General features: G+C 27.1%; 3 protein-coding genes across 3 annotated transcripts; 1 reads left to right on the top strand and 2 right to left on the bottom strand.

Moving 5' to 3' along the window:
• Window positions 1-28,047: 28,047 nt before the first annotated feature.
• Window positions 28,048-28,449, bottom strand: LOC135926744 (CCHC-type zinc finger nucleic acid binding protein-like). Its single transcript, XM_065462677.1, has one exon. It carries the CDS (start codon window positions 28,447-28,449, stop codon window positions 28,048-28,050), a length of 402 nt encoding a protein of 133 aa, XP_065318749.1.
• Window positions 28,450-40,687: 12,238 nt separating this feature from the next.
• Window positions 40,688-43,626, top strand: LOC135931452 (mitotic checkpoint protein BUB3-like). Its single transcript, XM_065468575.1, has 6 exons — window positions 40,688-40,913; window positions 40,957-41,026; window positions 41,068-41,234; window positions 41,289-41,469; window positions 41,654-41,812; window positions 43,230-43,626. Exons 1-6 carry the CDS (start codon window positions 40,710-40,712, stop codon window positions 43,490-43,492), a joined length of 1,044 nt encoding a protein of 347 aa, XP_065324647.1. The 5' UTR covers window positions 40,688-40,709; the 3' UTR covers window positions 43,493-43,626.
• Window positions 43,627-55,912: 12,286 nt separating this feature from the next.
• On the bottom strand, window positions 55,913-56,527 carry LOC135926738 (uncharacterized). The gene has a single exon (XM_065462672.1). The coding sequence runs from the start codon at window positions 56,525-56,527 to the stop codon at window positions 55,913-55,915; it is 615 nt and encodes a 204-aa protein (XP_065318744.1).
• Window positions 56,528-72,089: the final 15,562 nt, after the last annotated feature.

The raw sequence follows: 72,089 nt of genomic DNA, 5'->3' as shown, positions 1-72,089 counted from the left end.
TTCAAGATATAATCTGGACAAATGTACAACAGCTTCACAGCCACCAGGGATTCTTACACCAAGTTGGAAGGGACTTAGGAGACGTGAAGCATCATGCTTAATTCGAGATGATATCATCTTGGCTACTAATCGGCGAAAGGTAGAACTAATGGCAATGGGTCTGATATCATTATTAGGTTTTTGAAGTGCAATTAGCCTGGCACCAAAGAGGATAGGTGAAACGAAATTTGGAACCTCACCGTTTAAAATTTTGTTGCAGAAGTCTGTTAATTTGGGGAGAACGGATGTTTGTGAGCATGTAGAGGGGGAAGTGATGTCCTGGAGAAAAATGGGGCGTATGCCATCGAGCCCATGAGCGGAATCGCGATGAAAGGAGAGAATGGCTTTCCTCAATTCTTCGGAAGTAAAAAGAGAAGCGCAAGTGGAGTGAGGTTGAGGAGAAATAGGGATGATGTTGGCTAAGGGGTGTTTTTGACATAACTTTAAATAGGTGGACATGGATGGCTCAGCTAAAGAGTCATGTGTGGACACCAATCTGAGTGCTCCTTTAATATTGAGGTTGTCAATTTTCTTGCAGATCAAATTGGCCTTCAACTCTATTGGTGAGAATCTTCTTTTGTTTAAGACTGACTGTGAGATTTTGTTTTCATGAAGATGGGGGGGGTCTTCATCGAAGCAGCATCCTTGATTTGCTGAGGGAGGGATTTAGGTGAATTTTTGTCAGGCACTCTGAAAGTATTATATCCAAAATATAGGAATTTTAGCCATTCTTGCTCATTACTAAAGTTTTGCAAGAGAGAGGATAGGCAGTCAGCAAAATATTTAGCAACAGACAATCTAGCACCTTTGGGGATCCTTGGAATAATATTTGGTTTGGGATGATCAGGAAAAATATCTGAGAAGCTGGAATTAGGATTGTGGTGAACTGGAACAGAATTTTCTGGGGGGATAATCAAAGTATTGGTAAGGGAAAAAGGAACGTGGCCAGAGTGTGAGCATCTGAGTGAAGGAGGACCATGGACTTGTAAGCATCCATTTTTCCTAATATGTACTGTTTTTTGACAAGAGGGACAGATTTGTGACGATGGCATACAGGGGATGGTAAATTAAGTATTCATGTAGTAGAAAAAATTAATTTGACTCATACAATAACTATAGGCCAGCAACAATTTTGAATGATGGGGTTATTATTGATTATTTTGAATAAAATCATTAATGATGATAAGAATTCAGGAGAATTATAAACAGCTGATTGTGAATAAAGAACTAAAAGCTTGGTTATTGCTAGTTTGGGAGAGAAAGATCCAAGGACATTATTGCAGCATGGTATGAATATGATCAAGGACTGATGGTTGTTTAAATTCTTAAGGTACTACCCATCAAATTTGAATTTTGTTTATTTTTCATTTGGATAGGCACTACCAAATATATTTATAATATATATTTGAAAAATCATGATTTTTGGAGGTTAATGATGCTTACTACCAAGTGAATGTATGATATTTTTCGGGATTTACTTTATTTGAATATTTACTGATATGATATGTTGTCAAAATGTAGTAGCAAATAATTAATTTTTTAAAAGGTAAATAAATAAAGGTGAATTATTAAAATTAAATTGTTATAACATATTTATAGTGATGTTAAAAGTTATTTTTGAAACATAACTAGTTACAGTTACTAGTTACATTGGCAAAAACATAACTAGTTACAGTTACTAGTTACATTTTTACAAAAGTAACTAGTTATTAGTTACAGTTATTTTCAAAAGTAACTAGTTACTTACTTTATACATCCTTCATATGCGCATTATTTATTTATTAAATGCATTTATTTATTATAAAAAAATTAGGATAAACAAAGTATAATCAGTTATTTATAATAATATACAATTTATTTATATAAAAAAATATCGCAAAATTGAATATTTACATTGAATATAAAAATATATATTTGCATTGAAAAAAAAAACATTTATTTTTCATAAAAATTAGAATCCAATAAATGTTTATTTGCTTTTAACAACAAATTAATTTCAAAGTTATTTTCTAGGAAACGTCCTCGTTTATCTCCAAAAATGAGCTTACTTAGACTGAATAAGCGCTCTACGGGAGCACTTGATGTTAGAACAACATTATATTTAATAAAGAGTAATTTTAACTTTGGAAAATCATTATATAAAGAAAAAGTGTTGTTATTAGATTTGATAAAGTTTTCTATAAGTTCATTATCCAGAATATTTTGGCGCTTTAGGTCAAAAAATCCAACTACATCAAGTGATGTTGGTTTTGAGCATGATTCATTCGTCTGGGATTCACTTTGAGGTATTAAGGTATTTATTAAATTTAAAATTTCCTCCTTTTTTGCTTTATTACTTTCTTGCCTAATCCAAGGCCATTCAGTTTTAAATAAAGGGTGAAGAATTGCAGCAATGATGTTGTCATTATCATAAAGATTATTATACCTATAACATGATATTATTAATTTATAAATAATTATTTGATTTTGGTTACCTTTTTTCAATACTAGCTAATATAGTATCCTTTAGAGGTTGACAATATTTTAATCCCTGCACATCTGCCATACATTATTTGTGTTATTGTTGGGAACAATCAGTCATTTTCACAAAATTTTAAATTAATAAATTTAATTTAACAAAATAAATTTAATTTAAAATTAATTTATCACAACATATTAAAAATAAAATTAATTATTTGAATATATCTTCAGTTACATTTCAAAAATTTTAACTAGTTACAGTTACTAGTTACAATTTTAAAAATATAACTAGTTACAGTTTTTTAGCCAAAATGTAACTAGTAGTTACCTTAACATCACTACATATTTAATAAAGTAGTTGGTTATTTTTGACAATTACATTCCATAAAATAAATTAAATGCAGTTATTGTTTTGCGATAGTTAGTTTAACAACAACTGGGATAACTGTAGAGCTAAAAATATGATGCATGCTTTCAGGGAAATCTCTTCCGAAGACCAGAGTTTATAATATTTTTCTAAGCATTCTTGTTTAGAATTCTATTTCATTATTCGTATTACTTTTATTATAAATGGTTGTTCTTAAATATTTGCACTAGGTAGTTTTTATTACCTTCGAGTAGGGGAGAAGTGCCATAAATGGCCATGTTTGAAGACTGGCTACCACCCTTTAACTTTTTTCTTTTGGACCGATTTCTCTCAATGATATTTACCTTATCTAAGTTCATTTATTGAATAGAGCAATCCAATATAAAAATATTTTATAAAGACTGTTTTTGGTACCTTTTTCTGGAAAAATCACGTTACACATTTTTTTGTTTGGTGAAAAAATTACTAATTTAGATTACTGATATTTTATATAAATATTATCCTTAGGCATTTAGCATTATTCACACAAAAAATAAGACTTTAAAAGTTTTATTTAATAGACATATAGAGGCGCTTATTAATAATAGACAGGTGAGTATTGTCTGGCCAGGCATTGACTGGCCAAAATCATACATTCATATTGAAATGAAAAAGGCGCGCAAAACAATATTTGGTGCAAATTCAAGTGATGAACAAATTAAACTGGCAATTGATGATATAATCATTAGGAAAAAATTAACACTATCAATAGCTAATAAATTTAATATTCCAAGAACGACTTTAAGAAAAGCTATGAATTAATATAAAGAGACTTTGGAATATCCTCATATGGGATGGAGTTCAAATAGGCTAATATTCACTAAAGCTCAGGAGGACCTTTTAAAAGATTATATAATTCAGGCTAGTAAATCACTAATGGGTTTTGGCATAAAGCAAGTAAAATTTATATTTTGAAGAATTTAGTTCTCTATTAAATATTAGATAAAAATATTTGCACATGATTTAGCAAAAAAATATGAGTTAAAGTTTCCAGAAAGTTGGACTCGTGATGGAATGGCTGGCTTGGATTGGTTCAAAGGGTTTAAAAATAGACATCCTACATTAACCCTTAGAACCCCTGAAGCAACAAGCTTGGCTAGAGCTCGAGGCTTCAATCCTCACAATGTCAAAATTTTTTTTGATTATTTAAATCTCTAATGGATGAATATAAATTTGAACCACAAGACATATGGAATATGGATGAGACTGGAGTAACCACTGTCCAAGATCCTGGTAAAGTTATTGCAGAGAAGGGCATGAAACAGGTAGGATTTATAACCTCAGGTGAAAGAGGATCCTTAGTGACCATTGCTATAGCTATAAATGCAATTGGAAATAGCATTCCTCCTATGTTACTATTTCCAAGAATTCGATACAAAGATTGGTTTATCAGAGATGGCCCTATAGGTTTTTATAATGTGAATGTTTATTATTTATATTTTACTTCGTTCAGGTTGTATTGGTGCTGGAAATGGATCTGGGTGGATGCAGGAAAATGAATTCCTGATATTTTTAACTCATTTTTGCAAACTAACAAAAGCATCGAAAACAAATAAAAATTTATTAATATTAGACAATCATTGTTCACATTGCTCACTAAGATCAATAGATTTTTGCAGAGACAATGGAATAATCCTGCTCACCCTACCACCACACTGCTCCCACAAGTTACAACCACTAGATAAATCAGTCTTTGGACCATTTAAAATTTTTTATAATAACAGCATTGACAATCTGATGAGAAACCATGTAGGCGAATCATTTACCATATATGAAATACCATCAATTATTAAAATGGAGCTTCCTAAAGCTACAACCCCCAAAAATTTTCAGAATGGATTTTTAGCCTGTGGGATATATCCCTTCAACCCTGATATATTCTCTGAAGATAGTTATTTAATATCTAATGATAATGATATGTCAGAATTATCCAATATTCCTCTCGCAGTGGGAAAATTAGCTTATTGTGATCCTGAAAATGATACAATAAATTCCACTCTTAGCCCTATGCCTACCACTTCTGATAATGAGTTATGCTTAACATCATGTCATCAGCCCAATAATAATTTGAATTCACAATCTATTCTACCACATCCAATTTTATATAGCAATAATATTATCAAAAAAGACAAGAGGAGAAAGAAATCAGAAATTTTAACCTCATCACCTTATAAAAAACATAAATTAACAAATATTAAAAAAAACAATAAAAAAATAATCTAAAGAAAACTAATGATGAGTGGCTTTGCATAATATGCAAGAAGGCATATTCAAAAAGCAAGAAAGGTGAAGAGTGGATTAAATGGCTGCAATGTGAAGAATGGGCCCATACTCAATGTACTAATAACAATGATTTATTTGTTTGTTATGTATGTAAATAAAGATACTATAATTGTTTCATTTATAAATTAATAAAATGGCTTTCATTATTGTTGTGTATTAATAATTGCCTAATTAAATTTATTAAACATCATGAATGATTAAATTATTAAAAATCACTTTAACATGTAGATAGTTAAGATAATAATTTATAAAATTATTAAATAGATAGTGATTAATTTTATATTGAAATAAGAATGTTTAACAAAAAGATAATTAAGATATTAATTTATAAAATATTATCATTAAATAGATGATAATAAATTTAGATGTTAATACTTATAATTAAATTTTTATTGCCTAAAAATTAAGAAATATTGACATGAAGTATTTCTAATTGTAATATTTCATATTTATAATAAAGTTCTAAATAATATATTGTCTAACTAAGTTTATTAAACATAAATTGATGAATGATTAAATTATTAAAATAGTCTATAACATGTAGATAATTAAGATAATAATTTATAAAGTCATTAAATAGAGAGTGTTTAATTTTATATTGAAATTAAACTGTTTAACAAAAAGATAATTAAGTTATTAATTTATAAAGTATCATTAAAGGGATGATGAAAAATTTAGATGCTTATACTTATTAAATTAGTTTATAATTAAATTTTTATATACCTAAAATGAAAAAATATATAAGATAGGTCTTTTGCAAGTATTTCATATTTATAATAAAATTCTTAATTAATATATTATGCCAGTTAACATATGTATTGACTGGCCAGAAAAATAACTTTCACATAACCTCATCTAGCTCATAAAAAATTATAGATAGAGCTTTAATTCAAATTTTATTTTAAAGATTAATAATTTGGCTACACATTGATATCAAATTTGTTTGGTTAAACCCTATTCTTAATACCTTTTTTTCAAAAAAGCAAAAACATGGCCATTCATGGCACTTCTCCCCTACATAACATATATCATGAGGTTATCTATGTGTGCTCCATAGGCGTAGCCAGGATTTTCATAAGGGGGGGGGGAATCAAAAAAGTAAATCTGACAAAATTTACTAATCAATGCTCTTAATATTAAATATAGCAACAATATGCATACAATAATTTAACGCCATCTATTTTATTTAAGTATATATAAATTTAATCTTCATATTATTCATCCCACAATGTCTTTAAAAGATATTTTCTGATGTCCTTATCAATATTTTATAGTTTTCTGTAAAATATATAATTCGCTATATTGGTAAAAATACTTGATTGTCATTTGATAATTAGATATATTGTAAATCGACGACATATAATATTCCACTGTTTATATTGTGCTTTAATATTTTTTTAATTTATGATTTAATTTTATCAATAGTTTTATATTTATATTTTACTTTTATTGAGATAAATAAATTAAAATTACTCACTTTATAAAAAATTATATTTGATATATTATATTATTTAGTAATTTTATAGATCTATTATTAATAATTATAATACATTTCACTTCTGTCTTAAGACTTATCCTTGGCCTATATTCCATTTATTAAAAAACATTTTTGGTTCATTTTATATATTTATAAATTTATTTTCTCAAAAATCTATAAATTATGATGAATAGTTTTATAAAAAAATATCAACTTTTACATTCTTTCTTTTAAATTATTATTTAAGATATATGCATACATATATGAGGGTCAGGGAGGGGGGAGAGGACTAAGGGGGATTTTTTTTATTAGCTATAAATGATATTTACAAAAAGTGATAAATTTCTGAAGGGGGGGATTTCCCCTTGCCCCCCCCCCTGGCTACGCTTATGGTGTGCTGGGTAAAGTTATAATAATAGTTTTATCTTAATTTATGCTTAAACCAGCCTTTGAAGTATGTGAGCTTAGAATTTATAATTTATTGTTTCCATATCTGATTCGTGTAAGTACTATGTTATCAGCTCGGGAGATAATTTTTTGATTTAGGCTAATTATTTGCTAATGGGCAGCAGAGGTATCAAAGTCTCCAGTTGTGTTCAATAATATTTTATTCATGATTATATTAAATTTTATGAACTAAAGTATGCAACCTTTTCTGACTTCCTTTTTAACCTCCCAAAAAACATTCAAAATACTGATATTTGATTGCATTGAGCATAAATATTTTTTTTTACTAAACTTCGCTTGATTAAAGACAATTGATTTTTCTAGTTGTATAAATTACTTCCAATTTCTCGTATTAGATTGCCGCCTGCAATCAATGAAACGCTTCAAATCTCTGCTCCAATTAACCGAGTCAGATTGCGATCCTGTACCCAATTGCAGCGTCTACATGGCAGCAGGGCCGTAGCCAGGAATTTTCCGTTAGGGGGGCCAGCTGCTTACTTAGGAGGGCCACTATTTTTTAAAAAATAAAACAAATAATTAAGCATTCATAGAAATTTTTTGCTATTTTTATGAAAAAATTATTAATGTTATATGAATACAAAATAATACTATAATATGAAAATACAAAAATAATACTATAATAATACTATAATATAATACGACGATTTTTATTTTTAAATTTTAACATAAATGAATAAGATAAATTTCGTGTTAAATTTTTTTCATAAGCCATTAATACTAAATTTTGCCTACTTTGATCTTTCATAGAGCCTTTAGTGCCCGATAGAACTCTCTTTATTATAGAGAAAAAAGCCACACAAGAAGCCGTTCTTACTCCAATGCTGAGTAGCATTTATACAATTCTTTAAATGCATGATGATATTTTTTTAAATATTTAGGATATTTTCAAAATTATTAACTTCTGCAGCTAAAAATCTATCATTTCATGATATAAAGTTTCCATATTTAAGTTTAATAATTATTCTAATCGGGCCATTTTGTACGATATAAAATAATCACTATCAAAGGGGGACAATGCATTAAAACTTGATAGATGATTATAATCATCTTGTGTAAATCTATCTAAAAAATTATCAACAAAGTAATCAATAATTTTATACTAATTCTATTTTAAAGAACTCCAATTGGAGTCTTTTTCACAATCAAATTGTAATTTGTTTCGACTAAAAAATCTTGGAAATTTATAGGCATTTTACGTACGCTTGATGATTTGTGGGGAGTGAGATTAAATTTTGTTAAAAGTTTTTCAGCCTTTATTCTAATCAAATCAATAGAATTATTGCTTTTTTTATTTTTTAAATATATTGATAGTGGAATCAATACAGTCCACTTGATAAGTACCTACTGACTGTAGATACATAGTGGATCCATTGTTATTAATATCTCATAAATTATAATGGCTAATATAATGTAATTTTTATCAACGTATTGAGATAAAGGACCAGAGGCTTTGACAGAATCATGAGTGCTAACCTCTGAATTAAAAGTTCTATTATAAAAGTAAACTAATACTTCACCAATAGCCTCAAAATTAACATAAATGATGCAAGATGATTCTAAATGATTAGTCCACCTCTGGTCTAAAGGTCTCTTAAGAGTATGGCCTGCTTATTTACAGGATACGTTAAACCGCCTAAAACTTATGCAATGCATTGAATAAATTTAAAAAATTAGAAATGATACAATATTATTATACAAATTTTGAACCACAAGATGCAACATGTGGTTGTAGCAATGTATAAAAGGAACTTTTTTATTAATTTTTTTTGAAGTAGGGTTTGCACTCCTCCATTTCGGTCAGACATAACCTTTGCACCATCATATGCCTGGTTTATCATATTCGTTGAATTAATATTTAGCTCATTAAGTTTCTTTAAAATGCAATTAGTAATGCTTTCAGCAAAAAAACACTGTAAATTAATAATTCCTATTAAATTTTCTTGGACTTCTCCATAAAAAAAAATATATAATTATGCTCAGGTTTTCAAAACCTGATTCATCTTTTGTCACATCAGCCTTAAGACAAAATAAAAGGCATCTCACTTTTATTATATTTATCTGAAATATAATCAAGCATCATATCTACCATAATAGATATTACTTCGTTTTATATCGGGTGATGTATATCGCGTATTTTTGTATATAAATTTGGTAATTTTATTTAATTCAGGATCTATTTGGATGTATGAAAACATTGCTATAAATAGTCCAGAAATAATAAATTATGTTTTCTACATTTGCAGCATCCGTTATTTTTGTTGAACCAGTCCAACGGAAAGGTAGCTCCTGTATGTTAAGAAATATCATGAATCTTGATTTAAGATAGTAAAGATTACGATTAATTTGTTGGCTTACCAAAATTGTTGTTAACTCACTATTTTCTTTATAATGCTAAAATATTCACCGCTTTTAAATAACTGGTTATATCGGGCTTAGATAATATTATTTTGTTAAGATCTTAATTGGACCATTTTTAAAAATCGGCCCAAATCGAGCTGTTTAGCAACACTGCATAATAATTACCAAATTTTATAAAAATTTAATAAGAACCTTTTTTATTTTAATAAATATTTATGGATAAGTATCAATCTGTTTCCTTATATTTGATATATATATATATATATCAAGCCTTGAGTAACCACTTGATTAGCTTCAGAAAGTCCCGGTTTTTTATGATTTGCACCCAGATCTATATCAGAGACCTTCAAAAGATAATAATATTGTGATTGAACCATAATAAATAAAATAATTAGCATTTAAATAAGTACAGTTTAAACATTATAATCAAGTGCCTATAAATTGTTATACATAAAAACACAAGAAAATGATAAAATATGAATGAATGATGATTTATTACTGGATAAAAATAAAACAGGATAGAAAGAAATTTACAAACAAGACATGCTTTTTGAATAAATATTTAAAATTTATTTTAAAAATATAAAAATAATCAATTACAAATTTTTTTTTTAAATTTGGGGGGGGGGGGGGGGGCGGAAAAATTTATGAGGGCCATTTTTGGGGTTCCCGTTCTAAATCGCTAAAACAAAAATCGCTAAAAATTGGGAACATGGCTTATATCTCCTAGAAAATTTTTAAAGTAAATTTGAAATTAATATTAATAGATACTAGGGGATTAAATACTTGTATTTAAATTGAAAATTAAAAAAAAATCGCTAAAATGGAAGAAATATCATCCAAATAGCGATTTAGAACCTATCCCATTTTGGTTGGCCAATAATTTTTTCTGGAAGCCAGGTTTGGGGGCCAAAAAATTTTTTGGCGGGGGTGACCCCCGGGCCCCCTTCGCGGCTACGGCCCTGCATGGCAGAAAATTTTCTGGAGGTAACCCCCCCTAGAAAATCTACCCCTACCCCCCCCCCCCTCTATATATGCTAAACCACGATGCTATAGTGATACTAATAAAAGGAAACATAATGAGCTACCATTTATAAATCTCACAACAAAATTTTATTTACAATATTGCCTATTTAGGCTAGAAAAAACTATTAATTTTTTGTTGGTAATAATTAGTGTTGTAAAAGAGTGTAGCATTTTTTCAGTAGTAGTAACATTAGCGCGCTACTTTAAAAAAATATAGCAATAGCGGTAGCTCGCAATTTCAATTTTATGTAAAATGACATAAAAACTTATTAAAATATATTTATAATTAATTCTAAAATCATAATCCTTTAATTTAATTTAAGGAATATATAATTATAAATCTGCAACATAAATCTAGTTTTCAAAATAATTTAAAATTTAAAATATCAACGATAGAGATTAATATTGAAGATAACTTTGGTACAGATCATATCGAACAATATAAATTCCCTAAAAAATGATGATAACATGGAATTTCCTCCTCCTGAATTCGCATAATATTTTAATCCCGATAAAAAAAATTAACACAGGGTATAAATTTCATTGAAAGATGTGCCGGTGGATTTTGTTATCAAACAAAACTAGTGACTTCAATGGAGAAACATTTAAAAGTAATATCAAACAAATTTAATATCAATATGTATCCCAATCCTTTATCTTTAAAATAAAATTTGAATCAAAGCTGTATATATAATAGTTTTTGAGCCGGGTGAATTTATATGAAAGTTGATTTTATGGTCTAGTCCAAACATGGTATGTTTCAACTGCCCATAAGATATTATTCAGGAATTATGTTATAAATTAAAAATTACAATAAATAATTAAATTTTCATTTTCATTTAATGATAATTTTGAATAAATTACAATCTGGATGTTAAAGATTCTTAAAATTAGCCACTCATATATTTATATATTCATAAATCATATCAAAACATGCTAAAAAATACTTTTCAATCCTTTCACATTTTAAACAATTTTCGAGAAATTGATTCAATAGTTAAAAATTTAAGTGGTGGCCTGGGAGACATGGCCATTTATCCCATAATTTATTCTAATAATTATAGCTATAAAAAATATTAGAATAAAATTAATACAGCATATTTTGAACTGGAATTATAAAAAACAAATTATGTTAAATTAAAAAATTAAATTTATATTTTTTAAAAAGTGTATATATGAACTGCTAAAAAGATTCATTAGGTCTGAAATTTCATTCTGCATTCGAGCTTTGTTTATTTCTCATAGTCTTTTGACTGGACAAGAAGTAGTAGGAAAGTTTAATAAATATTTATATAATCTATTTGAATTAATACGATAATATAAAAGAATATTTTCGCCATTTTTATGTTTTGGCCATAATTTCGTTGTTGATAATTTCTTTTGTAGTTTGTGATTATTTTTTAACCCTGTATTGCATGCACTATGTTAGAATAATTTTTTTTTGCCCTAGATTTTTTCTTTCTCTCGATACTATTGATAATCTCATGGCTCAAAAAATTCTAAATTTCTTAGAAGATGAACGGTATGTGTATTAAAATACACATTATGCAATTAAGGATACAAATTTCAATTTTTTCCACTATAATTTATTGTACTATAAACTATATATAATTACGTCTTTATAGTAGCCATGAATTTATAAATAATATGTCAAATATATGAAATAAAATTCTATGGTACCATTTTCATGATTTCGTATGAATTATATATAAGGAAAATAAAGAATTCATGTACACCATCATTGATTTATTATAAATTTTAACAATATTTAGACATTTTATCATGACTTTATCCTTTTTTTTCTATTATATCTTTCATAGTCTATTAGAGGATATGCACCTAAAGTGCTTAATAAAGTCACAGCACGAATGTCGTGTCACTTCACTATTTAGCTATACTCCGTTTATTATTGTTTTTTATGAAACAAAAAATCCTTACCGTTTTTTTTAACTAAGTTGATATTTGGAAGTCGATTACCTCTGACCGTGGCCACGCAAAATATCCCTCTGAGCGAGTACGACCTGCAAATTTGGGGAACAAAACCAGTTATCAAAAAATAATTTATAATTAATTTGCTATGGTATATAAGAAATTAAACAGCGCACAGCATTGCCACTTGCTCCAACATCAGGCAATCCTTCCGTTGGTAGTATTTTCCCAGAATATACTTTAAAATTGTGCAGAAAGCCATCATCTCCAAGTAGCAAAAAGAGTGTGTAGCCTCATTTTTTGGGCTTTTGAGGTTATATTGCTTCAACTGCTCATCCCTTTGTAAGTAATAATTTGCTCATCCACGCAAATATTCTCTTCTATAGATATAGATTTAAGAACATTATTGGTTAGGGTTAATAGCGCTCTAATTTTATGAAGTGCCTTCAATTCCAAATGGAATCAAATTGTCTTTATCATTAATATAAATGAATTATTTTATTAGTGGCCCAGTAAAGACGTGCTCTTGGAAGTTTTATAGTTGACATATGAAAAATGATCTCTATAAATTTCTCTAAATCATCTCTGGACAAATTTAAAGGTTTGTTGTGGTTATATTGAGTGGCATATAAATTTGACTCAGAAACAATAAAAGGTAATATTTCATTGTATAATTTATGCAACAAAAATGTTTATTTATGGTAATATTCATTTTTTTATTTATTTTGTTGCATTTTAATAATAAAATCATTTCTATGCTATCATTCTCAAGTTAGAAAGTTTAGGTTTCTCCTAACTAAATAATCTCTCAGCACTAGCACTTCAAGGCAGTATTTAATTTTATATACATATTTTTAATAAAAAATTATGAAAAATACTCATTTGAGAATTTTTAGATTTAAAAAACGCGTCTAGAGAATTTTCTATTATATTAGTATCCTTTATTTCAAAAATATTATCAGGGAAAGTTTTTGTGGTTGTAACTAGGGCATCTTTGTTTGGTATGAGATAGGAGTAGCCAGGATTTTCCTAAAGAGGGGGGGGGTAATTAAAAGATTTCTGGGGGCTTCGTCCTCAGACCCCATTTTGGGCGGGCCTTCGGCCTGGTTTTCTTAGTTTATATATACTCATAAAATATTTTTTAAGATAGAATGTTAATTTTAATAAAAAATATTATCTTTATTTAAAATATTAGGATTTATCAAAATATAAGCCTGGAACATATAGGAAATATATTTTTATTAGTTTATATAAAGTTTAATAAATTACATATATACACATTAATACAAAAAGGTATTAATAATTTATTCCAAACAAGTATAAGAAATTTCTTTACAAAAAGTAAGTAGACATATAATTGATATTTCTCTATTATATAGTATTAAAATATTAGGCAAAATGCCACTTTACAGACATATTTGACAGTTATAGAATATATTACAATTAATATTTTAATAAATTATACCAATAAATGCTTTTGATAATAAATATAAGTAACAATTTGCATTCAATTTTATTAAAAATTAAACATATTATTTATCCCAAAATAGATTTCCTTATTAGATATTAACGCTACTGAAATATAGAATTATTTTTTTCATTTACATTCTTTAAAAGATATTTTCTGATGTCCTTTTCAATATTCTATAGTCTTCTGTAAAATATATAAGTAAAAATTATTTGATTGTCATAAGATATTAGATAAAAATAGATATACTCTATATCTACGAATAATATTCCCACTGTTTGTATTGTGCGTTAATTTTTACTCAATTTATAGTTTAATTTTATCAATAATTTTATAATTATATTTTATTTTATTAAGAAAATTAAGTTAAAGTTACTCACTTTATAAAAAAATTATATTTGAGATATTATATTATTTAGTAATTTTATGGAACTATTATTTTCAGGCCCAGCCTGGGTGTTTTTTTAAAAATAAATTCGGGCCCGGCCCGGGTATGTTTAAAAAAATTAAATAAGGTCCAGCTCGGGGGCCGGGCCTGCAAGTCTCTAAAAAACATACCTACGAAATACAACTTCTGAAAGTAGATTGAATGATTTTGATCTTGTGAATATTCATAGGCGTTTAACGCCATGCAAGGATAGATAATTGAAAAATTAGATCAAAACATACAAAATACAATTATTCCTAAGAAACTTTTTGTGTATTAATTTATATTTTCAATATTGAAATTTTTTATACTTTATATATTTTAAAGGCTCAAAAAATCAAATTTAAATTTTAGGTCATTTAAGTGATTCATATCGTGGTTATATTCACTTTATATTTTATAAATCACATTTATTTTATAGTTTTTCAATGCCGGTTTATATATATATTTTTTTTAATTCACATTAGTTTATAATTGTGTATTAGAAAAGTTATCAGTCCTAATAAATTTAAGCTTAGTATTTTTAAAACAATAATATTTCTTAAAAAAATTTATTATCCTCCCTTCAGACCAAATTCCTGCGTACGCGCCTGTAGGTATCTAATTATATATTATTTTTAATATTATCTAATAGGGTAAGTTAATTAGAATGCAAAATCTAAAGCAAAGAAATTCTTAAGAAAGTCACCAGGCAAGCCAATTTTACTTAAAGTCATACGTCATACAAGTGATAACTATTAAGGTAAAAAGAAAAATAATTAGGACAAAAAAAATTAATGTCACTTATTTGAGTAAATAATATTTAATTATCACCGGGTTAAACTTACTAAAGGTAAAAAGGAAAGAACCATTAAGACGAAAGGAAAATTTTCATAATTAAAATAAATTTGCATAAGAAAATATAATTACTTCTGTTTCAGTACACTCTTGCGAGATCATGTTGATAAGATTAGAACTAGAAAACGTGTTAGACATAATAATAAGTACAAAAATAAGATATAATAATACAACTTATGTATAAAATAAAATAGCACTATGTTATATAGGAATAATTGGGATAAAAAAAATAAGCAGGGTGTGGGTGCAGGGTTGCCAGGTCAAAATTTTCAAATTGTGGGAGAAATTTGGTATTTTGTGGGAGTAATATAAAAATTGTGGGAGAAATATGAAAATTGATATAAAAAAAAAATTTTACCGGCCGGCCGGGATTTAGAATTGACTTAGTTATCCGCTTATTATTTTTTATAAATATAAAATCGAATCTATTTTCCAAAATAAAATAGGTAATTATTTTTCAAAATAAAATAGCCAACTATTTAAAATAAAATAGCCAACTATTTTTCAAAATAAAATAGCCAACAATTTTTCAAAATAAAATAGCCAACTATTTTTCAAAATAAAATATCCAACTCTTTTTCAAAATAAAATAGGTAACTATTTTCCAAAATAAAATACGCAACTATTTTTCAAAATAGGTAATTATAGTACGACACAAAATTTCTTAAATACTATCTTTATTATTAAAATAACATATTGATTTATTATAATATATTAATTTTGTTTAAAAATAATAACCAACGATCTTTTTTAAATACAAAAGAATGTAAACAAGATAAAATTTTATAAAAAAAATTGTAATTTTACAATGTAAATATATTTTATGCTAATGTATAAATAAGATTTTAAAAAAAAACAAACAATTTTAAATTTACAATGTAAAAAATAATTATAATTAGTGCGGGGAAGTTGTTCTACAGTATTTAGTTAATACAATGGGGGAATGGAATATGATATTTTGAGGCATCAAAAATCTTAAGCAAAATCAGTACAGGGCAGTCTATCAACATCTATTGCAAAACAAAAATATTCTTCAAAAATAAGAAATAATACAGATGCAACTACAGTTGCGGAACTGGTAAATACCTATCATGCAGTACAACTTTCAGAGAGCTAACATCACAATGTTGGTAGAATCTTTCCCCATAATATTTAACGACTAATATAAATGAAAAGTATACTTTGTAGAACACAAATGAGCAAGGCTATCATCAATGTTTTAGGATATAAATCCAGAAGGTCAATTCTTGACGATTTGAAAGATGTGCAAACATATGCAATTCTAACAGATGCATCTAATAAGGAGAAATCATAACATTTCCCTTGATCCTCCCCTATTTCAAAAAATTAATGTCATTTCAATAAAACTATTAAAAAAATTTTCTCCAGATATGAAATATCCAAAGACATAACCATATATAATGGTAAATATGGCAGATTTGGCATTACCAATGAATTGCATGGCAGTTTTCTGATCTGATAATTCCTCAGTGAATTTGGCAAAAACCAGAGTGTATTTACAGAATTGAGTCAGCTTAATGTTGGTTGACAGGTTCCTCCTAATACGCGCCATCGTAGAATTATAAATTTTACAAACCTTTAAAAAATAAATAGATTATAAAAGCTGTCCTAATATTTTGAAAAAAATTTTCAAAAATAAATGGCAGAAGTATATTTAGGAATTTTACATATAGGAAATCTACTATATGCTGTTAATATGTAGTTGCAATCAGAAGAATATAATTTAATAAAGGTTCACTAAATTATGCTGCAGAAATACCAAAGTAAGAATATTATTACTATTATCAGATAATTATTAATAAGATTTAATATGATGTCATGTTTGAGGAGATTGTAATGCTACTTTATTTTTATGATTTGCCAAAATATTCAAAATTTTAATTTTACAATGTAAAAAATAAATTTATTTGATTTTATGCAAATGTATAAATAAGATTTTATAAAATATAGAAAGTCAAATAGTTATAGTTAATTATATTTTATTTGAGATTTAAATAATGGAACTAAACGTTTACCGTCGTTATTAAGATATTTATAAAATTCCTGGTATGACATTTTATAATTTTGTTTCCATTAACTCGGCCTCTAATGTTGTTAAAGCAATTCGATTTCTCTCCTTTCTTCAGGCAGTCCTCATCAGGCTAAAAATGCGCTCCGATGAGGCATTAGAATGAGGTAAGGAGAAAACATACTCGTAAATTTTTTCTAAGCATGGGGATTTATCGTTATTACGAAAAAATTCCACCCATTTCTCCTCTGCTTTTAGACCATCTAACTTTAAGTATTCTGGCGAATCATAAAAAATGGAAAAAATTACAATCTCTTCAAACAAGGCTTAATGTCTATCGGTAATTTTAATATATTTATTAAATTACATAAACCATCAAATGATGGTTTCTGTTCCAAGGTCATAATATTTAAACATTTGTAAATAGAGTTATTAAAATCAAATTTTGATTGTAAATATTCTAAAATTGTCTTAATAAAAATATCTGCTTCATTTAAAAATGTATTAATTAGAGTATTATTTGAACATTTTAATATAATATTTTTAGCAATAGCGCCATAAAATTTATTATCTATTTTTAACTGTAGAGATGAACAGAGCTGTAGCATGATTTTGTGAATCTTTATCAATAAAGAATCTTCAAATTGCAGCAGAATATTAACTACATGAAGTAGATTTCCTACATGTGAAACTAATCCTAAATATGCTTCTGACATTTCATCCTCGAAAAAATTTTCCAAAATTTAAGGACAGCTTTTTAAATCTTTATTTAAGAAGTATTTATTTAAGGGTTCGTAAAATTTTAAAATTCTCTCGATAGCAGGTATTAATGATAACCACGTGATAGGTACATATCGCAACAACTCACACCATTCCAAATCAGACCACTCCACCAATTCTTTTAATTCAGTGACTCTTTTAGTTGTTCATCACAGTTACTTCGACATCTACAGATAGTACATTCATTGCCTTCTTGCAAGAATTATGCAGTATATGGCATATACAGCCAATTGGTATTAATTCATTATTGTGCTGCCTCAATTCGGTAAATACACTTTGATTTTTGCCAAAATTAACAGAGGCATTATCAGCGCAGAAAGCTGACATGCAACTCATTGATAACCCTGAATCAGCTATATTTACCATTATGTGGTTAGCTATATCGTTGGATTTTTCACTATCGGATGAAAAAATTTCAATAGTTTTATAGAAAAATGTCGAGTGGAGCACTACAATTTTAGATAACGTTATAAAATATATTAAGTAATTTAAAATATATTTATAATAATTATACATACTGTTCTAACTTCTATTCTTTCTAACACAAAAATTTTGAACATGTCGAGTGGAGAATTGGAGAATTTTATAAAAAATATATTTTAGAGAGGAAAAATAAAATAAAAGAACTAGACATATTTTTCGAATAAATATTTAAAATTTATTTTAAAAATATAAAAATAATCAAATACTGTCTCTCAAAATTATTATTTATATATAAAAAACATTAAAATGCTAAAAAAAAAATTGTGGGAGAAATTAAAAAATTGTGGGAGCTTTTTGTGGCAGATTTCTAATTGTGGGAGTGAGATGTATGTGGGTAAACTAAAAAACTGTGGGAGACTCCCACTGATGGGGGGAGACATGGCAACCCTGTGTGGGTGGGAATTATTTATATTTATTATCTATACTATATCTATGTATGTTAATGAAATGTTAAAAAAAACATGAGATATCAAACAATATGTTCAAATCAAATAACAATAGATGTTAAAATAAATCAAGTGAAAAATTAAATAATAATATAAAATATACAAAAACAAAAAATAATATAAAAAGTAAATAATAAGTTATCTAAAAAAATATAAAAATAATTAATAAGTTAAGTTACTAATGAAACATATTGAAGATTAAATTTTAAAAAACCATCCATAATATGATTTGTTTTGTTGTAACACATTTCCATAATGTGAAAAAATCATTCATAATTATTGTAAAATGTTGAGATTTTTTTAAAAAACTTTTAAAAACTTGAAAGCTACCAACCTATTTGCCACAATTAAATTCGTGACTTACAAATGTGGTCGCTTTATAGAAATTATAAGAAACCTAATATGTAAATTTATAAATGATTAAAGAAGTGTGCCAACATAGCTCGGTACTCTAAGAAATTATTCATTAATATGTATGACTTTTCCATTACAAATTTATGGATAACATAAAACATGAATATAAAATCGATTTTTAGCAATTCCGGTTTCTGAATATCAATGACGCTGCTAGATTTTCAAATTTATTAAAATTGGTATGGTAGCAAAAATTCATCTAAAATTAGAAGAAAAAAATTAATCCAATTAAAAGGGGGTGAAGGGGCTCCAAAACTTTTATATGGTCTGACCCCCCCCCCACCCCATTTGAGCAGTTATTTTACATACAATTTTTCAAATTTTATTCTTACACCACAAAGTTCATTGAAGATGGAATTCGATGCATTTCTTTAAATGATTGAATTTAAATTTATTTTTATTTAAATATGGAAATTAATTTTTATAAGTACTCAAAATATACGATATATGTTATTTAGCGTCTACTTTCTATAAATAAAATCACATGTATATGTGATCCTATCCTAGGATTAAGGAAAAATATTTGCCACCGATTTTAAATGTAACCGAATATTAAAGGTTCAAAGATTAATTTTTTGAAGTATCTAGATCCATTTAAAAGTCTCTTTTAACAACTCTGGTGATTATATATATAAAATAATAATTTGTATAATTCTTTATGAATTTGATTTCTTTTTTTTATATATATATAATATATTTTAAATATAAAATCGGCTCGGGAGTCGGCTCAGGAGTCGGCTCGGGGGTCGGCTCAGGAGTCGGCTCGAGTTCAGAGTCGAAAAAACTCTACTATTTAAAAACACTAAGCTAGCCACCAAATTTTGTGTTAAAAATAGAATATCAATATCACTTACTAAATATTAATTTAGCATTAACAGTTGAAGCTTAATTGACTATTATTATTTAAATTATTTTATGACCCTAATTAAATAAATATAATCAATTATTAATTGAAAACTAAAAAATTTAATATTGTAATTAGCAGAGTTTAAACTGACTAATCAACTGTATATTTATTTTTAAATTCTATTCCTAAAAATATTTTCAAGGTCCAAATAAGTATAATAAAAAGTAAGTAAGTAGACATATAGTTTATAATCCTCTATTATATACAGTTGTTTATGAAATATTAAATGCCACTTTTATAGACGTATTTGACAGTTATAATATATTACAGCTAATATTATAATAAATTTTACTAATAAATGCTTTTGATAATAAATATAGTAACAATTTGCTTTCATGTATTTAACGCCATCTATTTAGTTAAAAATAATTTTAAAAATTAAATATTTTATTATTCATTCTACAATAGATGTAATAAATTTGGTATCTTTTCTTTTCTTCTTTACGTTAGGAAAGCTATTTTTTTCTTTTTCAAAAAACAGTTTCGAGTTAAATTTTTAATACAAGTATATATTTTTACAAACTACTATTATTTTAAGATATAATATACCAACTAGAGGTGGTGTGACAATATATAAAATCTTAATTGTTTCATCATATCATTCTGGTCCTTATTCCATAGTTCCAAAATGTTTCATTTCTAATATGGCATCCTTGCCGTGTAAATAACTCAAGGCTTCAATATATTTGCACAATTATTTCTTCCAAAGATTTTTAGTTTTTATTTTATCAATTTATCCAACATAATAAATTTTGATACTAGTTTACATTGTGAGTGTCATGGTTATTACTGCAAATTAACCAGCAACTATTATTTGTGTTGCTATGTAATTTAAGATTATTACTACAACGGCTGAGAGCATATGATTGTATATTTTAGATAAACAATATTGGTCAACTGTGTAGTCGTTTATATATTATATATCATTTATAATTGAATATATTTTAGCAATTTAATATCTCACAATAATTTTCTCGATTACTTATCTAGCTACCATCATGTCATCTAAAAGGAAGCTCTAACCACTTAATAGTTTTATGATTTGGATTGGTCGTTTATACTCTTTTCTCCAAGAATTATTGATTTGGTTTAGGCCTATAAATTTTTCCTTATTAGTCCATTCTATAAATGTGTAAAATGGTTACAGAGAGTTAAATTAGTTTGATAACCTTTTGTCAATATAATTTGTTAGGAATTATATTATTGCATTATGTGGTTTTTAAAAACTATTATCAATTGAGGCATATGTATGAATTAATTAATCTTTTTTATCACTTGTAATTCTTTAGGGGCAATTTTTTTTTATATCAACAATCGAAAATATTTTATACTGTAATAAATAGATATTGTATTAAAAAAATTTATTTTTAGAAATGTCTTGTATTGTTTTAATTATTTATATGCCAGTTTATTTTGTATGCATAATATAATAAATGAGAAAATTAAAATTCAGAATAATTATTCAGAGTTAACAAATTTAAAAAAAGTGTAATATATTTTATAAAACCTGGCCGAAGGCCGAGCAAAAGTGGGCCGAAGGCCCGCAAATTATGGGCATGCGGGGCAAAGCCCCCCATAAAAATTTTTTTAGTTGAGTACCCTGAGATTGTAAAGGCTATAGACGCCCTTGTTATATATAAATTGCTTTTTTCCAAAAAAGTATGAATTATAATCAATAGTTTTAGTTTAAAAAAATATTAACTTTTACATTCTTTCTGACGAATTATTAAGGTATATACATTTTAGGAAGACAGGGGGTTGAGAGAAGGCTAAGGAGGATATTTTTATTAGCTTAAAATGATATTCACAAAAAGTGATAAATTTTTGAAGGTGGGGGGAATTTCCCTTTGCCCCCCCCCCCACATCTGGCTACGCCTATGATGTGACTATTCAGCTTTACCTAAAGCCTATCACGTTCTTTAGCATCATCGGAATATATGGCCAGTTTAGTTTAAAATTGGGATATAAATTTTATTTGCAAATACATTGTATGTCTGATATTCTATTATCCCTTGAGTTAATGCTATAAATCTTCTTTTTAAAGTCTTAGGGTCTAGCCAATGATCTGTGATTCCCAAATAAGCTCCAAAAATATTAATATCAGATCAATTTATAAATATAAATAAGTTTTTACCTTCTGTTATTCATATATATGCTGTGGGGATATCTCTGACAACTCTGTTAGAACATCTTGCATCACTTCAAAGTTTTCTGATATCTTAATCATTAGTTTCTGGTGACATAAAATAGGGGATATAATTTTAATCATCATGATTATTATTTAACTATATTAATGTATTACTTTATTATATAAATATAGGCGGTTTTATACTTCCTTTATTAGAATATTTCGTATAGTTTATAAATATTAGACGTTAAAAACCGATTATAATTTTAGAATAAAAATTATTTGTAAAAAAAAATAATAATAATAATTTTTTCCCCTTTTTGGGTTTATATAATTTTTAAAATTGTTAAAATAAATATATATTTATTAATAATTATAAAAATATAATATTACTCCTTATAACAATGAATCGATGAAAAAAAATATAATTCATTAGTAATCCTATAAAAAATAATATTTATTAACAATGACTCAACTATTATTATAATAACTTCTGTTACTAAAAAAAAACGAAATATATAACACGCCCCCATTATTTAAAATCAAAAGTATCCCCCTTCATCTTATAAGGCATCCAATCCTAATAGATCTTCCCATTCTGTGGCCGATAAATCCACCAGGGGCCAACTGTCGACACTCTCATCTCCCGCATTCGGACCCATTACTGGTTCCTGGAAGGGATGAATTACCACAACCGGTGTACGGGTCCCCTGCTCCTTCTTCCCATTGCCCGACTGTGTCTCTTTCCCCTCGGGTGATAACACCCTCCGTATCGGCACTATATCCCCTTGAATCGAACCACAACTGCGACTTCGTCGTGAAGTCCCGGGCATTTCCCTTCGATTGTATCCAGTCTGATTATGCGTGGGTCCTCGGGGACATCGATCACGTAAATGTCCCGTGCTCCCACATAAGTAGCACGTTCTCGCCCGCCTAATGGGTCTTAGCCTAGGCATCCTGGGCTCTGGCAATTCCGGGCTCACATTTCGATGATTCAGGGTCCTTCCCCTATCCATTATTCCATTCCTGGCAGATCTGGGTTCTATCGATTCCTGCCTTGAGGGGGGAAATCTTCGGCCTTCCTCGTCCACTCTTCCTTGATAGATACTGACACGAATTGTCAATTCTTCCCAGTATAAACACCGATGAACTCCGCTCATTTTAAATCCTGTAACCGCGGGATACTTAATTTTAAATGAAAACAATTATTTTACTTATTTCCCTTCGAATATATAGAATCTTCTTTTATCGTAAGAAAGAGGGTACAAAAAAAAATTATTTCTTTTTAAAAAAAAAATCTTATAACTTTCTTTTACTCTCGTAGTTCCCTGACAGAATTATTACATAATATTTATTATTTTTTTCCCTGCCAAACTGTCAACCCCCTTTTCTTTTTCTCTCCCAAAAGTTATAATTCCCTCCAAATTCTTGATTTATAGCTAGCTAGATTCATCACATTTCTAAAATCATAAAAGTCACGCAACTCCAACTTTTTATTCACAATATTTTCAATATTATTTTCCAAACAAATTGCCTGTTGTTTCTTTCTTTCTTTATTTATTATTTTTTTTTTGTCTTCTTCCCCCTTTTATATATGGGCCTCGCCTTATATCCAATTTATTTGATAATTTAACACGCACTAATATTTGGGCACCACCACATAGTATTAATTATTTTATTTTTTATCATAAGTTCTTTTCTTTTTCTTTTTTTTTGATTTATGATGGTTAATAAGCCAATAACGCTAACATATATTTATTTTCAAAAAAAAAATAAGCGAGAGAAATAGAAAAATTTTATCACTCGTATTTTTATGCATCATATGACTGAGACATTATTACATTGCTACTTTAAGATACATATTATTACAAAAATGGAAATTTCGACAATGTTAAATATATATAAATTTCCTATGATTAATTTTGTATATATTAATTTTGATATATTAAAAAAAACGTTTCCTATTATATATATCTATATTTCCCCTTATGAGTACATAGGCAGGTATACTCTCCTTTAATATCCATATTTCCTTTTATGAGTACATAGACATGTATACTTTCCTTTAATTTCCTATACATCACTCCTCCTCATACTCCTGATCGTAACCTTCCTGGCTCCAGCCCCCTTTTTAGTTGATCCCGATGCCGTATTCCTTCTTTTCCATCAGTAAATTTTACTCGACTTAATTTGTGTTCCATGTTTTCTACGATCACCCCAGATTCCCACCTTCTTGTACCTCCATATATTCTTGCCTACACGGTTTGTCCCACGACAAATTTCGGTTTCTCCACTATCTCCCTCTCCATCTTTTGAAGTGGTTTCGGATTTAATAAGTCTAATAATATCCGGGTTCGCCGCCCTAAAATTTTCTCAGCTGGAGACGGTTCCTCTCTTTTTCTACTATTATTGTTATATGCCACCGCTATCCAAATTTCCCCACCCCCATACTTTAATTTTCTTAACCAGTTCTTAACAATCGACACCATCCTCTCCGCCTGACCATTTGAACTGGGATGATATGGCGGCGCCAAAATATGTCTTACCCCGGTTTCTATACAAAACCTCTTCAACTGTTCACTGATGAAAGCCAGACCTCCGTCCGATACTATCGTTCGAGCTACTCCAAACCTGGCCCATAGATTTTAAAATGTTTTCACTACCACCTGCGTCGTTAGCCCCCTTACTTCCTTGTACTCCACCCACTTTGAGTAAGCATCTACCACGATTATATAAATCTTATTTTCAAAATCAAAAAAATCAACGTGTATCCTCTCCCATGGCTGAGTCACCTTTGGCCAAACACTCCTCCTGTCCTTATGGGGCATTTTGGCCCATGTATTGCACATCAAACAACCTCGGCAAATATTTTCAATTTCCCTATTCATGCCAGGCCCCCACACGTATTCACGCACCCATTGTTTCATTCGTTCAGTACCTTGATGTCCCGCATGTATCATGGATAATACTGCGCCTCTCAATTTCATTGGTACTACCCCTCGGTTTCCTCGCACCAGGCATTCATCCACTATAGCCAGCTGTTTTTCTATGCTTCTGAAATATTTATCTCCCTCTCTCCAAGGTCTCTTCCCCATAACATTCCTTTTAATTCTCATCAGTTCGCGATCTTTCAAAGTGACCTTCTTTAGCTCTTCCCATGTCACGGGACCACCTCTAGATATCCCTGCTATCGCTCGAATCAGTCCTTTTTCCTTTCTTTCCTCCACTTCTTCAGATCCTACTTCTTCCCCTTCTTCTCCAGCGCCACATCAAGATAAAATATCAGGTAAATAGTTTTCCCTTCCCCGCCTATATTTTATTTGCACATCAAAACTACCTACCAGTAATAACCATCTTTGTAACCGAGGAGACAACATTAACTCCTTATTATCTTTCTTGAAAAGATGGACTAAAGGTTTGTGATCCGTATAGATTACAAATCTACGACCAATTAAGTATTCTCGACACTTGGTTAGTCCAAAAATAACTGCCAACGCCTCTTGTTCAATCACGGAATACCTTGTTTCGGCGGCTCTAAAAATTCTCGAGAAAAACAAAATAGGTCTTTCCAGCTTGTCTATACAATGCAACAATGCTCCGCCCACACCCCTATTCGAAGCATCTACAGCTAATATCACTTCTAAATCGTTATTAAAACATACTAAAACTGGTTCTCTTCCGATTCTACTTTTCAACTCTTCAAAAGCATCCTCTTGCTCATCACCACACAAATTTTTCTCCTTTCTTTAATAACTTATATAAAGGTGCTGCTATCTGTGCAAAACTCTCTAGATCGATGATAATAGTTTACCATTCCCAGAAAAGCCTGCACCTCCACTTTATTATATGGTCTTAGCATACTCGCAATCCCCGTCATGTTTTTGTCTACCTGCCTCACCTCCTTTCCAGTGATTTTATGTCCCAAATATACAACTTCCGACACTCCTAACACACTTTTTTCCGTGCTCGCCCGTAATCCTTTATTTCTGATTCTTTTAAATACCTCTTCTAATCTTTGTTCATGTTGCTCAGGAGTTCCTCCCATCACTAAAACGTCATCCATATAATAAAACACACCTTCCAACCCTTGAAAAACAGCAGCCATAGTCCGTTGAAAAATCGGAGCTGACAAGCTGAGTCCAAATTGTAATCTACAGAATGCATATAAACCCTTCGGAGTAGTGATAGTCAATAGCTTTCGTATCTCCGGCTTCACTCGTAATTGTAAGTAGGCATTGGAAAAATCTACTTTTGAAAAGTATACACTACCCTTCAAATTTGCTAATATTTCTTCAATTCTCGGCAGCGGATATTTGACCTCCACTACCCACGGATTGAGCGTGACCCTAAAATCTGCACACAAACGGAGCCTCCCATTGGCCTTCTTCACTGGCCTATATACTACAGGACATACAATGCCTTTCTGTACCCACCGATCCAATTCCTTATCCAGTTCGTTTCGCCATTCGAACGGTATTCGTCGTAAAGCACAAAATTTTGGAACATGTCCCTCCTTTAACTTGATATCCACTTCGTAATCTCTGAGACATCCCAAACTTTCCTCAAAGATTTCCTTATAATCATCCACCAATCTTCGCACTCCATCTTGTACCTTGATTATTCCGACTTCTATCTCCCTGCTTTGAAATCCCTCCTCTACTTGTCGGTTGGTCTCTTCCCCCTTCATATTACTTCCGGATTATATATTCCTTTTGTTTTTTCTTGCTTTATGTCACCTTTTTTGGCCCATTCTTTCGGCAGCCCTGTTCCATTATTTAGAATTTCATCTGACTTCAACTCCAACTCTTTTTGATCAGGAATTTCTTCCCTCTCCTCAGTTTTGTCCCTTTCTTTCTTCCTCCTAAAGTCACGACAATCCTTAAAAATTCCCATATTTTTTCTTCTAAAATTTCTCTTTACGTCCCCCTTCATATTTCCCCCTATTTCTCTCATAGAATTTCCCCCGATTTCTCTCCTCAAATTTTCCCCTATTTCTCCCTTAAATTTCCCCCGATTTCTCTCATAGAATTTCCCCCAATTTCTCTCCTAAAATTTCCCCCAATTTCTCTCTTAGAATTCCCCCCGATTTCTCCCTTAAAATTCCCCCTGATTTCTCCCCTAAAATTTTCCCCTATTTCCCCCCGACCATACCCTCCACCTTCTTCTCTCCACCTTACTTTCCCCATAAAAGGTCTCAATTCCTGGCAATTTCTCTCCATCCCAATAATTCAAATCTCTTTTCTCCTCTCCTAATTGGTAAAAATGTACCCCACCATGCGAACACACCCCAAAACCCACAATCTGGTCCCATTCGAGTAATCCAATCCCATCCCAATACAGCTTCTACCCTTCGGTTAATTATCCACAGATCCAATATCTCCCTTCTATTTTCCAACATTACTTCTAATTCCACCTTTCCCATTACAGCCACCTCTGATCCGTCCAACTGCCGGATCTTGATGTCTTCACTTTTAATCATTTCCTCTGCCCAAATACTTCTATATTTGATACCATATTTCCATTTAAATTTATCCACACCCTAGGACATGGATCATGTACTATCTCTTCTTGCATCATGTTTATGCATTTCAATTTTTTCATCTTCCCTTTACTACTAAAGTTGCCAATTTTTTTCAACCGCCGCCTCCCGACTTCTAAGGTTCCTTTTTCACTATCATATAGTCACAAGTACTCACATTCTCTTGCCACATGTCCCTCTTTTCGGCACCGAAAGCAAATAATAGTCGGATCTTTATTTTCCGTAAAATCTTGTATTCCTATCTCCTTTTCTTCCCTATTTTCAATAATCCTCACATTTGGCACAATCTGCCCCATGTCTCTCTGCGGAAAATAGCCTCGAGTATTGATATTACTAACATTGCATTCTTCTCTATTGTGACCAAATCGTCCGCAACTTGCACATCGTAATTTATCACGTTTTCTCGGACAATACGGGGCTATATGTCCATATTTCCTCCACCCAAAACATTTGGTTTCTTGACAATCTCTTACCACATGACCTGGTTTTCCACAATTATAACAACTCAATTTTTCTCTTCCTCGAAAATTAAAATTTGTTCTCATTTCCATTCGCCTTCCCTGTGAATTTTCTCTTGGCTATCTATACGACTCTTCCAACTGATTGTCATACCTAGGTCTACTATAATTGTCCCTTCTTTCCGTGTTATTAATTCTCTCATTTCTATTTAACTCTTCCATATTACTATCGGTCCATCCTTTGATCAATTCTTGTACAGGTAACCAGGTTACCTTACCCATCACATCTTCTTCTACATTATGGCCATCAATGGTCAATGTCTGACCCTTAATCCTTACATTTCTACTTCTCTTAATCCTTCTTCCAAATAATAAACTACCTACCCAAATCACTAAAATTATTAACGCTCCCAAAATGTTATATTGAATTTCCCAATATTTCATGAATTTTAAACTTTTCATGTTTCCTATAAGAAATTAACAATAACCTTTAAAATAAATATTTTAATTATTTGTAAGGTTAGGAGGTATGAAATAATTAGGACCGTAAAAATTCCTATAAATATGTCCTACTACATTTTTTTATCTTAATTTTCTAAAAGCCACTTTATAAAATTTAAAATATTTTGTTTTTATGTTATAGTTTATGAATTAAAGGAAATCTTTAAAAATATATATGTACGACTACATTTTTTTTATCTTAATTTTCTAAAAACCACTTTATAAAATTATATATTTTGAGAATATTAAGACAGGAGATTTCATAAAAAACGAATGACACGTTTCGGAGTTAATAAGATTTCAAAACGCGACGTTTTTAGCCGCCCGGTAAATTATCAAAATTTTTGATCTCATTATCAACTTTCTTCCAATAGTAGGAATAGGGCTAGTAGTCGTTTTTGTCAATATCATCATAAGCTTGACAATTTATAATTGAATTTATTAAATACCATGAGATAGCCCAACAAACACTTAACTTAAGTTATACATTAATAAATATTTTTTATATTTTATATTATAAGATAGATTCTAGTATACTTTTATTAATATTTAGCTATTTTTTACAGTACAGACAAAATTGAATTTAACATATTTCAATGTCATAATTAGTAATAAAATAAATAATATAAATGTCGTAAATTAATATACCTGTGTTCTTCGGTCTGCATTTTTTAGCTCTGATTATTTAAAGCCCTGCCCTAAATTTTCAAATTTCGTTATTTTGAATATTTTCTTTGTATTTTATAAATTGTTTTATACGGAATTTAAGATAAGTAAATAATATTAAAGCATAATTAAAATGTTTTTCACTATAATATTAAACGGCATAAAAATATGGATTTGTGGCCTTCTGTCTCTCTTAAAGTTGAAATTGTTTTAAACCATATCATGAATAATAAACCAATTTGCACAGTGAGATTTAGAAATAATTAAATAGACAAAAATCTTCTTTTCCCATTTCAGAAAGTCTCATAATCATTATGTTTAAAAATATTTATTGTAGGCATTCCCTTTCAGGCAGAATAATATGATTTGAAAATAACTTACAAAATATTAAATTTGAACTAAATTCACATATCATCTCTATTGAAACCACCATAATATATAATTAAATATATTTTTTATCATTTTAAGATTTATATTTGAAACAGGAGTTGGCATTTATTATTTTTAAATTTAACAATGTTTAAATTTAAAAAAGATAAGATTTTATGTTTTAAAGCTATAAAATTAATAATTTTGCCTATTACAAAAGATTTAATAAGATAGAGGTCTCAATCCAATGTTCCCCTTCATCTAATCTTATTTAAAAAAATTTAAAAATTATCAACATATTTTTTTAGCGCTGGAAAGGGTTAATCATATCAGTAACTAGGGGCTAGTAGAATTAGGTCGAATTAATTATATTATGCTTAAAAATATGATATAATAAGTATTCATTGGCTATTATAGCTTTAAATACTATTTTTTCCCTTTAACTTTCACCTTTTCTGGTGGATGATAATCAAAAGAATTAGAAAAAAAATTAAAAAATTCATTAAAACTTAAACATTTTTTAAAATATAATATCACATTTTGAAATTTTTTATGAATTATTTATATACAAATGGTGTATTATTGATAATAACAATTATCCTATAGGAGACTTAATAAACCAATATAATCTACAAGCCTGGGGTTTGGGGCTTGTTGGGGCAAAAATTAACTTTTACTAGAATCAATCTTAAAATATAAAATATTAATTAATAGGGTCTTTTGTAAAAAACGACTTAATCTAATTGTTAAAAAAATTGAGTATACCAAATTCCACATATGTTTTAATAAAATACGAATTTCATGAATAACAAGTGACGTGTTTTAGAGGTAAATAATTTTAAAACGCTACTTTAAATAAATATAGACAATTAAGCTGGTTCTCTGGTTTTTTGGAACTGGGTTAAATATAATTTTGTCAAATATAAATCACTATTGCATTGTGATAATGTTAGTTGTAATGCATTCGCGATATTGCATTCGCTATGATGCATTCGCGATAATGCATTCGCTGTAATGTATTCGCTATGATGCATTCGCGATAATGCATTCGTTGTAATGTATTCGCTCTAATACATTCGCGATAATATATTCGCTGTAATGCATTCGCTATAATGTTTTCGCGGTAATGCATTCGCTATAATGCGCGCTAATATATTCGCTATAATACATTCGCTATGATGCATTCGCGACAATGCATTCGCGGTATTACATTCGCTGTAATGCATTCGCTATAATGTTTTCGCGGTAATGCATTCGCTATAATGCATACGCGCAAATGACGTGATACGATACTAAAATTATTACGATGTTTTTTTTATATTTTTAGTTGGCATAAACATTCCTATAAAATAAATACTATTAAAATTAAAAATGATAATTACCTTTAGGTGTTTTTTGAAGTTATAGCTAGAGAACTGCAAAGTAATTTTTTCGCAACCCGAGCCCGACCCGAGCCCGAATTAAAAAAAAATTTTGTCCGAGCCCGACCCGAGCCCGAGCACACATTTTTTAGTCCAACCCGACCCGACCCGAGCCCGACCCGAATAAAATTTTGCAATTTAAGTTTTAATATTATAATAACCAAAAAAAAATTTATGTCTATTTATTCAGTTCAGCCACCTTAAATAAAAGTTTATTTGACGGCCATAATCTATTCAAGATATATATTAAGTTGCATTTTATTAAATTTGTAAAAAATATTATAAAACGATTAATATACAAGCGAATTTAAAAATTATAACGATTATATAATACAATAAGCATCATTTATGCGAATATAGAAATGATATAAAAGTTAATAAATATATAAAAAATATAATGAACATATTATATTATATTGACTTCATCAATATCATTATCAAAATTAACACAAAGTGAATAATTATGATATATAAATAAAGAGGCGTCCAGTTTATCTGGCTTTAAACGAGTCCTTGTCTCCTCAAAGGCCCTACCAGCAGCTGAAAACGCCCTTTCACTGCTAGCCGCCTAAAATAATTTAATAAGATCATATTTTATGTATAAATATCTAACCTGTTGTTATTGAATTATATACATAAATAAATTTTCATATAATACAAATGACATAATTTCTTTATTTTCATCATATATAAATGAAAATTTCTTCCATACATCGGATTTTCCATTAAGATTCTCCTTACTTCATACTCTTTTATCTTAATCTTTTCACCAATTTTTTTTAATTTTGCATCCATTGAGATATTTTTTTTAATATGGCTTTGTCTAAAATCTAAAAAAATATTTAAAATGACTTTAATCAATTAGACTGAAATAAACAGAGTTGGGCAGTACTGCGAATACTTGTATCTAAAGATACATGATACAAGATCCCTTTATATCTTGTACTCAGTATATTTTGACATTTTTAATAAGATACTGATATCTGTATCTAAGATCCTTAATTCTGAAAAGAATCTTGTATCTTTTTCATTTTCTTGACAAAAGATACAGATACAGATTTTTTTTAATATTCATGTTTTAAATTTTACGTATCACAGTATACATCTTATTTTCTTTGAGAATCTTGTATTAATTTCCTAATTTTTTTCTGCCATATTTTAAAATATTGACAACCAAAATTAGCTGGAAAATTTACAACTCATATTAAGGTAGATAGATAAAAAAATAATAAAACCAAAACGAAATAAGTAAAGATTATATTTTATATATAAATGTAACTTAGAATATCATTACCAATTTTATATAATATTTTTTAATTTCTAGGATGATTAACATTTATGGTAGTGAAATTTAAATTAGAAATAAGTTCCCCTGAATCAAATCCCAATCTTAAATTTTATATGGAAATTTTTTAAAACAAATGTTAAAAAAGACAATGTATAATAGGCTAGATAAATAATAAATAATGAATAAAACTTATCTTTAGTACATAAAATATGTCTTATCTTGTAATTCACGGGAAACACACAATTTAGTGATAAAATAGTTTGGTAAAATAATAATTAATAATGACATGACATGTTAATATGATTGACATTTTAATCCTAAAATGTGATAAATATTAAATAATATGATTTTATAATTAATATTATAAATTATACTAACTATTTAAGATATTAATATTATTATTTATTTTCGGGTCGGGTCGGGTTTTCGGGTCGGACAGCTTTTACAACCCGACCCGAGCCCGAACCCGAGAAAAATTTTTTTTGATATCCGAACCCACCCCGAGCCCGAGGCTCGGGCCGGGTCGGGCTATGGACAGCCCCTGCAGTTCTCTATTTATAGCTACTAGATTTATTTGAGGATATATTTTTTAAACAAATAAATTTGTAGCCACCTTTTGTTTTAACATTAATTTGAAAATATTTTTCATTTGGAAATGGAAAATTTGTTTTATTGTTATCAAGAACAGTTTTTCCAGGGTACCTTCCATTTTATTAATATTATCATTGTTTGACTCACATCAATTTGGATATCCATGAGATAACATTTTAAATAATTTACACCAGATGATATAGGTATATAACACAAATTGAAAATAAAAATTTCAATTTCAAAATTAAAAATAAATCATAAAAATTATAAAAATTTTAATTAATTATGATATTAAATTTAAATTTTCATGTTATCATTATGTTTTTAAAAATAGCCATTTTTAAAATAGGGTGTAATAAAATGCGAAATTAAAAATATATAATAGATTACATAGCCCAAATTAACATTTGAATCAAAGATATGGATTGTGGCTTCAATAACACACCATGAAATTGATTTAAAATTTTATAAGATATTTATTATATAATTGGTGGTATGAGGAATGAGATACACAGTATACAATTTTCACTAAAATATCAATAAATTACTTTCATCAATATATAATGAATCATTCTTTTATTCAAAGGATCTTTGCAAAAAATGATTGCTTGAGACTTATAATGAGCGAATTATATTCATTAATAATATTTTGAGTTCCATCGAATAATCTTCCATGCCTTATTATCCCTTCTTTTTTTCTTCTCCTTCTAGTTTTTATTAACTATTTTCTTTTTTAGACATCCTCTTTTTAAATCCTATCCTTTCTCCTCTAAATTCTATTTTTATATTTTTCACCTTTATTAATTTTTATCTTAATTAAAAATATTTATACACCACTATTGACAATATATAATATATCATCTAGTATAAATAAACCAATGGCCAGAGTTGTTAATGGCTACTTTTAAAAGTAGCGCGCTACCGCTATCGCTATTTGTCAAAAAAAGTAGCTCGCTATTAGCTACTATTTTAAAAAAGTAGCTTTAGCTACTATTAGGCTACTTTTTATAAAAAAAATTTAGAAACAATTTTTTATTTATTTTGCATATAATGTAATTGTATAGTAAATCTAAATAATATATAAAAATCAACATTTATAAATATATAAATATAATTAATTTTGATTATAAAAAAATTTATGTAATAAATTTTAAATATTTATGGTAATTTGTTGAATTTTAATAATAAAATCATTTCAATATTATCATCCCCAAGTCTAGAACTACGATCAGAAAGTATTAGTTTTGCCTTACTAAATAATCTCTCTGTGTCTCATCTTCAGCATTATCCTCACCAAATATTCTATATTCATATTAAATAGAATAAATTATTAATCCCGTTTTTAATAGAAATGTGTAGTGATATTTATCAAAAATGGAGTTGTAAAATCATTAGGTTGCCATTCTATTTAAACCTCAGGAATTGTGATGTAACTAAGTAAAAATATTTTATCAAATGAATACATTGAATTCCCTGTACTGTATATAAATTGATGGATATTAATCAATAAGAAATAAATATAGTAAAAATCTAATCATCCATGAAATATTCAATAACCATATTATATTAAATGTTAAGCTCAATGACACTGTGCAATAAAACTAATGAAATAATCCATCTCTGTTGTAAATTTTATTAGTTAAATTCACTAATTTTTTTATAATTTGATATAAATTATGATATAATATGACTAAAATATGTATGTATTTAGTTAATAAAAATTCTATATATAATGTGAAATATTAAACAACTTTTAAAAAAATACTGAAAAATTTAACTTAACTATTACTTGATTTAATTTTATTACTCTAAATATTTTAAAAATTATTTTATAATACTGAAGGCCTTCAGCTAATTGGACCCATTACGGTCACCATCTTGCAAACTTTATTATGAATCCTAAAAGACTTGTGGACGTCAATAATTTTATTTGCAAGTACATCGTATGTCTGGCATATTATCCTTTTGAGGGCTAATTCTACTGATCTACTATTTAAAGTCCAAGGGTCTAGCCAATGGCCTGTGATTCCTAAATAAGCTCTAAAAATATTTAATCAGATCAATTTATAAATATAAATAAGTGTTTACCTTCTGTTATGTGTCCAACTATCTGCCGTGGTACATATATAAGATATCTCATAATTCTACTATTTAAGCATCTTTCATCATTTTAAATTTATCTGCTATTTTATTCACAAGTGTCTGGCGACATAAAATAGTTATACCAGGTGATAAAGTTTTAATCATCATAGTAAATGATGGATTATCAACCAAGGACATTGGCTGAACTGTATCAATTATAAAATCCACAATATTATCAGTTAATTTCTGAGAAATATTAGCATTTGTATTATTAATTAATTTTGTCTGAATGGAATTAGTGTTTTTGGATGTAGATTCACCTATGCCAAAGTTATTTAAATGTTGTTCAATTTTCTTAAAACTATTAGCATGAACAGTCTTATAAAATAAATATTATTATTTTATGTAAAAATGATAATTTACCTTTAGGTGTTTCTTGAGGTTATAGCTACTGGATTGATTTGAGGAAATATTTTTTTTACATTTTAAACATATAAATTTGAAGCCAGTTTTTGTTTTAATAATTATCTTAAAAAATTTTTGAAATCTAGGGAATGGGAAAGTATTGCTATGAATATTATTTTCTTCCCTGGTATCTTCCATTTCATTAATATCATTGTCTGACTCTGAATCACTTTCAACGATTTGGATATCCATATGCGATGCCATTTTAAATTATTAACACGTGATTTAGGTTTATAATATAAATTGAAAATATAAATTACAAATTGAAAATATATTTAAATTTCAAAATTAAATAATGAATCATAAAAATTATAAATAATTATGGTATTATATTTAAATTTTCGTGCCTTATACTTACATTCCAGAGTTGTACATTTGCTCAAAATAAAAAGATCTTCAAAGATCGATCTTTGAAGATAAAATTTGAAGATCTTTTATTTATAAAAAAATTTGAGCAAAGATCTTCAAAGATCTTCATGATATTTATTTTTTTTACCCCTTTATTAAAAGCCCAGATGTTTTTCAATTTTATTAATATAATATTTCTTTTATGTTTTATACCTCTCCTCCCGCCTTGATGAAAGAAAAAAATATTATTTATTTTTTAAGCATGTTAAATTAAAATATAAATTCAATAAAGATGCACCAACAATTTTCATAATCGTATTTTATAAAAAAGGTTTTACCACAGAAGGGTAAAAATTTAATTTATATCATTAATAAAATGTTAAATTCAGAAAAGCGAAAATTTTTAATCGTTATTTTTACATAAATGGGTAAAAATTAATATTGTAAAAAAAATTTAAGTTAAAATTTCAATGAAGATGTATTGTAATTTGTAACACAAAAAATTGACAATTGTCATAATCGTTTTACTTAACTTTTTTTTTACGCAAACAGGTTAAAATTAGATGTAAAATTAAAATTTAATAAAGATGTACCATAGAAAAATGACAATTATCATAATTGTTATAATTTAACTTTTTTGATTTTATTTTGGCGATAATAGGTTAAAATTTATATCAAGAAGATGCAAAATAGAATTCCAATAAAGGTGTAGGGGAGACCGGGGATAATGTGTTCCCGGGGTAGGTATTTCCTTCTCAAATAATTTAAAAATGAATAAACTTGGGGATTTGAAATTTAAACCAAATATGTATTTTAATAAGGTGCTTAAGTAGGTCTAAAAATGTATCGGACAAAATTGCTCATGAAAAATTTTAAATGCAAATTTAAATTTTAACATACCCAAAGTAACTTTTTAAAATTTTACATTTTCACTAATAACTTTTTTTATAAAAATATTTCAGACTAAATATTAATTCTAAATGATAAAAAAATCTCCATTCTATCATTTATAAAAATATTGACAATATTTGTGGTAATTTAATATCAAATTAAATTTTAATTAATTGTGAAGACAGAGGGCAGGTTTTGGCGGGGTACCTATTAGTCATTTTTAAGCAGGGATTATTTTGAATAAAAAATATTCAACTAAATTTATAAAAACATTAAAAGCCACTAGTTTTTCTTGGGCCACGAATGACATTATGAAGATGATTGACTTATTTTTTGTAAATTATATGACAGTTTTAAGTGATAATAAGTTCTTCCGGGTAATATATATAATATAGATGAACCTAATAAATTTAACATATTTGACAATTTATTTCTATTTATTTAATTAGAATTAATATTTTTATATAAATTTTGTTTTAAAAATCTACAAATAAACAAAGGATATGACACGCAACGCGAAAGGATAATAGGTACCTCGGGTGTTTTTCATAATTCTTAAATTTTCATTTTTTTAAATTTCATATTAATTAAAAACTAAAAGACTTTTTTCTTAAATATTATTTTCTACCGTAGAGATATATGTAAAGAATAAAACTACGTTAAAACCTTATGGAAAAATTGCTTCGTCTATTTTTTATAGCACTTCAATTTTTTATGGACAATATAACTCCGGTCTCCTCCCCTAACATAGAAAAGTGACAATTGTCTTAATCGTTATTACCTAAATTTTTTGATTTTTTTTTAAGTAAACAGGTTAAAATTTATTATTAAGATGTAAAATTAAAATTTAAATAAAGATATACCATAGAAAAGTGACAATTGTCATAATCGTTATAATTTAACTTTTTTTTTTTTGACGCAAATAGGTTAAAATTTATATTACTAAGATGTAAAATTAAAATTAAAATAAAGATTGACCATAGAAATGTGACAATTGTCATAATGTTATTATAAAACTTTTTTGAACCTTGTTAGATATAATATAGAAAACTGACAATTATCATATGTAATATTTTTAAACTTTTATAAAATTTAAACAAGGATAAAACAAAAACATAGAAATTTGACAATTAGTGATTATTTCAAAATCATTGAAAATATATGTATTGTTTAGAGGATTCGTTATTGATTTCCTCTAAATCTAATTTGCATTCCAGCCAGAGTTTAAAAAAATCCCCTATGGTACAAGATTTTTTTTGTAATTTTATTGTACATGAATTAGCCGGCGATAATACTGTGAGATATGTTTGAATTCTATCCCACAGTCGCGAATTAATAAATGTTTCAGAATATATTTGCCCCATTTTAATGTAAAAAATTATATTATCATTCAGATTTTTTATATTTTTTATTCAAAATAATCCCTGCTTAAAATTGGCCTATAGGTACCCCGCCAAAACCTGCCCCCTGTCTTCACAATTAATTAAAATTTAATTTGATATTAAATTACCACAAATATTGTCAATATTTTTATAAATGATAGAATGGAGATTTTTTTAACATTTAGAATTAATATTAAGTCTGAAATATTTTTATAAAAAAAGTTATTAGTGAAAATGTAAAATTTTAAAAAGTTACTTTGGGTGTGTTAAAATTTAAATTTGTATTTAAAATTTTTCATGAGCAATTTTGTCCCAAACATTTTTAGACCTACTTAAGCACCTTATTAAAATACATATTTGGTTTAAATTTCAAATCCCCAAGTTTATTCATTTTTAAATTATTTGAGAAAGAAATACCTACCCCGGGAACACACTATCCCCGGTCTCCCCTACATCTTTATTGGAATTCTATTTTGCATCTTCTTAATATAAATTTTAACCTATTATCGCTAAAATAAAATCAAAAAAATTAAATTATAACGATTATGATAATTGTCATTTTTCTATGGTACATCTTTATTAAATTTTAATTTTACATCTAATTTTAATCTATTTGCGTCAAAAAAAAAGTTAAAAAGTTAAATAAAAACGAATATAACAATTGTCACTTTTCTATGGTACATCTCTATTTAAATTTAAATTTTACATCTTAATAATAAAAATTTTAACCTGTATGCTTAAAAAAAATCAAAAAAGTTAAGTAATAACGATTATGACAATTGTCACTTTTCTATGGTACATCTTTATAAAAATAATTTTACATCTTAATAATAAAAATTCTAACCTGTTTTCGTAAAAAAAATCAAAAAATTAAGTAAAACGATTATGACAATTGTCACTTTTCTATGGTACATCTTTATTTAAATTTAAATTAAACATCTTAATAATAAAAATTTTAACCTGTTTGCGTAAAAAAAAATCAAAAAAGTTAAGTAAAACGATTATGACAATTGTCACTTTTCTATGGTACATCTTTATTTAAATTTAAATTTTATATCTTAATAATAAAAATTTTAACCTGTATGCTTAAAAAAAAATCAAAAAAGTTAAGTAATATAATAACGATTATGACAATTGTCACTTTTCTATGGTACATCTTTATTTAAATTTAAACTATACATCTTAATATTAAAAATTTTAACCTGTTTGCGTAAAAAAAAATCAAAAAAGTTAATTAAAACGATTATGACAATTGTCAATTTTTTATATTACAAATTACAATACATCTTCATTGAAATTTTAACTTAAATTTTTTTTACAATATTAATTTTTACCCATTTATGTAAAAATAACGATTAGAAAAATTATCGCTCTTCTGAATTTAACATTTTATTAATAATATAATAAATTAAATTTTTACCCTTCTGTGGTAAAACATTTTTTATAAAATACGATTATGAAAATTGTCGGTGCATCTTTCTTGAATTTATATTTTAATTTAACATGCTTAAAAAATAAATAATAGTTTTTTCTTTCATCAAGGCAGGAGGAGCGGTATAAAACATAAAAGAAAAAATATATTAAAAAAATTGAAAAACATCTGGGCTTTTAATAAAGGGGTAAAAAAATAAATATCATGAAGATCTTTGAAGATCGTTACACAAAATTTTTAAAAAATAAAAGATCTTCAAATTTTACGATCTTCAAAGATCTTGCTCAAATTTTACGATCTTCAAAGATCTTGCTCAAATTTTTGAGCTAGATCTCGCTCAAAAATCTTCAAAGAAGATCTTTTGTACAACTCTGTTACATTCATCATATTTTTTAAAAGTAGCGCGCTAAAAATTTAACAATTTTAAAAAAAGTAGCCGCTATTAGCTATAGCTACCAAAAAAGATAGCGCTCTACTTTAACAACTCTGCAAATAATATTATGAATTCTGGAGATCTTTATAATAGGTGGATACTTGATATTATTTTGACTAAAATATTAATCAGGCCGATTTTAAAAAGTGATTTAAATAGGGCTACTATCGTTGGATGTTTTATATTTTTATATAAATAATTTTGGTTTTTAACTGAAAATATTATTATATTTTTCTAAATTATAGTTCGTTATTTTAAAAAATATTTTTTGGGTGGTGGGGGATGTTTAGAGGAAACATTGCTTAAAATTATATGTACAAGAAGAATAAAATTCCCGATGCTATTTGGTTAAGTTCCTGCGTTTGGTAAATAAAAAAATTCATAAATAACATATTGTATATGTCATCTATCACGTGACCTTTCAATCGTCTAATTTTCGCAAAGTATATTTTATTGCCCTCTCTTTTTATTTAAAAGAATGTCTATTAACAACTCTGTCGAAATTCATATATCAAACCCACCTACAGATCTTATTTCCAATATTGAATTTCACCCAACTAATAATAACTATCTATTAGCATCATCATGGGATGGACATTTATATATATATGATATTAATTCAAAAAAACAAATAAAAGCTAAATATAATTATCATTCTTCAATATTGGACTGTTGTTTTCAAGTTTTTATCTTAATCATTTATAATTTTTTTAAATATAAATAAGGATGGAATACGAGTAGCAAGTGGAGGATTAGATGGGAATTTAAACCTTATTGATATTAACCAAAATTCAGGTAATATATTGAATATCTATAACTATTGCTTATTTATTTAGAAAATGTTATTGGAAATCACAATGCACCTATAAAATGTGTTGAATATTGTCCTGCAATAGGTGTCTTTGCTACAGGGAGTTGGGATACTTATGTAAAATTATGGGATCCTCGATTTCAAGAATCAAATGATATTAATAAAGATAATTCATTGGCACAAATGAGTAAAGTAAAAAAAAAATTATAAATTTATTTTTAAATTTTACAATATTATTCTAAAAAGGTATATTCATTAGCAGTCTGTGATTATAAAATTATTGTTGGAACAAGTGAGAGAAAAGTAAATGTTTGGGATTTAAGGATGAAACGTATTGAGCAATCTAGAGATTCTGTTTTAAAATTTCAAACTAGACAAATAAAAACATTTCCAGATAAAAAAGGATTTGTTCTTAGCTCTATTGAAGGTAATATGTTCAAGATGTTACAATAAATTGCTTAATGCATATTAATTACTTTACCTTCCAGATACTTGTATTAAACTACCCATAAAACAATTAATATCTTAAAACTCATTTAATTTAATATAAAATGTTAATTGATTATTAATAAAAATTGAAATATAATATATTTATAATGGATTATTGAAAGGGAGAGTGGCTGTAGAATATTTAGATTCTAATCCAGAGATTCAAAAGAATAAATATGCATTTAAGTGTCATAGGATAAAAGATGATGTGAGTTCAATTGAAAAGGTGTACCCTGTAAATGCCATTGCTTTTCACAAGCAATATGGAACATTTGCCACAGGTTTATTAATTTTGTTTTTTATGATCATTGGTATATATTTTTTAAACCCACCCGGAATATTTCCCATGAACAAAAAATACTTGTACTTTGATATAATAAAATAATCATTTTGACAGGTTAATGATAAAATACGAAATAATAAATATTGTTTTATAAATTAATATCTCTAAGTACCAGCCATTAGTTTCTTTAAATATAAAAATTAATTGATTAAAAATTTTGATGACAAATGATCTCACTGGACGCGAAAGGGTTAATATGTTTTTTATAATTTTTTATTATTAATTTGATTAGTTATATAGCTTCAGTCAACCCATTGATTTATCAATATAGTGATTGCATTTATCAAAGATATGTGAACTTTGAACTTGGCCTGGAAGTCAAAAAAGGAAAAACCTTAAAAATCTAGGCTGGGCTTAATTTTTTTAAAAGATTTAAGTCTGGGCCAAGCTTAAAAAATTATTAAGGCCAAGTCAAGATAATTAGTGGAAAATGTTGAGAAATCTTATATTGGAGTGTTTAATATTCATTTGCTGCTCATATTTTTTTCCCTTTAGAACACTTTGCAAAATACAGCCAAATTTTTTAAAATAAAAAAAAAATATAAGCTGGGTCTTGCAGTAAAATAATAAAAGTCTGGCCATATGAAAAAATCTTTGGCCAGCCTTTAAAAAAATCTTTAAGAAATCTAGTCCACCACAGTACAGGTTTGGAAATTTTTTTTCAAATCTAAGCTGGGCCTGAAATTTTTATTTTTATATTGGTAAGTCTCTGATATTTTTTTCATAGAAACTATTGAATTACCTTATCTTCATCCTTAGTTGGAGTCACTTTTATACATTGTTAATTCCAAAATCTGGATCCATTTTTATATTCTGACTGTGATAAATTATCTCTCTTTTCTTAATATTATTCACAATTCATTGAAGATGGTTTATTGTCAATTGTATAACTATTTCACTTGCAATCTTTGCTATTTTTTTTGTTATCCATTTTAACATTTACAGGGATAATTACACTTCTCTGAAATATAAACCAGAAGATGATGTAATTAACATTATAATTATATCTGAATTTAATTACTATTTTTTTATAATTAAATAATATTGCTGGGTTAAATTCTGTATTTTTTAATAATAATTATAGGGAAATACTTGGATAATTTATTTATATCAAATTAATTAATATAAAACTAATCAATAACCCACTACACTTTTAGTGTTAACCAATTTATAAGTCACCTACTTTTCTGCTAATTTCTTAAACAGTGTATTACAAACAACCATTTCTATAGCATCCTCCCCCCTTCAGGATTTCTCATGCAGTATCAGCTAGCAAATGATTTTTTTTAAATATCAATATTCTTTAACTTTAATACCTAACTACAATTTATTTTTTAAATCCTATTTTTTACAAGGTGGATCAGATGGGTTTGTCTATATATGGGATGCATACAATAAAAAAAGATTGTGTAATTTTCACCGATATCCTAATCAAATAACATCTCTCGCTTTTAGCCCTGATGATAACTTTTTAGCCATCAGCTCTTCCCATTTACACAATTTTTCAGAATCGGACACCCATTCCGATATGGTTGATAAAGAAGGCGACTATTATAGTGATAGGATTGATCGAATATTTGTGAGGGAAGTCAGCGAGAAAGAAACTAAGCCTAAATAGAGTGTTTGTTTATATCATGTTATAAATTTTTTGATCTTGTGGGATTGTATCATGAATTTGACATTATTTTGGATTATTTATCTTCTGAATAATATATTTTTTGATAATTTTATACAAAGCCAATAAGTCATAGCATTTCACATTGTGAATTGAAAATATAAATTCACTTGGATACACATTTATATTGATATTGAGTTAAAATATATTATAGCGTCATTAAAATAGATATATCTTAATTCTTTTTAATTTAACAAACGTAAAATGATTTTAATTATAACCCAACCTTCACTTTATTCATTCTCTTAAATTCTGTTACACTGATAAGCCGCCCTTTTGATTCAATATTTAATAGAGCATTATATAGGTTTGGCAAATGTCATAATTTTCTTCATAAAAATTGATTTATATGATTAACGTTTTTTGTATATTTCAATCAATTTTAAAAATATGCCTTGTAGTAGAAAATGAAAAATTCCACCTGGACGCTTCCAAACATCGGTCCCGTCCTTTTCCAGACAGTTCTTGAAAATTTGTCTTAAATAGTCTATTCTTCATAATGCATCATAAGGATACGTCTGTCCTAAAGACTAAATTTTTAATTTAAATAGGCAATTTTATATTATAATTTTAAATATAAATCTAATATTCATTAATGTACTTTATTAAGTTCTTAATGAATATAGAATGCTGTAGGCTATCTCTTGCTGCTAACCTTTGGCTATCTCTTGTTGCTAACCTTTTAGCTATGTTTGCCATAAGCTATAATGAACAAATTTTATTCTGCTTTGACTCCAAAATCAAGTTAACGATAGCGATTATGACTTTAAGATTCTTATATCGAGTTACTGCACCATCAGGAAAAAAACATTTTTGAATTTTGATTTTAAAAAACCAAACATAAAAATTTGGTATTACAAATTTATTAAGGTTTACTTTTCTACCAAGATTGAATAAAATTAGTCTTTTCTCAATTAACACTAATCTTCTTTAACCTTTATTGATATAAAATGGTTTTTATCAGACATTATACCGCTGTTTTAATCTAAATTATAAAATTTTCTGATAATATCGAAAAACACTTCCATGCTTTATAATATTTGAATTGGATTAGAAAATTATTATTTGGGAGTCAAGAATTTGATAAGTCAGTGAATATCTTAATTTTTTAATTTCGAATGTGTACTTCAAATTTATTTTTAAATTACTTAATGATTTCACATTCATCGCAAAAATATAATCTTTTGAAAATTTCAAACCATCTTAATTTTTTCCTGGGTTATTTTTAAATAGAATATCTTTTTTCCCTTGCTGTTTTTAAAAATTGATGTCTCGCCTATTTATGGTAATGAATCGTTTAGATGCTCAAGGGCAGCATTGGTTGTTAAAGGAAATATTATGCTGGTTGATATATATAATTTTTTTACGACAGGCAATTATTTAACCGTTTATAATTTATTCTGGTTGATCATCCAATAAAGTAGGGGAGACCAGGCCTAGTCGGTTCAAAGGATTTTATTTTAAAACCAGTAAAGATTAAAAATTGAAATTTAGTTCTAAAATAGAATTCTATAATATCCATAATTGGGGATGAAAATAATTTATAATATTTTGCTATTTAAATTTTTATCCGTTATGACATGTTTTTGACGTAAAAATTACAATATTTTCACTTAATATTATTAGGTTGTATTAAAAATTAAAAGTTTAAACATGACAAAATGAACATTATATGAAAGTTATATATCTATTTTAATATTTGGGAAAGTTTCAGATTGATATATAATGCTTAAATATATGTTAAGATCAAATTAGTAATATTACCACTATTGAGGTTAGTAGAATCGTGGCTAGTCGGCGCAATCAGTCAATTTTTATTATATTATTATGGTACCCAAATATATATGCAAAATTTAAAATAGTAAAATTTTTACTAAAAAAAGATTATGAAGAAACTATAAAACTGTATGAAAATGATATCTCATTAAGAAAAATACCATTTATTACAGGTTAAAATATAATATTTTATAAATGTAATATATTAGATAATAATTATTATATAAATTTATTAATGTGATTGATTTTTCATAATACATTTCAATTTTAATATAATATCAGACCTAAATAAATATCTTGCAAATAATAATCTTCATATATATATTGTGATAATATATTATATATGGTCACAGATATTATATATATTGCATATATAAATTTTAGCCTGATAATAAGATCAATTATTTAAATTAATTATATCTAGCAAACTAATATAATATATATATTTTTTTTTTAATTGACAATATAATATGATTCAAATTAATACCTTTTATTAGATATGAACATTTTAGCATATAAATTTTAGCCTGATAATTATATCAATATATTTAAAATGAATTATATCTAACAAACAAATATTTATATATATATCTATTTTAATTGACAATATAATATGATTTAAATTAATTCATTTTATTGGATATGAACATTTTAGTTATCAGATTATATTTAGCCTGATAATAAAATCAAATGATGTTATATATAAATATAGAATTAGATAAATTTTAGTAAATTTATTAATAAAAAATGTGTGTATTATATGTAAACAGGATTATAAAAGTTTTCATAATTTTGAAGATTGATTTCAATGTAGAGTGGTTCTCTGTCAAAAAAGATTGTTATTTTATTTGTTATAATTGTAAATAGAATATTATATAAATAAAGTATCATAGTTATATATTAAAATCTGAAAAAAAATTTTTTGTCCCATAAGAAGCTAAACCACTTGATTCGACTAGCCCCAATTATCCGACTAACCACGGGTTCTGGGCTACTAGGTTCAAAAAATGACTTATACTTAAACCTTTCTAGAGAAATAATTATTAAATATTTAAAAAATATAACTATATATTTATAGGTAGATGTTTAAGGTATCTATTGGTATTTTGTAAGATCTTATATGATCATTATTTTCGGAGCTATGATGATTTGGCAAAAATTGTCCCGACTAGCCCTGGTCTCCTCTACATTTCTTAGGCCTTCACATCTCATATGTTTATTTAAATTTAATGGATTGTAATTACTGTTTAAAAAAAAGAAAAAAATTGCGAACTTTAGGATCGAAGTAAATATATTACACAAATCAACAATAGATCACCACCCTTTCCAATCTTTCATTTAAATTAATAAAATATTTATAAGCTTTAGATTTAAATATATTATAATTAATGATTTATCAAATATTTATTAAGAATTTTTACAATTGACTAGGAATGTAAATTTCTCGAGGAACTATAATTCAGAAAAAAACTGGAAATTTCCTTTAAGAATTATTTTATTAATATATTATTTAAACAAATATTTTATTTTTTCTATTACTTCGTTTGAAGATGAAAACTATTCTAGATCTCTAAAATCTATCAATATAACATTTGTCTCGCAACATCGAAATCTAGGTATCCAGAAAATCGGTTTACCACATCTAATCCTTTATTAACTTCATTGACTTTAAAATTAAATCAGCAATAACTTGAGTCAAGTATATGAGTAGGGTAATGCAATGCACATTTCAATTCGGATCCCCTGATATAAATAAATGCTTGAGGAATGTCTGATAAATTTGATTTATCCTTTTCCATTACCTCTATGTAGAAATGACTACAATCATATAGCTGTTCAAGATCATTTTAAAAACTTAATTATCAAGAAGATTAAATTTCTTATCTATAAAAATATGGAGTAGGGGAGACTGGTGTTAAGTGAACCCCGGGGTTTGGCAAACCACTTAATCTCATTTTAAAATTAAATACACTAGAAGGTTAAAATTTTATCCTAATATAGTTATAGACAAAATATATTTTGAAATAATTAATTACTAAAAATTTTATTTAAGAAATAAAATTTTGATGAAATTTCCAAAAGATTTTTACATGACAGAATTTTAATCTTTATAAAAATATATAATCATTTATATGTAAATTAAATTTTATTGCAAAGTTTAAACATTCTTCTATAATTTGGGTAAGTTTTATTAATATTTATCAAATCTAGATATTATTTCAATCATTTGTCAATTTAGAGCTAGCGAGTTTTGCTAAACCATACACGTCAATTATAGCAGTTAGTAATGAAAAAAATTTCAAAATCTTGAAAAGGCAATTTCATGGCTGTTTATGATTGGTATTTAGGATTTATGCTAAGAAATCTTAATCTCTCCTTAAAATTCATATTTTTTTATGTCAAAAATGTTTATTAAATTAGCTAAAATTAAGTTTCAACTTTTATATATAATTAGCTTCAATTTATAAGTATTATGATATTTTGAACAGTAAAATTATTATATACATATCATTATTAATAAATAAAAATGCATTTCAATTTATTATGGCCTAAAAAACCTATGGTTTAGGAAGCCCCTTGAAGTGGTTTGCTTCACCCCGCTATTGGGGCTTGTTGAACAAAATTTTCACTTTACAAAAAATAAAATTTAAAAAAAATGATTATATTCTTAAGATTTTTTATAAGGCACTTTATAGAGTATAGTTTTAGGTATCCAATCATATATTATATTTATATTATCTATAAAACAACATGAGCTATAGCCAATTTTGTAAAAATTGGTTCGACTAACCCCAGTCTCCCCTATTGCCGTAAAATATTTTAATTTTTTAACAGACTACAAGTTATAACTACTATCTAAAGAGTTGGGTGGGCTATGCAACTTTAAGAAAACAATACTATTTTTATCTTTAAATAGTTGTTTTTCCTTAAATGTGTAAAAAATGTTGAATTTTACATGTTTAATAATAATTTAAGCTTTTGCTACTAAAATTTAAATTGGCAATATTTTATTGACTAGTTCTTTTGAAAGCAAATTAAGTCCATGAGATGAAGACCCAATGTATTCATTAGATATTTAATTCTCACAGGGTCCAGGCTTTCTTCATTACTTGCATTATTTATAAATAATGTGTTTTACTCCTAAATTCACTAGATATAGTATATATTCTCCCATATGTATATTGGTCTCCGTTTAATTAATTTATAGAAAATGGGACTTGGAATTTCTATAATAAAATATATAATACATTCTACTCTTATATTTGTCCACCCATCATTAATAAGGGTCAAATTATCTTATTCAGTACTAAATTTTTAATCCTTTAATATTCACTGTTTAACAAATTTTTGGGTTAACTATAGGGGAAATTTCGAAACTCCCCTATATTGCATGCCTAAGACGAATGATTATGACATATCTCATAAACATGTACTCAGCCTAACTTGAGATTTTATTTTTTATTAATATACTAGCTAATAACCCGTCAAGAATGACGGGGTTGAGGGGTAATTAGTTAGTTTGTATATATATAGTACTAAATATGCTTTATAGTAAAATTTAGGAGAAAAAAAGATAAAATTGTTGCAATGTAACCCGTGAGCATTAAGGGTATTAGTAATATCAAAATTTAAATTTGTGATAGGAATTATATTGGGTAAAATTAAAAATAGAGATGCTTCTAAATTTTTGAATTATAAATATGGGCTAGACATTGTTCTCTAAAAATTTTGTTTTGCAGACACAGCAGGCCTGATCAAAAAACCACGTCCCATGCAACTTTCCCAATATTTTGCCATTTATTTCTATTGTAATTTAATAATAATGTCTTAATTTTAATTTTATATTTAGAATAAAATTTAAATTTGTGATAGAAATCATATTGAATAAAATTTAAAATAGAGATGCTTGAGAATTTTAATTTTAAATATGGGGTAGACATTGACCTAAAAAATTTTTTCGCAGACATGGCCAGGCCTGATCAAAAAACCAAGTTTCATGCAACTTTCATAAAATTTTGCCATTTATTTCTATTGTAATTTAATAACAATGTCTTAAATTTAATTTTTATATTCCATTTATTTCTATTGTAATTTAATAACAATATCTTAAATTTAATTTTATATTTAGAATAAAATTTAAATTTGTGATAAAAATCATATTGGGTATTTTTTTTCTCAAACCTGGCCAACCCTTTGTAGTTTTTCCCCAAGCCTGGAGATATATAAATCTCTGAAAACCATATTGTTGGGAAAATTTTCTCAAGCCCGCCAAAGACCATAATAATTTTGTTAGTTGAGAACTGAAATAAAATATATAAAAGTCATAATTCAATTAAAAATAAAATCAATGAAAGTTGCATTGGTTTGGTTTTTTAATCAGGCGTGGTGATTTCTGCAAAAAAAAATTTTCAGGCTAATGTCTAGCCCATATTTAAAATTAAAAAATTTTCAAGCATTTCTATTTTACATTTTACCCAATATGATTTCTATCATAAATCTAAATTTTATTCTAAATATAAAATTAATAAGACATGTTAAGGATGTTGAAGCAATATTACATTGATCTTGATTTTCAGTACTACTACACTTTGATATTGATGCAATAAGACTTTGCTCTTGTCTTTACTTGCTTCCACAAAGTTCCTGTCTCCGTCTGGCTTTCTCCTTATGCTGATATAATATTAAAATTTAAAAATATATACCTATTAAGCTCAAATTATATTTCACTCAATTAAAAAAAACCCTTAAAAACTAATTTGATACATCTGATTAATAAACATTCAAATATTAAATATCTGAGTACAAAATAATTATCCAAAATTCAAAAACTCTGAAATGACTTGTACCAATTTAGATTTATACCAGAACATGGCAATAATAAGACTCTCAAAAAGGGAAATATTGCAATGTAAGCAATATATTACTGAATACTTCGCCTGATAGAAATCTTATCTCATGATATGCTTAATACAATCACCCATTTAACAACACAAGAAGGAGTTATAAAATTATGACTTTAAAGAGAAGACCACATATTTAAAGGCAAAATTCTGTTGCTGACTTAAATAAACAAATATCAAACCATTCTATCATCATTACCATGAAAGGAATCTGTTCAACTTGCAAACTAATAAATATAAAAAAAGATGACCATCTTTACAAACATGGCTCTACAACCCTCCCTTGCATAGGCTCTAATACAATTTGCACAAAACTTATAGAACCCCCAATCAATACCAAACACATACAAGTAAATAACAAATCACTAAAAGAATTTATCTTTATTAATAAAACACCAACAATTAAGCACATCCCAACTAGTGTTAACTACCATATCACAGACCATCTCACCAAATTATTTGATAATATTAACTTAGATTTGTCAATCACAAATCATTATATTAATCTCTTCACTTTCCCTTTTAAATGTCTCTCAATCCCAAAAGATAAAAAATCTATTTCACTACCTAACGACAGATTTAAAAATACGGATAACTTAACACTTCTAGAACACATCAAATATCCCAATAATCTTAATGAAAGTTTCAATAAAATCTCCAAAAAAATAAATGATGGCGACGTATGTGGTGCCCTAAAATTAGTCACCTCACAAACAAAACTATTGAAAACTTAAAATCTCTTCATCCACGAGCTTGTTATACTAGCTTACCAAACCCTCCGCCCAATATCCCTCCTCTCACAATATCAAACCAAGATATACGCAACACTATAAGCGAATTTAATAAATTTTTAGCAGCAGGTCCTAATGGCTATAGACCTTCCTACTTCCAAACATTTCTAAAATCTTCCAATTCAAATAGTTTTTTTTAATTCACTTACAACCTTCCTCAATAATATAATCACTAGAGATATCCCCACATTAGCTCATCAAATAATATTTGGATCTAACTTGATTGCATTTGAAAAACCTAAAGGAGGTATCCGCCCAATTGCTATCAGTTCTTTCTTCAGACGTCTGATTACTAAAATTATCGCAAAAAAAATAAACCCGATACTCATTCCCTGCTCGGTACCAATTAGGCTGCGGAACAAAAGGAAGCGTAGATATAGCCTCTCACTTCTGCGAATTTACCTACAACATCCACCTACAAACTCCGTTCTTTGCAAAATTGATTTTAAGAACGCCTTCAATACTGTATATCGGCACTCGAATCCTTTTACGACAATTTCCTCCAATACTCGCGCATCGTTGACATCTGCTATACCAATAGCACTCCCCTCGTTTTCAATGGTTGCACTATATACTCCGAAGAGAATGTTCAACAGGGCGACCCCCTTGGCCCTATTTCTGCTTAGTAATATGATGAAAGGTCTCAAATCTGATTTTGAACTAGACCTTGATCTATGGTACGCAGACGATGGCACACTATGCGGTAACCAACATCAAATAAGCAAAGCCTTCTACCACCTCGAAAGAGAAAGCCCCAAAATAGGCCTAGAATTAAACAAAACCAAAACAGAAATTTGCTTACTCAACCCCGAGATTCCCCAAGACTCATTTAAAGATTACAATATTATCGAAATCGAAGATATCCAACTCTTGAGCTCCCCTCTACTTAATAATAAAATTTCGGAAAAAGCTATCGATAAAACCTTCTCCGAGTTGTAAAACTTGGAAAAGTTCATCAATCATATACCATCGCACCAACTTTTTTATCTATTAAAAAAAGTGCCTATATTTACCTAAAATCTCGCACCTCTTCCACTCATCCTCCTCATTCACCTCCTCAGGATTTTTCACCCAACACAATATTCGCTTAAAGACCTTGGAAAGGATCCTTAATCTTCCATTATCAGACTTTAACTGGCACCTTGCTCAATTACCCGCTAAACTTGGTGGTATCGACCTGATCCCCTTAGAATTACTTTCCCTATTTCTTTTTATCTCTAATCGCCTTTCGCTCAATTCCGCGATCTCATCTTTCATTACCCCCAATGACGATCTCTTAACAGTAGCAATCGAAAGATGGAAACTACTAACCCCAGACGGTCAAACATTCCCAATCGAAATTTCTAATAAATCAATCTTGGAACCCCTTATAAAGAAACTACAAAATAGTCTTAACCCTTCCGATATCAGCGATATACAACTTTTTCAACTAAACGATAAATACGGCGGGCATGAATGGCTCGAGGCACTTCCAAGCCTAACCCTTGATAATCTCTTAACCAATGACCAACTGAGAGTTACCATATTAGACTTGGATGCTCGCTTACACATTCACACACTTGCCACCTTTGCAACCTACCCGTTCAACAAAACGCAAGACACGGCCTACACTGCTCCCGCAGCCAAGGTCGCCACCTCCGGCATAAAGTTATAAATAAAATCATCCATAACGCTCTTAATAAGGCTAAAATACCTAACATCCTAGAACCAACAAACCTCTCTTTACAAGATGGTCTCAGACCTGACGGTTTAACCTGCACCCCATGGTCCAATGAGAAATCCCTAATATGGGACGCAAACTGCGTCTCTTCCTTTCCCTTATCAATTAATTTAAACCCTCTTACTAGCGGGGAAAATAAAAAAATTAATAAATACTCAATACTAAATAACTTTATTTTTCAACCCATAGTCATTTCAACTAATGGCAATTTCTCACAATCAACATATTTTTTTAAAAAATTTTAGCAAGTAAAATTTTTAACATTACAAACGAAAAACACGAATCAATTTTTCTTAAACAAAAACTCCAATTATAAATTTTTAAACATAATTATACCTGTTTTTTAGGAAAATTTTTACTCTAAGCTCTTTTTAGAGCCATCGATAGTTTTAAAATATACATTCACTTTTAATATATATATATTCATTTTTTATTTTTATATTTGTTTACATGTTTTAAAGATAAATGAATAATAAAAAAATAATTAAGATTTAAAAAAAAAAAAATAGTTTGAATTTTAACTTATATACACTAAAAAGTTATGCATAACTCAATTTTGTAAATTATCATTTTTAACCCCAAAAGAAGAAAAATCCAAGGAACTATTGTATGTTATAATAAAGATTGTCTATCTCATTGCTTATCAGATATCCTTAAAAAAACTTAGTTAATATATTGTATTAATTATATATGTAGAGAAGGCAATAAAACAGGACCTTCAGGGCAACAATTTTTAAATTTTCTATGAAATGGTTTTTCAGAAAAAAAATATTAAGTATTTAAAAATATAATCCTAAGAAATTTTCTTGGTTTTTTTTTATCAGGACAGACTTTTAAACAGTTTATATAATAAAAAATAAAGAGTCTATAAAATTTACTATTAAGTATGTTGAAGCAATATTACACTGATCTTGATTATCAGTACTACTACACTTTGATGTTGATGCAATCTTTCTTGCCTTTTCTTGCTTCGATAAAGTTTCTGTCTCCGTCTGGCTTTCTCCTGGGGCTGATATGTTATTAAAATTTAAAAATATATACCTATTAAATAGTAAGAATATCTATAATATATGAGTTAGTTCTAGTATATATATGATGATGTATAAGATGGTAATGGTTTTATGGTAAAAAAAACTTATTTAATATATATGTATTGCGCGTACGCAGCGGGAGGGGGCAGGAGCACAAATCCCCCCCCCCCCCCAAGGCCAAAAAATGCAGATGTCGGATTATATTTTTCAAAAATATTATTGTTAATGTTAATTAATATTTGTTAATATTTATTCCTATCTCATATATATATTTAATACATTTATTTATCACATTCATCTACTAAGTTATTTTATCATTAATTTCGATTTCAAGTTTTTCTTGGCGTAATTTACCTATTATTATCAAATTTTAGTGGCGTATTATTTATCTAAATTTCTAGTTAAATAATAATTATCTATCAAACTCCTTGTCCAACAGGAAGAAAGATTGCAAGTTTGTCCAACGAGATCGAGTCTCCGCCATCAAGCATAACAGCTTTTATGGAGTTAGAAGAGCCAATTATTAATGCTATTACTTAAATAACACAATGGCTTGAAAGAAATATTTCCTCAGAAGCATGAAAATTATTGGATTCAATACTTATTCCAAATTTTTTTCTCATTAGAATGTATTATTTAATTATACAACTATTTTATGTAATACTTTTCAAAAACATGACATTGACTTGATTAAGAAGATGAGAATAGCGGAGAGCATTGAACTCAAGGAATTTAGAGCTAATGTTGATGAAGAACATATTTTATATGTTATTGTTGAGTCAAAAGCAGAGCTATACGTGTTTAAAATTTGTCTCCCTCGACTTGTAGCAAGCAAGCTCATCATCAAAACCTTATTATAGGATCAGTAGAAGAGTATTATAAAACAAATGTTCCCTCTCTTAGATACATTTATAACCCAAATAAATGAATGGTTTTTAATTCATCAAGCAGCACTTACAAATCCGCAGATATTACTTCCTCAAAAGCCTTTCCAACCTTTTTCAGATGGTGATAGAAAAAAAATATTTGTTAGATTTTAATGAAGATGTTAAAGTATCTTATGATGCCTTATTAGCTGAATAACTATGATTAAAAGATTAACTATGGTTGATACAGTCCCAAAAATGCTATGGATTCTTTGCATTATTTCAAACACATTTTAGATTATATTCCCAATGTATTAAAATGGTTATATATATTAGCAACTCTTCCCATTAGTAAACTAATGAGAGAACATTCTCTTTTTTAAGAAGAATAACAGAGCTCTGCAGAGGTACCATTTTCAGAGAACGGCCCGGATTTTTTTTTAAAAAATTTTTCGACCTGGGTTTTTTTTTAAAATATTTTCAAGACCGGCCTGGCTTTTTTGAAAATAAAATTTTTAGGCCAAAATTTATTTATTTTAGATTTTTATAGCTAATTAGTAGATCTCCCGTCAAAAATGACGGAGAATGAGAATTTTATTCGTTTTTTTAAGAAAGATGTTACCTTTTATTTAAAAATCATATCCAATTTATATTATTTTTAAACCCCCCCTCCCCATTTAGGTCAAGTCCAAGCAATGTCATTGAGTCCAACCCATTAGGACTAAGAGTGGAAGCTATTATTTGAGTCAAAATATATTTAAATGAGCTTGTACCCAATACCAAAATTCTTTGTAAAATTTCCAAGCGTCCAAGACCTTATAATTTTTTAAAAAAAATTCTCAAGCCTAGCTCGTTGATTGGGGAGATGAAGGTCTAAACGATAGACTGCAGGAGAATGATCCTGCATTTCAAAATCCAGAGTACGCCATAGCGATTCTATGGCGGATATATATCGAGCATCAATGAACTGGGTAGTTTCATCAACATTATTAATGGAAGTAGTTCTGTCATGGCCTTTGTAACAATACTTATAAAGGTATTTTATGGACTGGACAGAAGAACAAATTTCTACATATGTGCATTATATTTTTTTGATAAATGTTTATTATAAGGAATAATCCAACGGTTGTTAAATATAAATCCGTTTAATTTTTTTTGGAAGGTAACGCCATCATTTCGTCGCCGATATAAAGGATAACCATACTTATCAATAGAAGAGGTATCCACAAATGATTTAGGATATTTTTTGAGCATTTTCCATCAATCATGCAGGGACTATTAGGATGTTATACCACATGGCCCATGTGTATTAAAATTGCTAATAATTTGAAACAGCTTAGGCTCAGTTATTTTGTTATCTAGTATAAGGCACATATGACAATGAGGCAAACCTCTTTTCTGGAATTCTATGACATCTATATAAGCGATTACTCTGCCAAGAACATGATAATAGAGCAAATCCTTTTTTAGACATTTTAATTTTTGACGAAAAACGCGACAAACTAAATCTGGGCGGTCGTTTGGGGTCTGATGAGGAAATAATTCACGCATTATTTCATCCCATTTAGGGTTGCAGGTGAAAGAAATGAATAATGATGGTTTACCAAAGCAGCGTACAATAGCCATTGCGTCCTGATAAAGCTGTTGCATATGCCTTGGGCCACCGGTAAAAGAAGAAGGCAAAATTATTCTTCTGCCAAGATTGTCAGCATTAGTATCTCCCTCTAAAATAGCATCATGTATGCCTTGATAGAGTTCGGCGCGTAATTTGGATTGATTATTACGTATAAAATTTAATCGAAGCGTTTCCTGTTTGGCATAACTGTCGACGATAAATTGGTGAAAAAGACGTTTGGATCTTAAAATAACATTCTCATCATCCTGCCTGACCATAAAGCGATAGGCATAGTACTCTCTGCAGGTAACATATTTATTAGTTGAGTTTCTATAATGGATGGGTGGTATCCAATATCGCCTCTGGGAAATAGAAGAACATATTGCAAGGGATCGTATGGGAATGGAGCTCGTTAATACGTCTTAAAGGACCAGATAGAGTTTTTAAGATAATATCTCTATGGGCTATATGATCACTGCCATCACCAGGTAATAATACTGCTATTTCAGATGAGGTAGGTTTATTGCGATAAAGTACGTCAAAACTTGGAGTAGATTTTAAGTTTAAGGATATGTTAGGAACGCCAGTAGCGATCATAGAAGATACTCTCAAAAATTGAGAAGCAAAGGGGTTGTAAGTGTGAACATATCCTGCAATTCCATTAAAAGTAACGATCTAAAAACGGAACCTGGTTATGTCTGTTTTCTATCTCATTTATACTATCATGTATATATAATTGGGCAAATTTAGGTGTTTCCCCTAATGTTGGTAGGAGTGAACCAATGCGATGATGAACCTGTCCATTAATTTGAAAGGTATAATTACCTGGTCGCGAATTGGATAAATTATTATTTATATTAACTCCTAGTGAAATGAATGACAGTGCGGAATTATAAGCTCTTATGTTGTTAAAAAGTGGGATGATGAACAATGATTCCCGGTAAATAAACGTAATAAATTTGGTGGTAATTGGGAAATTTTAAATAAAATTACCTTCCCATTCAAACAACATGTAGAAAACTGAATATTTCTACATGAGCTTTTTGATAATTTTTCTCCATTCCACATTTTAGCATTGCAGAAGGCGCATATTTCTGTCATATTTCCGATATTTAATATAGGTGAGTGGTGGTCATCAAACATATGTCGAAATATGCATGGTAGAGGTGCCATAGGGAATGTGGTAGTGGTTATAGAAATATCAGTTGACGGTATCTGGGTGATTATAAAATAAACCTATATATATAAAACATTAAAAACCTGCAAGGGAGTTAATATCAGGCGTAGGTCCTTATTATCCTGCATACCTGTAATTCTAGAACGGGTAAGGCGTTTGTTGAGTCGCCATTTTTTTCTTTGCTTATCTTTAATAGAAATATCATGTTTTGTAGCTATGTGAGGGATTAAGTTGGGGTTAACCTAAAAAAAATAAGGAAATCAGGCAAAAATATAAAACATTATTATTGAAATAAAACGAACATTAAAATACTGTACTGAACCTATAAAGGGGTCAATATATGCATATCTCTAGTAGTTGGGAGGCTATCATCAAAAAATAAAATTTGTCTAGTTGGGGACTTGTCAAGACCATCATGTTTTTCTGATCATTTATTTTGTATTTGTTGATTATTAATGGTAGATATATCAATATTTAAACAATTATAAGGAGGAAATAAAGAAGGGTTTGTTATCTAAAATAAAAACAAATAAAAAATTTTAAAAAAATGAATGCGTTAAACTTGCAGAGGAGTCAAGATTAGGATCAACTCCCTAGAAATAGTGGGAATATCATCAGAAGCAAAAATGGATGTATTCTAAAAAATAAAAAAATATAAGAACATTTATGCCTTTTTAGTATATATATATACACTAACTTTATTATGTGTTGTTAGTATATTTTGCTGGGATTCACAATCCCTATAGCTATTCTTTTGTTGATTGACCTGCCATCTTTTTCTTTCATTAATGACGGATAAATCACCATCTGTACAATCATTAAATGAGGTTAAGACAGGGTTTGTTATCTAAAATAAAAACAAAAGAATAATTTAAAAAATATAAATGCATTGAACCTGAAGGGGAGTCAATATAAGGTTCAACTCCTTAGAAATAGTGGGGACATTATCAGAAGCTAAAATAGATGTATTCTATAATATAAAAGAGTATAAAAAAAATATATATATAAGGCTAACTATATTTTGAGTTGTTAGTAGATTTTGTAGGGCCTCGCTATCCCTAGTGCGTTTCTTTTTTTGATTGATCTGCCATCTTTTTCTTTTATTAATGACGGATAAATCACCACCTGTACAATCATTAATGGGAATATCATCCATCAGAAGCTAAAATAGATGCATTCTATAATATAAAAGAGTATAAAAAAATATATATATATAAGGCTAACTATATTTTGAGTTGTTAGTAGATTTTGTAGGGCCTCGCTATCCCTAGTGCGTTTCTTTTTTTGATTGATCTGCCATCTTTTTCTTTTATTAATGACGGATAAATCACCACCTGATCATTAATGGGAATATCATCCATCAGAAGCTAAAATAGATGCATTCTAAAATGAAAAGTATAAGCATTTTTAGTATTTATAGATGAATAACGCATTTGGAAGATTTTACTGGGCTTCACGTCATATAACCCAGTATAATTTTTTTGCTTGAATATAAGTTGAATTAAGAATTGAGTGAATAAAAAGTTTTCATATGATCTTTGCATTTTTATAATTAATGAAGAGGAAATCTCTGATTTACCAATTAGTCTATGGGTAAAATATATTACTTTATAAAAATAATAACATAAGATTATATTCTATAAAAAAGATTTCATTAATGTGTAATTGATAATATGACATGAATATTGATAAGGTAATCTAAAAAATAAAGAAAGGATTAAGTGATATAAAAAGTTTTATTCATACTTACAAATTTGATGTTTTATCAATTCAAAGATTAGGTATGTGTACACCATCAATTCCACTCATTTGTAAATTATATTCTATAAAAAAGATTTCATTAATGTGTAATTGATAGTATGACATGAATATAAAGGATTAAGTAATATAAAAAGTTTTATTCATACTTACAAATAAAAAAGATTTCATTAATGTGTAATTGATAATATGACATGAATATTGATAAGGTAATCTAAAAAATAAAGAAAGGATTAAGTAATATAAAAAGTTTTATTCATACTTACAACTTTGAATTGATAAAAATAAATACGTACCGTTGACATGACGTAGCGATGATTTGACGTCACGATGACGTAGTGAGGACATCGGAAAATTATAATATAGATAATGGCATATTTCAAATATTTGGTTTTAAAATATACAGCTCGGTCCGGATATTTTTTCAAAAATATTTTTAGGCCCAGCACGGGTGTTTTTTAAAAAAAAATTATAATACGGTCCGGCTAGGGGGCCAGGTCTGCAAGTCTCTGAAAAACATACCTATAAAATACAACTTCTGAAAGTAGATTGAATGATTTGAATCTTTTGAATATTCATAGGCATTTAACGCAAAGCAAGGATAGATAATTGAAAAATTAGCTCAAAACATACAATTATTCCTAAGAAAATTTTTATGTATTAATTTATACACAGGCGTAGCCAGGATTTTTATAAGAAGGGGGGGGGGGGGTGCTGGAACAAATATGAAATATATTTTTGTTAGTTTATATAAAATAAAAATATAAAAAATTACTTGTATTGTATATACCTTAATATAAAAGCATGGTAATAATTTATTCCAACAAAGTTGTACATTTGCTCAAAATAAAAAGATAGATCGTAAAATTTGAAGATCTTTTATTTATAAAAAAATTTGAAAATTTGAAAATCTTTTATTTTTTAAAAATTTTGTGTAACGATCTTCAAAGATCTTCATGATATTTATTATTTTTACCCCTTTATTAAAAGCCCAGATGTTTTTCAATTTTATTATTATAATATTTCTTTTGTTTTATACCTCTCCTCCTGCCTTGATGAAAGAAAAAAATATTATTTATTTTTTAAGCATGTTAAATTAAAATATAAATTCAATAAAGATGCACCGACAATTTTCATAATCGTATTTTATAAAAAAAGTTTTACTAGAGAAGGGTAAAAATTTAATTTATATTATTAATAAAATGTTAAATTCAGAAAAGTGATAATTTTTCTAATTGTTATTTTTACATAAATGGGTAAAAATTAATATTGTAAAAAAAATTTAAGTTAAAATTTCATTGAAGATGTATTGTAATTTGTAACACAAAAAATTGACAATTGTCATAATCGTTTTACTTAACTTTTTTGATTTTTTTTTACGCAAACAGGTTAAAATTTTTAATATTAAGATGTATAGTTAAATTTAAATAAAGATGTACCATAGAAAAGTGACAATTGTCATAATCGTTATTATATTACTTAACTTTTTTGATTTTTTTTTAAGCATACAGGTTAAAATTTTTATTATTAAGATATAAAATTTAAATTTAAATAAAGATGTACCATAGAAAAGTGACAATTGTCATAATCGTTTTACTTAACTTTTTTGATTTTTTTTTACGCAAACAGGTTAAAATTTTTATTATTAAGATGTTTAATTTAAATTTAAATAAAGATGTACCATAGAAAAGTGACAATTGTCATAATCGTTTTACTTAACTTTTTTGATTTTTTTTTACGCAAACAGGTTAGAATTTTTATTATTAAGATGTAAAATTTAAATTTAAATAAAGATGTACCATAGAAAAGTGACAATTGTCATAATCGTTTTACTTAACTTTTTTGATTTTTTTTTACGCAAACAGGTTAGAATTTTTATTATTAAGATGTAAAATTTAAATTTAAATAAAGATGTACCATAGAAAAGTGACAATTGTCATAATCGTTATTACTTAACTTTTTTGATTTTTTTTAAGCATACAGGTTAAAATTTTTATTATTAAGATGTAAAATATAAATTTAAATAGAGATGTACCATAGAAAAGTGACAATTGTTATATTCGTTTTTATTTAACTTTTTTACTTTTTTTTGACGCAAATAGGTTAAAATTAGATGTAAAATTAAAATTTAATAAAGATGTACCATAGAAAAATGACAATTATCATATTCGTTATAATTTAACTTTTTTGATTTTATTTTGGCGATAATAGGTTAAAATTTATATTAAGAAGATGCAAAATAGAATTTCAATAAAAATGTAGGGGAGACCGGGGATAGTGTGTTCCCGGGGTAGGTATATCCTTCTCAAATAATTTAAAAATGAATAAACTTGGGGATTTGAAATTTAAACCAAATATGTATTTTAATAAGGTGCTTAAGTAGGTCTAAAAATGTTTCGGACTAAATTGCTCATGAAAAATTTTAAATACAAATTTAAATTTTAACACACCCAAAGTAACTTTTTGAATTTTACATTTTCACTAATAACTTTTTTTTTAAAAATATTTCAGACTTAATATTAATTCTAAATGATAAAAAAATCTTCATTCTATCATTTTTAAAAATATTGACAATAGTTGTGGTAATTTAATATCAAATTAAATTTTAATTAATTCTGAAGACAGGGGGCAGGTTTTGGCGGGGTACCTATTAGCCATTTTTAAGCAGGGATTATTTTGAATAAAAAATATTCAACTAAATTTATAAAAACATTAAAAGCCACTAGTTTTTCTTGGGCCACGAATGACATTATGAAGATGATTGAATTATTTTTTGTAAATTATATGACAGTTTTAAGTGATAATAAGTTCTTCCGGGTAATATATAAAATATAGATGAACCTAAAAAATTTAACATATTTGACAACTTATTTCTATTTATTTAATTAGAATTAATATTTTTATATAAATTTTGTTTTATAAATCTACAAATAAACAAAGGCTATGACACGCAACGCGAAAGGATAATAGGTACCTCGGGTGTTTTTCATAATTCTTAAATTTTCATTTTTTTTAATTTCATATTAATTAAAAACTAAAAGACTTTTTCTTTAATATTATTTTCTACCGTAGAGATATATGTAAAGAATAAAACTACGTTTAAACCTTTTGGAAAAATTGCTTCGTCTATTTTTTATAGCACTTCAATTTTTTATGGACAATATAACTCCGGTCTCCTCCCCTACCATAGAAAAGTGACAATTGTCTTAATCGTTATTACCTAACTTTTTTGATTTTTTTTTAAGTAAACAGGTTAAAATTTTTATTATTAAGATGTAAAATTAAAATTTAAATAAAGATATACCATAGAAAAGTGACAATTGTCATAATCGTTATAATTTAACATTTTTGAATTTTTTTTTCACAAATAGGTTAAAATTTATATTACTAAGATGTAAAATTAAAATACAAATAAAGATTGACCATAGAAATGTGACAATTGTCATAATGTTATTATAATATTTTTTTGAACCTTGTTAGATATAATATAGAAAACTGACAATTATCATAGGTAATATTTTTAAACTTTTATAAAATTTAAACAAGGATAAAACAAAAACATAGAAATTTGACAATTAGTGATTATTTCAAAATCATTGAAAATATATGTATTGTTTAGAGAATTCGTTATTGATTTCCTCTAAATCTAATTTGCATTCCAGCCAGAGTTTAAAAAAATCCCCTATGGTACAAGATTTTTCTTGTAATTTTATTGTACATGAATTAGCCGGCGATAATACTGTGAGATATGTTTGAATTCTATCCCACAGTCGCGAATTAATAAATGTTACAGAATATATTTGCCCCATTTTAATGTAAAAAAATATATTATCATTCAGATTTTTTATATTTTTTATTCAAAATAATCCCTGCTTAAAAATGGCTAATTGGTACCCCGCCAAAACCTGCCCCCTGTCTTCACAATTAATTAAAATTTAATTTGATATTAAATTACCACAAATATTGTCAATATTTTTATAAATGATAGAATGGAGATTTTTTTAACATTTAGAATTAATATTAAGTCTGAAATATTTTTATAAAAAAAGTTATTAGTGAAAATGTAAAATTTTAAAAAGTTACTTTGGGTGTGTTAAAATTTAAATTTGCATTTAAAATTTTTCATGAGAAATTTTGTCCGAAACATTTTTAGACCTCTTATTAAAATACATATTTGGTTTAAATTTCAAATCCCCAAATTTATTCATTTTTAAATTATTTGAGAAGTAAATACCAACCCCGGGAACACACTATCCCTGGTCTCCCCTACATCTTTATTGGAATTCTATTTTGCATCTTCTTAATATAAATTTTAACCTATTATCGCCAAAATAAAATCAAAAAAGTTAAATTATAACGAATATGATAATTGTCATTTTTCTATGGTACATCTTTATTAAATTTTAATTTTACATCTAATTTTAACCTATTTGCGTCAAAAAAAAGTAAAAAAGTTAAATAAAAACGAATATAACAATTGTCACTTTTCTATGGTACATCTCTATTTAAATTTAAATTTTACATCTTAATAATAAAAATTTTAAGCTGTATGCTTAAAAAAAATCAAAAAAGTTAAGAATAACGATTATGACAATTGTCACTTTTCTATGGTACATCTTTATTTAAATTTAAATTTTACATCTTAATAATAAAAATTCTAACCTGTTTGCGTAAAAAAAAATCAAAAAAGTTAAGTAAAACGATTATGACAATTGTCACTTTTCTATGGTACATCTTTATTTAAATTTAAATTAAACATCTTAATAATAAAAATTTTAACCTGTTTGGGTAAAAAAAAATCAAAAAAGTTAAGTAAAACGATTATGAAAATTGTCACTTTTCTATGGTATATCTTTATTTAAATTTAAACTATACATCTTAATATTAAAAATTTTAACCTATTTGCGTAAAAAAAAATCAAAAAAGTTAAGTAAAACGATTTTGACAATTGTCACTTTCTAACATCTTTATTTAAATTTAAATTTTACATCTTAATAATAAAAATTTAAACCTATATGCTTAAAAAAAAATCAAAAAGTTAAGTAATATAATAACGATTATGACAATTGTCACTTTTCTATGGTACATCTTTATTTAAATTTAAACTATACATCTTAATATTAAAAATTTTAACCTGTTTGTAAAAAAAAATCAAAAAAGTTAAGTAAAACAATTATGACAATTGTCAATTTTTTGTGTTACAAATTACAATACATCTTCATTGAAATTTTAACTTAAATTTTTTTTACAATATTAATTTTTACCCATTTATGTAAAAATAACGATTAGAAAAATTATCGCTTTTCTGAATTTAACATTTTATTAATAATATAATAAATTAAATTTTTACCCTTCTGTGGTAAAACTTTTTTTATAAAATACGATTATGAAAATTGTCGGTGCATCTTTATTGAATTTATATTTTAATTTAAGATGCTTAAAAAATAAATAATATTTTTTTCTTTCATCAAGGCAGGAGGAGAGGTATAAAACATAAAAGAAATAATATATTAATAAAATTGAAAAACAAAAAAAAATAAATATCATGAAGATCTTTGAAGATCGTTACACAAAATATTTAAAAAATAAAAGATCTTCAAATTTTAGTTGCTTAAATTTTTTTATAAATAAAAGATCTTCAAATTTTACGATCTTCAAAGATCTTGCTCAAATTTTTGAGCTAGATCTCGCTCAAAAATCTTCAAAGAAGATCTTTTGTACAACTCTGTTCCAAACAATTATAAGAAATTTATTTATAAAAAGTAAGTAGACATATTGTTGATTTTACTCTATTATATAGAATTAGTTATAAAATACTAGGTAGAATTCCACTTTACAGACATATTTGACAGTTAGAGAATATATTACAGTTAATAATTTAACAAATTTTACTAATCAATGCTCTTGATATTAAATATAGCAACAATTTGCATTCAATTATTTAACGCCATCTATTTATTAAAATTATATTTAAATTTAATCTTCATATTATTCATCCCACAATGTCTTTAAAAGATATTTTCTGATGTCCTTATCAATATTTTATAGTTTTCTGTAAAATATATAATTCGCTATATTGGTAAAAATTACTTGATTGTCATTTGATAATTAGATATACTGTAAATCTACGACATATAATATTCCACTGTTTGTATTGTGCTTTAATATTTTTTTAATTTATGACTTAATTTTATCAATAGTTTTATAATTATATTTTACTTATATTAAGATAAATAAATTAAAATTACTCACTTTATAAAAAATTATATTTGATATATTATATTATTTAGTAATTTTATGGATCTATTATTAAAAATTATAATACATTTCACTTCTGTCTTAAGACTTATTTTTGGCTTATATTCCATTTATTAAAAAACATTTTTGGTTCATTTTACATATTTATAAATTTATTTTCCCAAAAATCTATAAATTATGATGAATAGTTTTATAAAAAAATATCAACTTATACATTCTTTCTTTTAAATTATTATTTAAGATATATGTATACATATTTGAGGGTCAGGGAGTGGGGGGAGGACTAAGGGGGATATTTTTTTATTAGCTAAAAATGATATTTACAAAAAGTGATAAATTTCTGAAGGGGGGGGGGGAATTTCCCTTTGTACCCACCCCTGGCTACGCCTATGAATTTATATATCCAACATAAATTTTTTATACTTTATATATAAATTTTAAAGGCTCAAGAAATTCAAATTTCAATTTTGGGTCATTTAAGTGATTCATATCGTGGTTATATTCACTTTATTTTATAATTCACATTTATTTTAGTTTTTCAATGCCGGTTTATATATATTTTTTTTGTAATTCACATTAATTTAAAATTGAATATTAGAAAAGTTATTAATCCTAATAAATTTATGCTTAAGATTTTTAATTAACATTAATATTGCTTAAAATATTTTATTATCCCCCCCCCCAGACCAAATTCCTGCGTACGCGCCTGTGTATTAATTATGTAAAATGCAGAGAAGACAATAGAACAGGTCATGGTAACAATTTTTAAATTTTCCATGAAATGGTTTTTTAGAAATGAAAAATAGCATTCAAAAATATATTGAAAATAAGAAATTTATTTAGGTTTTGCTTTTTTTTTATCAGGACAGACTTGTAACCAGTTTATATAATAAAAAATAAAGAGATAATAAAATTTACTGTTAAGGGTTGAAGCAATATTACATTGATCTTGATTTTCAGTACCACTACACTTTGATATTGATGCAATAAGACTTTGCTCTTGTCTTTTCTTGCTTCGACAAAGTTCCTATCTCAGTCTGGCTTTCTCCTTATGCTGATAAGTTATTAAAATTTAATATTATATACCTATTAAATAGTTTGAATTTTAACATATATACACTAAAATGTTATATCATTCTTAGCCCCTATACAAGAAAATCCAAGGAGTTGTATGATATAATAATAATCAGTTATGTCTAAATTTGAGACAAATATTTACTGTACCTTCCTGGCAGCTAAAATTTAAAAATACCTATTTAATAGTTTGAATTTTAACTTATATACACTTAAAAGTTATGCATAACTTATTTTTGTAAATTATCATTTTTAGCACCAAGAAGAAAAATCCAAGTTGTATGTTATAATAATGATCAGTTATGTCTAAATTTGAGACAAAAATTTACTGTACCTTCCTGGCAGCTAAAATTTAAAAAATATAGGAATACCTATTTAATAGTTTGAATTTTAACTTATATACACTTAATCAGTTATGTCTAAATTTGAGACAAAAATTTACTGTTAAGGATCTTGAAACAATAATATATTGCTCTTGATTTTCAGTACTACAATTTGATTGTTGATATTCAGTATCTTTTTGTTGAATGGCAGGAATCTACAAATATAATATAATGTATCAGTTATGTCTAAATTTGAAACAAAAATTTACTGTTAAGGATCTTGAAACAATAATACATTGCTCTTGGTTTTCAGTACTACAATTTGATTGTTGATTTTCAGTATCTTTTTGTTGAATGGCAGGAATCTACAAATATAATATAATGTATCAGTTATGTCTAAATTTGAAACAAAAATTTACTGTTAAGGATCTTGAAACAATAATACATTGCTCTTGATTTTCAGTACTAGAATTTGATTGTTGATTTTCAGTATCTTTTTGTTGAATGGTATCTTGTGCAGGAATCTAAAAATATAATAAAATAGTAATTAAATCAAAAAATTTACCAAGAATATCTATTGTATCAGTTAGTTTCAGTTCAGTTGTTTGATTTATCGATTAGTTGGAAATGGAAGATGAATGAATGTTTAATATGATTCTGTGGTGATTTTTAAAAAGAATGTAAAAAATTTAAAAATATCAGAATACATATTTAATAGTTTTAATGTTAAAGTAGCTACAAACTTATTTTCTATTTGATTAATTTTGTCAGATTAAGAAAAAAAAATCATTTTGCCAGATTAAGAAAAAAAAACCGTTGTCGGGATTCGAACCTAAGTCCAATAATCCATTAGATTTGTAAGCGACGTTCTTGCCGATTGGGCCACAGGCACTTTTCAAAATTAACTATTTTTTAAATATATATTATAGATTCAAAGTGTGACAGTGTCAGCGTAACGGTATTTTTGTGACAAGGCTTTTATATATATTATAGATCCTATAAAAAAATTTGAGAGAAAAAAATGCCTATTTTATGATTAATTTCCGATTTTTTTACATTTTTTTAACAATTTTTAAAATTATATTACTTTAAAGGCATACCAATAGGATAAATAAAGAATGACACTTCTAGCTTAATTATATCCAAAAATATCTAAAATTATTAAGTCTATTTAGCCCAAAATGCCCTATTTCTTCGATTTTAGAGGTTCGTATACTGTTCGAAGTTGGAGGCTAAAATTTTATTTTTTTCATATGCAAACTAGTAAAAATTTTAGAAAAATCTGAGGGGGTTGGGTTGAAACTCTTGTTGATTTGTTCATGGAATAAGTAAGATTAATAAAGGGTCAACATTAGATTTTACCTTCCTTAATTAAATAAAACATATACAATTATAAGGTTAAAATGTTGTCATGGAAACTTCTCAAATCAAAAAAATATGGCTTTCTTATAATATATTACATTGGTAAAAATAGAAATTATTAATTTAAACTGATTCTATATAAATTAAAATAAAATAAAATTTCTCGTTAAATCAATTTAATTCTGCCTAGCTCACTAAACCCTATGAGAATAAATGCCGCGCGTTATAAATGAAGCTGGGAAATATATCTCAAACTCAAAACCTTTTGTCTATTATAATGTTATGCTTTAAATTTAAATATTGACCAATAACTGAAAATTTATAAAATTCATTTTAAAGTCGTGATTCATGGTATTCAATCAGGCAAAAAGGAAGGAGAGAAAGGAATGCCATTAATATCTTTGGGACTATCTTTTGATAAAGTTACACACTAGACCAGTGGTAGACTAGCCCTATAAAACTATTATTAAAAATTTCAGAGTTGCTAAAATTTACTTTTTAAATGGATCTAGATACAGATACATCGTCTAAAAAGTTATATAGATAAAAATAAAATATTAAAAATGTATCTAGCTACTGATACAATTTTAATAATGTATCTAGATACAGATACAATTTTAAAAATGTATCTAGATACAGATAACATTTTTATTATACTCTTATATAAGGTTTGCATAAACCTAAATTAGGATTTTATTGTCAAAATTCATGAAATGAGCTAAAAAATTTATTGACTCGATATCACATTTTTCAAAATATAACTTGTCATATTGGTGGTACTGTCATATAGAAAAAGTTGGAACCTAAAAAAAAATAATTAAATACTAAAATATAAATTCTAAATTTATAATTAATTATAATTAAATATAAAGTGAAAATATAACCAAAAATAAAAATTGATATAAGAATAAGAAAAGTAAAAGACTAAAAATTATATGCGAAAAAAAAAAGTTCAGTAACAAGTAAAAATATCCTCAATTATATATTTTTTTCTATAATATTCATTTACATATTCTGAAATTAAATAATAAATAATTTGCATAAGACATTTCTTTCGTTTTTCTAGATTTTGTTTAAAAGTAGATTTGAATATTACAACATAACTAAAGTAATGATTTTTAGATTTTAATATAATATATGAAAATATATAAATAATTATTTGATTTCAGTAATAAAATATTTTCACAATTTTGGTCATTAAGACATCCTCGTTTATCTTTAAAGACATTTATAACTACACTAAAAAGTCTTTTTACCCAGAGCGCTTGAAGGGATTGTGGTGTTATTTTTTATGAATAACAATTTTATTTCAGGATATTCTTTATAAATACTAAAACCTCGACATTCATTTTTGAAAAAATTATTTAAAAATTATTGAGTATCAAAATTTAAATCATTATTAACAATCATACTATTGGCATCCACAGTGGTAACAAGATTCAATGTGTGATTGGAACAACATTGATGATTAGGTAAACTATATGATTCTGATATTTCAAAATCCTGAGCAATAGTATAAAGACGATATTGATATTGGTTCAACTGCTTCCTCATCTTTTATATCATCCATGGATTCACTACCATTTTCAATTGTCTTGAAAATTCTATAATAAATAAGTAATCCTAATCATATTATGTTTATATTTATAATAAAATAAACCCAAAATTTGAGAAATTATTTTTGGCATTGTCATTAATGGTTTTTGAGATTTTATTTTGAATGCAATAATCCTTTGCTATATCTTGTAAATTCTTTGCTATTTTATCATATGTATGCAGCGTCTACATGACAGGATTTTCACTGGATGCAAATCCCCTTCAAAAATCTTTGCCTACCCCCCTAAAAAAATCCAGCCGTCTTCGGCGGCGGTGCCTCCCTATTATTATTTTTACCTTTTTAAATTATTGATACTATTTTCAAAGACTTTATAGAGGATAACTTAAATTCAGGGATCCAAACCGAATCTGAACCGAACCGTTAAACCACTAAAAACCGGTATTTTTATCAAACCCAACCCGAACCTAAACCTCTAAAAAATTTCTAGCCGAACCTGAACCGAACCGCTAAAATGCCTCTGAACCAGTTTGAATCTCATAATTTTATGCTTATAAAATAAGTGTAAGTTATTACTAGTAGTATAATGCAAAAATCTTAATTAAACAAATTGTTTTAAAAATTATTATCAATCACATTTGATTAATAAACGTCAGTCATAATTTTTATAAACTTTAGTCTATTGCCATTTTACAACATTTTTTAAATATATTAAGCTTATAATTATAATACGTAGAAAAAAATTAAATCTAATATATAAATTATTTACATATAGTATTATAAATGACACATCAAATGTGATATCATACTGGCAATGCCAGCTACCCAAGTTAGTGTGGAAAGATGTTTTTCAACAATTAAATTTATATTATCTCCTTATAGATATAATTTAAGTGAGACGAATTTTAAAAATATATTAATTGTGCGGCTTAATAAAAAAATTTTAAGTGATTGTTCTTATTAAAATAATTCATTGATATATTTATTTGTTATATTTATAAATTAAATATTATTTTATAATGTGCAATTAATAAAAATGAAGGTTTTTATTTTAATTATGAAATAAAAAAAAAATTTCCTTATACATAATCCTAAAGTAGGTTTGAATACAAAAATGTTCAAACCGGTTTTTAGAGGTTCGAACCGAACCGATATTTTTTTGCGAACCGAATCTGAACCTTGAACCGTTATTTTTATCCGAACCTGAACCGATATTCGTTTCGGGTTGGATCCCTGCAAATTAATCTATCTCTACTACCAACTATCGATATTTTGTGAATATAAAGAATTTATTTTTTAGATAATAAATTCAATTAAAACCTCCATTATTTACAATGAATTATTTATTATGGCATTATGAGCTTGCTGAAATATCTAGACCTTTTAAATTACATTTAAAAGGATAGCAGAAAGTTTTATTTGGAAAACAATGTGAATGATTGTTTGCAATATATAGATTTGGTCGATGTATCGTATTATAATAATACTATGATAAAAGTATTAATTTTTACACCAATAAATTTTGTCCTATTTCATCCAATGATATATCATTGATTTCATCTCAAAATTTAATAGATAACCCCCAAAATATTTATCTTACCCCCATTAAAGCAGCCTACCCCCTACCCCCCCTTCTCAAAAAACAGGATGCGAATTGTTCCTACCCCTCCCGCTCATGTAGACGCTGTATGTATGACTACCAGTCATTCTTTACATTTTTTTCTTTTCAAATTTGTTGTATCTATATAGTGTTCAGTGACTTCTATGTATCAACTAAAAATTAACATTTCTTAAAATTGCTCAAATAATTTTTCTTAATTAATTATTATACAAATATAAATATTAGCTATACCGGCGATAGGCACTCTAACAATCTGCTGTTTTGCATATTAGCGATGGTTCTATTAAACTTTTTATGATTTCTTTCTTTCATTTTCCCATCTTTGGGAAATTCTACCAACCACTATCTATCGGCAAATTATATTTTTTTGTAGAGCTAATGTTTTGATCATTTTTATAAATAAAGGATTTTAAACAATTGAAAATGGCTGAATGCTAGCTATAATAAAAGCAGTTATTATATCATCTAAAGTAGTTTGGGTTAAAGTCTGAGGCCTCTTGGCAAAAATATCAGTGGACTATGAACCTAGTCCAATATTTTCTTCAATATATTTTCTTTCCTCTTTTTCATTAATAGTGTTTGATGTTTTCTCTTAATTTAAAATTACAATTGTTAACATTTATTTAGTTTCTATATACCCTTAAATGTTTTAAAATGTTGCAAGTTGACAGAGTTGTTAAAAGATCGAATCAAAAGATCGACGAACCTGGAT

This window comes from Gordionus sp. m RMFG-2023, chromosome 1 (assembly GCF_954871325.1).
Source record: "Gordionus sp. m RMFG-2023 chromosome 1, tfGorSpeb1-WG-v2, whole genome shotgun sequence".
Taxonomy (NCBI): Eukaryota; Metazoa; Nematomorpha; class Gordioida; order Chordodea; family Parachordodidae; genus Gordionus; species Gordionus sp. m RMFG-2023.
Note: the sequence above shows the minus strand (reverse complement) of the source record. Positions and strands in the feature narration are given on the sequence as shown.

Bases quoted from the DNA above. Each gene is read 5' to 3' on its own strand.
- LOC135926744 (XM_065462677.1), bottom strand. From the start codon at position 28,449: ATGAGAACAAATTTTAATTTTCGAGGAAGAGAAAAATTGAGTTGTTAT.
- LOC135931452 (XM_065468575.1), top strand. From the start codon at position 40,710: ATGTCTATTAACAACTCTGTCGAAATTCATATATCAAACCCACCTACA. The intron at 40,914-40,956 runs GTTTTTATCTTA...AATATAAATAAG, and splicing joins TATTGGACTGTTGTTTTCAA to GATGGAATACGAGTAGCAAG. The intron at 41,470-41,653 runs GTAATATGTTCA...GATTATTGAAAG, and splicing joins TGTTCTTAGCTCTATTGAAG to GGAGAGTGGCTGTAGAATAT.
- LOC135926738 (XM_065462672.1), bottom strand. From the start codon at position 56,527: ATGGTCAGGCAGGATGATGAGAATGTTATTTTAAGATCCAAACGTCTT.